The sequence below is a fragment of the Aquarana catesbeiana genome, linkage group LG02 (genome assembly GCF_042186555.1).
Source record: "Aquarana catesbeiana isolate 2022-GZ linkage group LG02, ASM4218655v1, whole genome shotgun sequence".
Taxonomy (NCBI): Eukaryota; Metazoa; Chordata; class Amphibia; order Anura; family Ranidae; genus Aquarana; species Aquarana catesbeiana.
This window is the reverse complement of record NC_133325.1, coordinates 403,005,739-403,077,827: the sequence shown is the minus strand read 5'-3', so window position 1 is coordinate 403,077,827 and position 72,089 is coordinate 403,005,739. Positions and strand designations below refer to the sequence as shown.

Here is a 72,089-nt window from a genome sequence, read left to right as displayed (position 1 = left end):
AGTCGCCCATCAAATGCAGCCTCACCAGTCGCCCATCAATGCAGCCTCACCAATCGCCCATCAATGCAACCTCACCAATCGCCCATCAATACAGCCTCACCAGCGCCCATCAAATGCAGCCTCACCAATCGCCCATCAATGCAGTCTCACCAATCGCCCATCAATGCAGCCTCACCAGTGCCCATCAAATGCAGCCTCACCAGTGCCCATCAAATGCAGCCTACCAGCGTCCATCAATGCAGCCTACTAGTGCCGATCAATGAATGTTTGCTGGCTTCCTTTCATTTGGGAGTCGGGACACAGTCCTCCGCCACCGCTGTGCCTCTGACACTGTGTGCAAATGGAGCGGAGGCTGCCTGCTGATACTGAGACTTAGTTGCTTGCTGCAGAGAGAAGGGAGTAGGAACACCAGTGGCCTGGCACCCTAGGCAGCAGTACACCCTAAGCGGTTGGCTAGTTTGCCTAGTGGTAGCACCGGCCCTGAGCCCAGGTTGACACTGCTCCGATATGAAGGTTGCACGACTTCCGATCCGACTTTACCCTGCAACTTTAGCCGGACTTTGATCCGACTTAATGTGACTTTTTACACTCTATGGCATTGAAGTCATATCAAAGTCGGACCAAAGTAGTGCAGGATGGCTGTCATAGGGAAACATTTAATTTGACATGTCACGCGACTCTCACAATTTGGATCCCATGTCGTACCGGTGTAAACCGGATCTGAAGCTGAGACACTAAGGCTACTTTCACACTGAGGCCCTTTACAAACATTTTAGCTCTAAAAATAGTGCCTGCAAAGCACCTGTAAAGCGCCTCTCCTGTCACTCCAGTGTGAAAGCCTGAGTGCTTTCACACTGGAGCGGTGCGCTTGCGGGATGTTAAAAAAAGTCCTGCAAGCAGCATCTTTAGGGTGTATTCAAAATTGGGTGGGCTCGTGGCACAGAGCATTGCAACAGCGAATGAATATTTGTTATTGAAACACTGATCCTAAATCTGGCCAATCAGAAGCAAACGTTTTCCCGTTTGGCCAAAAAGAGAAGAGTCCCAATTGGCCACCGAGGAGGGGGGAGGAAACGGAAGCTGCCACGATGCCCATGGAGAGCAGGGGAAGGGAAAGCCGTCGCCACCGAGCAAGGGAAGCCGCCGGTGAAGCCGCCGGTGAAGCCCGGGAGAAGCGCTGCCCACCATAGATGGGGTGAGTGCACCAGACCCACCCGACTGACCGCCTGGGGGGGGGGAGGGTACTGTTTGCCGCCCCCTCAAAAAAAAAATTACCACCGGCCGCCACTGGTACATAATATTGATTTTTTTCTCAGTGTATAAGTACTTTGGTGAAGTTGTCACTGCCCTGTCACATTTAGATGCTTTTACCAAAATTTTATTATATTTCTTTGATAATTTAATAAAAACACATTTGATTTTCTTATTGTGCTAAAGAAAACTATTAGTATATGCAAAACTTTGAGCATGGATCTCCTTAGTCACATATTGATAGCTAGTTTTGACTTAGAGTCTTAACATGCTCCAAGAGTTATATAACATAGAGATACCATGCTACCAATTAACCTAAATAATGACATAAAAATATGAACTGTGTATCACCATCAATAATCAATTGTACCAAACAGTAATTTATACGTGATAATAATCCAATAATGAAAAAATGATATTATAACAGTTCATTAACGTGTAATGTATGTGACTTCCTCTTAAAAATAATCTTTAAGGCTCTTCCCAAACACCTCAGTGCTTTCAGTGCCATCTCCTCAATGGTGTAGTATACACGCATATACAGTGATATCCAGCTTGCTTTTCTCTTGTCAGACTGGTGTTCCAAGAACCCAAAGGACTCTGTATTTAGGCATCCCACTCTCCAGGGTATTCTTGTCCACCCAGATCATCCTCATTAATAATGTTTTTGTGGTCTATTTAAGAACATATGGCCCATACACTGGGGTGTGCTCATATAACAACATGTGGGGACAGAGAGGATAGCCCAATAGTGTAATATGTTTTAAAATCGCTTTATTTGTTGTTAAAATGCTGCTTACATCAATAAAAATAACAAGGCATATCAAGGCTACCGTTCTTCCTGGTATGACGTCACTTCCTATAGACAGCATCTTTATGTTATGTTTAATTTCAGTGATTGGTTGAACACCACTGGATGCATGCTGCAACTTATTGATATCACATAAGTTTATATGTATATTTGTGATTTAGCTGAATCAGAGCACAAGTGGTAGCACAGTAGTCATGCACCATTATGCTCCAAGACTTAATGATCTCTTGCAGTTGGGGACATTGTAAAACTATATTCATGGTTTCAAATGTAATGAAAGTTTAGGTCAGGAAGAGGAGTCTGCTAACATACCAACAAATGGTTGATAGATTGTAAAGTGATTTTTGTTCCAATGTTTTTAGTAAAGTACCATTAACATCATGATTGGGTGGTGCAGACTGTGGTATTTACCAACAAAATAGCACCAGGCAGTGTTTTTATTTGTATGTTAATTCTATTATCAGCTTTCAGGCCAAATGCTAATACAGAATTTGCACAAGGTGTTTCCCAAAGCATCCCCTTGAATGATCTTTGTTATGCAGTCAAATATGTGTTATCTCTCCAAAATTCAATGTGGGATTCAAGTCTCTATTTACATGTACAGTGACCATAACTTACATAAATTCTATACCTGTGGATTAATCTGGGGCAATTTATGAAAATCATGGCATAAGGAACCCGAGGTATATTTATCTTTTCTTTACACTTATGAATATACCTTTTGACAATCCTTTGTTGTAGACCTTGTAAGTCCAAAGAGACTGTTGGCATGGTCTTTGGAGGAATGGAGCAGAAAATATACACCCCACCTCCCCCCCAAAAAATAATTATATTATCCTCAATACTAACATCTGATAAATAATGCAGAATATATACCTTTGTGGGCACACAACCTTGGAAGGATGCATGAACGCAAAAAAGAAGATTTTAATTAAACTTTATTTCAATTGACTTCTTTATTCCTTATACAGTATGTATTCATGCCACATGAATAGGCATGTGGGATTATCAGTTGTTTTCCAAAGAACACATGGAACAATAATGTAGATGCTTATGTTTAAGATCAGGCTTTTCTTATTTAAATTTTCCAACTGAATTTTCCTAAAGACAGACATTTATGAATTTACATGTGTTACATCTCTAAAGGTGCTTGTGCTTTGCATCAGGAAGCTCCAATAGGGCATTTTATGCTGGCCACACATTATACAATTTTCTTGTACAATTTTCCTTTAGATTTACTAAAACCATATAATATGAGGTCAAACCTAAACACTTTCTATTTGTATGCAATCATAGATGCTGGTAAATCTAAAGCAAATTGAATAAGAACATTGTAAAATGTATAGCCAGCTAAACTATTGATTATTAATCAAATCCAGGACATTTCACATATTTTTGTCTATACAATCACACTTGTCATGAATAAGTTGTCTGTGGAATAACTGTAGCCATCAAGATGGCTTGGTGTTTTTACCCCCAGAAGGGTTCCATACCAGAGGGGAGCAAAACCCTGTTGATAAAGATAACAGATACTCAATGTACTAGTTTTCACTTTTAGAGGGGTTTAAACCAGATGGAAGCATAGTCCTCTTGGTAATGATAAGGAATCCCCACTATACAAGTGTCTATAGCAAGGAAGAAAAAGAAAAAGACACAAGTCCATCTAGTTCAACCAAAAAAAATAATAATAATAATAATAATGCTTCATATACAAAAAACCTATACCCAAATGATATGGATGTTTCCATTTGTTATAAAGGTGCGTATATGTGTGTTGGACAGAAATACACAGTAATCTGTTTATATACCTGGCTAGTTGGCAGTATGTCACCATGAGGCTTCTGTGGTAGCGGTTAATTAACGCACTCTTGCCTAATATCATTTATCTCTTTGGTAAAATAATGAGTAAAACGGACAAAATTTTATTTTTTCTACAAATGTGAGCGGATATTCATGTGTAAAATGAGACAAGCAACATTTCACCTCCTGCCTCAGGCCCTGACTGTGCACACCCATGTGAACAATGTTTCAGCTTAAAAATATATATTTATCAGTCACTCCTTACATTAAAGACTAATTCTATTCAAAGCTGAAATGTTGGGTTTGATGGGCATTGGTGATGTAAATCAAGCAAAGGCTTCCTATATGTTTTTCTAGATTCTTCAAACGTTTATATCTCCTTTTGTCTTGCAAAGCCATGTTGAAGGTGTTAACTTTTACCTAATTTTACATAATGAAAATCCACCCAGGAAGTGTAACACCATCCCTTTGTTTGTACTGGTCACAGGAGTTGGGCAGAACTTGGAATTTAGATGGAGATAAATGTTTGAAAAATCTACAAAGCTAAAGAATACTAGAGTCAGTTAAAGTGAAACAACAGCCAAAATTGCTGTCTGTGTGACTGGTGAAACTTCTCTTATGTCCTGTCCTAAACACACATTTGGAAGTGAAAGGAGATTATCTTCATAGTAAAATCCAGCATTACCAGTTGTCATGAAGTTAGGTTTCTCCCATTGGGAGATTTCTGCTTACCTTCTTTTCCTGCAGCAGCTGTCTGTCGGACAGGAAGTAAGGGTACATTTCCCAAACAGGAACACAGGCAACAGTGAAAACCTGTATGAGGTTGTATCCCTTCCCTGCTTTATGAAATCAAAACAGTTTTGGTTGGAGGTCTGCCTTAAACAATTAAAACACAAGGAAATTAAAGTATGTAAATACATATTCTAGGCTGGTTGCCTAGAAGTCGAAAGGGCAGGAAATATACCAACTTTTAAATATCATATAAAAATTATAGAACATGATGTGGCTAATGGTTGGAGTGTACTCCTTTCTTAATCTTGACACACTAATGTGCTTCAAATTTCCTTCCTTAGATGTAGTATCTCAAGAGTTTCTGCTTTTGCCTGCAGCAAGTGAAAAATTGCCAAAGGCCTGCATAACTACCGAAAGAGAAATGTTCTTTCTCTGTTTAAGTTGTACAACAGGTTTCAAAATGTAAAACCGTGCTCATACAGTGTAAAACCTACTGCATTCCCTTAGTACTTATTAGTCTGTGGTAATAAAAAATAAAATAAAAAAAATTGTATCACACAGGGGTTGCTAACCTTTTATTATTACAAACCCCTTTTGGGGTGCCCAGAATGTCTTCTCCTCACCAAACTTATTGGGTACCAGAATGACTTTTATAGATGTCAGTAGTCACTTAGTTTTACTTTACATATGGACAGCTAGGAATAGAACAACTAAAGGGGTTGCTAAGATTTTTATGAATGCACAAACTTGTAAGCAGGTTGCGTTTAAAGTGGAAGTAAAGTCCACTTTTTAACTTGTACCTACAGGTAAGCCTATAATAAGGCTTACCTGTAGGTATAGTGAATATCTCCTGAACTTGCACTGTTTAGGAGATATTTACACAACATGCGATGACCTTACCGGCGTATGTGCTCTGAAGGGACGGCATACTCGTGCCATACCTTCAGACCTTTGTGCCGAAATCAGAGCTCCCGTGTGACGTCATTGCGGCCCTGGTCATTTATAGAGCCAGAGTCCCACTATGGACTATGCTGCAATGGACTCTATCCTGTGCAGGTATGCTGGTGCAGCTACAAATCCTGAGTTAGGGATTAGGGATGTAAGGAAGAGACTGTGCACTTTGCTATATATGTCACAAATTTCCAGTAAAGTTTTTGAAACTTTGTCCTTGCCTGGTCTGAAGTTACTAAAGGGGTGTAATGCAAGTAACTGGCACACATAGGGGGTTATTTACGAAAGGCAAATCCACTTTGCACTACAAGTGCACTTGAAAGTGCACTGAAAGTGCACTTGGAAGTGCAGTCGCTGTAAATCTGAGGGGTAGATCTGAAATGAGGGGAAGCTCTGCTGATTTTATCATCCAAGCATGTGCAAGGTAAAATGCTGTTTTTTATTTTCCTTGCTTGACCCCCTTGGATCTACAGCGACTGAACTTCCAAGTGCACTTTTGAGTGCACTTTCAAGTGCACTTGTAGTGCAAAGTGGATTTGCCTTTTGTACATTACCCCCATAGTCTACAGCTCGAGTCAGTTAAATACACTGGGGTATGAAGACAGCAGTACAAGAGTTAATACAGTGTGAAGACACAAGTGGTTACCAAGGGTTACGAAGGTTTCTTTGGCAGCCTGTCGTAAGTGTGTACATGTGACAGGTGGGATACCCTCTTGCAGGAGGAGTAGTTGTTGACACTCTCTCCGTGAGCGTTCGCGAGTCTGTTTCTCATAGCAACAGGAGCAGATCAGCACCACAGAGGTCCTCAGCCTGCGCACAGGTACAGAAGAGGAAGAGTTAAGTGAGTACTTGCATGGGGCCCATGCTAGGTGCATGGCAGGGCCCCATTCCATTACTGGGAGTGAGGTAGCGGAGATACGCTGGACAGGTGGAGAGGGCATTGGCTCAGTGTGTCCCTCTTAAATGCATCAGTGACCGTGGTGTTTTATATGAACATTGAGGGAGTCAACTAGAGTCCAGTCTTTTGTTCAAACTAAGGTACCCCATGTGTGTAAGGCAGTGACCCGGTACAAGGTGCCTAGCATAGCCCATCAGAACCCACCCCGGGGTAGGCCTCCAATGTGACCCACACTTGGTGCTCAACAAGGAGGGGAGCATGGAAGAAGTGTCAATCATCTAACTCCTTACCTCTCACACAAACTAGCTACAACAATCAAGATTTTTGCTGTTTTTGTGCATTCAATATACAATCAGGCCTCATGCACACGTATACCTGAGGTCATATAGCATAAGTTGCATATTTCCACATTCAAAATACACAGCTGCCGTGTACAGTCAACCAAAGTAAAGCCATACATACCCCTGATTATAAGCCCATATACATGCACCAATTTACACAAGTAGTGGCATAAAGCCGCTTACAGCCTCATACAGCCATTCATTGTTATGGTCGGCTGTATAAAGTAGCTTTGTATCCTGGGCGGAGAAATACGCCCACAATTTAGGTTATAGGTCATCATACCCCCATGTACAAGGGACCTAATGATACATCAAGTTGATTATCCCACTTTGATTCAGATTCAGTAAATGTAGATAATCTTGTTTCAGTTTTCTTTTAAATTATAAAGTGATCTAGGCCTATACCCCAAGTATTTGGTTCCCATACTCCCCATTGGGTATAAATTCCCCTGGTCTGGAATCCATTTAAAGTTAAAAAAAGATAACTGCCAACACTGCCATACCTGTCATTTGTGAACTAAAGCACAAACAATCTTATCTTCCAATCTATCTTCTGTGAACTACTAGAAACTGCTCCATGTATTTAGGACACAATAGTGTTATTCTCTTTAGCGTTCCTCAACCCTATAAATTGGCACATCAAATGAACCCTGGTGTGTGTGATTATACTGTATTTCATGTACCCTTTCTTTGTGATGTGAACACTTAAGCCAGCCAAAAATGGATAGAAATTCGGTCGGTTCAGCATGGACTGGCCAAATTTTGATCTATGTATGGGCAGGGTGGTTGTACAGAAATCAATCTATTGATCAGCTTCTGTACAACCGCCCTGTTGGAAAATTTCTGCTCGATCGGGGCTGCTGGCTATAGCCAGTGGCGCTGATCAGTGTATCCTGACGACTGCCCACTGTCAGAATACAAAGGCTCAAAAGGGAGGATTCCCCCATCCATACATTCAAACTAAGTCATTAAAAAAAAAATCATCATTGGCCTTTTTGCCAGTACATACTAAATGTTCTCCAACTAGTACTAAATGTTTCCTAGGTCTGTTTTCAGAAACAATTTTCTTTTTTAAAGTCTCTATGCTGATATGATACATTTACCTTAAAGCTGAACTAAACCCATTGATTTAACGGTTTCCCAAAAGAGTTACATTTAAGGCATGCTATGATTGACAACTGACACATTTTCTGGTGCTCTCAACCAGACTGTCAATCCATCGAAAAACCTCGGGTCATAGCTGATCACATGTGAAGCACCATGCCAACTTCAGATCAAACAGAAGCTAAGATGGCAGCTTCCTTGGCTACAGGAGGGTTTAGTTCCACTTTAACAATCTGAAGTACCCTCTAATCTAGCAGAAGTACCCCTTGATACATACACAGTTGAGAGACTGTGCTCTTGACCAACCCAGGTAAGGTGCCCACAGCCATACTGTAGAAGGATGATTGGCAAAATCTGGCTACCCTCTGGTAACTGATGTCAAAGTGCTCCATAGACAGAAAAGTTCAGCTTGATCGAGTGTTCCAGTTCTGGTCAATAGTAATGGGGGAAGGGGGATAGTAGCATTCGGACAGGTTTTCAAACCTGTTTGATCAGTGACTCTCCTCTCCTTTAGGAAGAATATTAAGGCTGAACTCTTGTAAAACCGAAAAATGCAGATTTGAAAAAATATGGACTGTCTACCTTAAAAATATTTGTGATTCTTTTCAGCAATGTTTGTGATTTCCACACCTTTTTTACGCTGCATTGCCTGGGGGGTCACAGCTTTTTAATTGAATTGATGGTGTCACCTCCCTTCTCCCAGCCTGTAAATACTGGGTGACTATAGCTACTTCTGAAGTGGGAAAATAAGAGAAAATTAGTGGCTGACACATCATCATTTAGTCTGTAATCTGCATCTCTGGAAGTGCCATATTGCTAACAGCGGTATTGGGAGAGAGTGTTTTATTGCAACAGATCAGCAGCTAATATGAAGTGCCATTCTGACAATCTGACAAACTCGGTTTCACTGGTTCTGAGTACCCCCTCCTATCTGTCATAGTTATTAATGGAGGGGGGGAACTTCCAGCTGAACTCTTGGTGACTGAGCTTTTTTCCTGAATCAGACCAACCCAGGGGATGTACAGTATGTCAGAGGATGAGTACACTGACAAAAAAAGATGAATTCTTCTCAATGTGTACATGCCAATTTGAGATGTGGGGTGCTATAAAAAGTGGGTTTGTATAGGAAAAAGATTGTAGCAGGGCCAGATATCTAATTAGACATAGTAAACCCATAATCATAGGTGCTTTGCTCAGAGTAGTGCTTACCCCAGAGACAAATTTTCTTTCCCCACCCTCAGTCTTCCTTTAGGAATCTCTGTAATATATTAGTATATATGGCTATATTTTAAGCATAACACTCTGTTGATTAAAATTGGCTAGTCAGAGGCTAAGGATGGGAGAACAGCACACGACAGTATTTGAGGAATGAAGGGCTGTGCTCTGGTGATCAAAAATATCCCCCCCCCCCCCCCAAACCTGGTCATACACCAGTAGAATCTTATTTGAGAAGATTCATTTTTGGAACGTTTGCTTGATTTTCTAATAATTCATGTGTGGCCAAATTGATTTTAGCTTTCGACAGTAGGAAAATTGAAGGTGAAGGATAGGATTAATGAAATTCTCACTGTGATTACGGTCTTGGTTTGGGAAATATCATACTTATTGTAATTCACATGTACATCCTAAAATCGAACATAGAATTCAAACAGTGACAGAGGTATAGCTTGAAGCTTCTGGGCCCCTATGCAAAATGTGACCTGGGGCCCCCACTACCACCTGATGCTTTCAACATGTGCCAAGATACTCCTAGTGGCTAAAGAGTTATTTCGGACCTTTATTTACATATTGAAAGGGTAATTCAAACGATTTTGGAGAAAGTGCCCACATTTTGACATACCTCTTCAATTCTTTTGAATACCCTGTAGCAGGGGTAGGCAATCTTTGAGAGGTGGAGATCTACCTAAACAACATGAAAGAGACCATGTTGTTCATGAAAGAGATCACCAGGGTGCAGCATCCTTTTTTTGTTTTGCTTTAGAGAAATAAAGGCCTATATAAATAGTTAGGAAAACTTAGCAAAATATAATAAAATAAGTATCACTGTAAAAATATAAACTTAGAGCCTACCTTAAAAGTGGAGAGTGTCAGTCACTAGAGCAGTGGATGGTGTCAGTAGGGCAGTGGATGGTGTCAGTAGGGCAGTGGATGGTGTTAATAGGGCAATAGATGCTGTCAGTAGAGCAGTGGATGGCGTCAGTAAAGCAGTGGATGTGGCAGTAGAGCAGTAGGGAAGTGTACCGTGTCAGTAGAGCAGTGAAAGGTATCAGTAGGGCACTGGACAGTGTCAGTCAATAGAGCAGTGAATGGTGTCAGTAGGGCAGAGACTGGTGTCAGTAGGACAGTGGATGGTGTCATCCACTGTCCAATGTCCTACTGACACCAACCTCTGTCCTACTGACACCATTCAGTAGAGCAGTGGACTTTGTCAGTAGAGCAGTGAACTTTGTCAGTAGGGCAGGGGACGGTGTCAGTAGGGCAGGGGACGGTGTCAGTAGGGCAGTGGAGTGTTAGTAGTTTTTTTATTTTTGTTATTTTTAATTTTTTTAATTTTTATTTTTTTACAATTTTTTTTGCAGCTCTGTTGTGGGACTTTGGTGAAAACAGTCTAAACAGACCTCTGATGTTTCACCTTTGAGACAGAGAAAGGAGATTTAGAACACAGCTCTCAATATCCATGTATGTAGGTTCAGCAGCATAGAATGAATGAACAGGAATAGCTCTGTACACAGCTTCCAGTTCATTCACAAACTGAAACATAGTAACAGACAGTTTACTATGCTTCAGTTATGAATGGACACAGGAGCGATCGGTAGTGATCACTCACTGTGTTCATTGAGAAACAGAAAGAGGCCAGACATATTTACTGGCTCCTTCTTCCACAGCAGCCAGCAGGAGAGAAGAGGAGGGAAGCCAGCAGTGCTGTGGTGGGTGAGGGACAAGAGGAGCACATGAGGCCTAGGCAGCAGGAAACAAGTAACTTGGACAGGAGGGAGGAAGGGGGTGGCATATACAGGAACTTATCTCTTCCATTTTCCTCTTGCAAAAACTGAATGCTGGCTGGAGGGAGAGGAGGGGAAGCAGGCTTTCAGCGGCTGCAGGAGGAAAATGGAGGGGACACAGACAACATTTCAAAGATGACAGAAATTATCCCCAGCAGGACACAGAAATAAATGAAAACCTGAGAGAGGTTCAATCAATCCTCATTGACAAAACTTTCTCCCCCCTGCCTCTGCCACTGTCATCCTCTGGTTCCTAGGATCTCCCCGCAACCTAGTAACCACTGATGCACTGGTCATCTTGCATAGTTGTGCAGCTCCTACCCTCTGTCCATGATGTGAAAAGGGGACTACAGACACTGATGTAAAGGGAGGATAAAAGGGGGCCTGTGATGTGAAGGGGAATTGTGATATTAAGGAGGGAATGTGATGTGAAGGGGGCCCCTGATGTAAAGGGGAGACTCCTGGGACTGTGGGACTCTGATGTGAAAAAGGGGGCTTTCATGTGTTTAATATCTGTTTATTTTGAGAAATAGCAAACAGAACATACAGAAATAATCAGAAAAAATATTGTTACAGTGTATATGTGCTCACATGCACATCAGTTCAAGCAAACAAACAACACCCGTAGACCTCCAGGAACAGGGAGTTCAATTGAAAGGGCTACAACAAATAAACTATGTAAGGGCCTGGGTCTGGGTGAGCATTTGAGTAAATAATTTTATAGATATTCAAATGACACAATAGAGAACACAGAGAGAAAAAGGGGGGGAGGGGTGAGGGGAAGAGGGTGGATTGCTGGTAGTCAAGGCAGTTTCTAGATATCAAACTCACAAAGGGGGCTTTGATATGAATTGGAGGGGGGGGGACTCTGATGTGAAAGGAGGAGACTCTGATGTGAAGGGGGGACTCTAATGTAAGAGGGGGGCTTCTAATGTGAAGGGTTGCGCCTGATGTGAAGGGGGAACTTCATTGCTGCGCCAAGGAGAGGGTGACATTGTTGTCCAGTGCAGATGTCTATGTCCTTCAGTCCATGTCCAGTGTTTGAACAGTGGCACAATTTTAGTGCTTGCATTAGGCACTATTTTCTGTAGATATGCACCTGGTACACTCCACCCAAAAGTATAAATAATGTTTGGGCAGGGTTTTACTTTAAGATAGCCAAAGTAGTCCTTAAATTGAGAAGATAATGAAAATATCTCCCAGTGGTTGATTTGTGACACTCACAAAATGATGGGATTAATTATTTGGTGGGTAAGGCACAAAAAAGAAGAAAAAAAATAAAAATTTTATTTTTCAGTTGCTTTCCTAAAACATTCCTGGAAGAGTCACAATGTTTTCTCAAAGCATTCCTGGAAGGATCCCGCTGTTTAACACTTTCCCTGTTTAGGTGATATTGCTGTGGCTAAAAAAAATGTTCTGCTCTTTTTTTTTTAATCGTAAGTGAGACTGTAATTGATGGGCAGAACCTCAATGCCCTGTACACATGATAGGATTTTCCGACAACAAATGTTGTATGTGAGCTTGTTGTCAGAACGTCCGACCGTGTGTATGCTCCATAGAACATTTGTTGGTGGAATTTCCGCCAACAAATGTTTGAGAGCAGGTTCTCAAATTTTCCGACAACAATTACGAGCATGTGCACACAATTCCGACGGACAAAATTCCACGCATGCTCGGAATCGAGCAGAAGAGCCGCACTGGCTATTGATCTTCATTTTTCTCGTCTCGTCGCACGTGTTGTACATCACCGTGTTCTTGACATTCGGAATTTCCGACAACATTTGTGTGACTGTGTGTATGCAAGACAAGTCTGAGCCAACATCCGTCGGAAAAAAATCCACGGTTTTGTTGTCGGAAAATCCGATCGAGTGTATGGGGCATTAGAAGCAAGGTTGTTTCTGAGGAAAATCTCACGTTTACAGACTTGTCATTGGCCCTTTGTTTGTCAGGAAGATAAACCAATGACCAGAATTCAAAGACTCTATCATTTCTCTGATGGCTGTTTGCCCTCAGAATTTCCTGTCAGCAAGTCAGTGAGCATCTCATTCTCCCTCCCCTATTTCACTGTGGCACTCTCTATGGGGTAATGTCCCCCACAAGGTGGGTGGACAACTGGTAATAGAACTTTATCTTCTTGGCTAGGTCTTTGCTTTATGTTCTTAAACTGTTATGCCCCGTACACACGGTAGGATTTTCCGACGGAAAATGTTCGATGGGAGCTTTTTGTCGAAAATTCCGACCGTGTGTAGGCTCCATCGGACATTTTCCATCGGAAATTCTGTCACACAAAATTAAAAATCTGGATCTCAAATTTTCCGACAACAAAATCCGTTGTCGGAAATTCTGATCGTGTGTACACAATTCCGACGCACAAAGTTCCACACATGCTCGGAATCAAGCAGAAGAGCCGCACTGGCTATTGAACTTCATTTTCCTCGACTCGTTGTACGTGTTGTACGTCACCGCGTTTTTGACGTTCGGAATTTCCAACAAGCTTTGTGTGACCGTGTGTATGCAGGACAAGTTTGAGCCAACATCCGTCGGAAAAAATCCATGGATTTTGTTGTCGGAATGTCCGATCAATGTCCGATCAATGTGCGATCCTGTGTACGTGGTCTTAAAGTTCAATTCATTTACTTTATAATGTAACTTCAAAAAAGGGCCACGGCCATGAAAAAGCATATTTGTGTTTGGTGTTTATTATTTACCGCTGTTCGTATAATTTTTGGTGTAGTATGGAGGTGGAGGGCTGAGCAGTCCCATGTCACTTGGATAAAGTTATGCATGTGACAGAAGATTCTGAAAGAAAACACCTGGAGGTATCTGCACATACCTCGTTTCAACTTGTAGAGTGCCCCGGGTACCTTTGAGCGCGGGATCTTTCTGTATGCAAATGCAACCGGCAGGAATAAAGCTGAATGAGAGTTGTTATGGCCATGGGGGTGGTGATGTAAAACTGGAATTTCAAGATGGCTGTCTGGACAACTACTCTACTAAAAAAAATCAGTTTAAATGGTCTTGCATTTTTACAATTCATGCATACCTAAGTGGAAAACAATCACCACTGGACCCCTGTAAAAGAACAGCAGCTCTTATGCAAAAATGATAAACTCTGTTGCATTTGGTAGGCAGTATTGCCCCCCAACCATGAACCATTCATCTGCCCTGCAATTGATGTGAAATGTGAAATGTTCACAACACCTCTGGCCGCTGTGTTAGATTAAGGGTGATGGTGGGGGTATGTTTCAGGATGGAGAGTGGGGGAAGAGGCTAGTAAAGATGTCATTTACCAGCACCTTCCTTTTCTAAATGAACACACTCACTGTGTTCATTCATAACTGAAGCATAGTAAACTCTGTTTACTATGCTTCAGTTTGTGAATGAAGCGGAAGCCGCTCTGCACAAAGCACTTCCCATTCATTCACTGTCCAGTGCAGCTGAGACTGCAGAAAAAAGGCATGTGTGTGTGTGTATATATATATATATATATATATATATATATATATATATATATACACATATACACACACACACACACACAGATACACACTCTTATGGCAGAGCTCAGTGGAAGATCTTTCCAATCCCCCTGGCAGCACACAGAATGCTAATGCTAATGCGCATGGAAGGTGTGTATTAGGATGTGCCCAGGCACACCCAACACACCCCCTGTGCACGCCTATGCCTACTTGGCTTGTTGGGAAGAGTTGTTTAGTATTTAGTGGAAAGACAGATTCACATGCAGTTCTTTTCTGTGCAATTTGAGCCCATTCATTTTGAATGAGCTGAAATCGCACCAAAAATAGTGCATGCACTACTTTTGTAAACTTACTGCAACCTCATAGTATGGTACTTCCGTACCATGCGATTCAGTGAGGGCAAATATCGACATCCGCTGCAGATCACAACTGGAAGGCATTTTGAACCCAGTGTGGGAAGCACGCACGAAAGCAGGTTTCCCGCACCACTTTCTAGTATGAACTGACCTTCAACATGTCCTCTGGATTTAAAATGCTACAAATTATTCCAGTTATATCATATCATTTTGAAAAGCTTCACAACACATTTTTCTAAAAGATATATGACACCCAGGGGTCTGTCTTACATCTGCATTTCAGCATTCTCCTCATACTACCTGCAATGTACAATGATCACCCAGTAAGCGTAGTTTGTGGACAGAGTCTACTGTGCCCGTGCACGTGGGCTAACAGTTGCGCATAGCATGCTCATCAACACCCGAGACTGCGGTAATGTGAAGAATTGAACATTAAGGCAGTTCCCTGACTTAGAGATGAGTTCCACTGTGTCAGTTACCAATCTTAATGACTAGTTGCTGGCAGTTTGTTCCTTCACTTGGTTACCCACAGCAACTACACTTCTTTTGCTTATCTTGCTGAGTTAACCTTTTGTAGTAGTGTTAGGGCTGGTTCACCCTTCCTGGGTTTTTTCTTTCTTCTTTTTTCCTGTTTTTTTTTTTCTTTTTCCACTGTACTGAGGTCTGGAGCGTTTTCGATGCATTCCGGTGCATTTTTGATGCATTTTACCACGTTCCAGTACAGTCCAGTGCAGGAAAAATGCAACACGTTCTACTTTTTTTTTTTCTCATGAACTTGAAAGGCCTGGAACTGACTGCATTGTTGTGAACTATGCAATTGAAAACCATGTAACCTACCTTCATGCATTTTTCATACAGAAAAAAATGCACTGGACTGCATGTGGTATGAACTGACCCTTACTCCATACCCCTTAGTGCTATTACAGACCCAGGTTCTTTGGAATACGCCAGAACTAACATGCACCTGTTTGAATAACTTCAGACCAGGCATAGAATGGTTGACATAACTTTAGTGTTGAAATGCAGAGCATGATAATACAGAATGAACAATGTCCTATCCCTAATCCTAACTAACATGATGTAGTGGCCCATGCATACCTGCATGAGGTAAGAGTCCATATAGGCATTGTCCAAGACTTGGATGCTGTCCGTGACTCCCGGTATCTTTACGTCTTCTCCCCATCTCCCAGCTCAGCGGCAGAGCTTTACAGCTCCTTTCGGCACTCTTTGGGGGCTCCCCGATCCCAGCAGTCCTCCTTTCTATATATCACAGGTGGGCCCGTCAAAATCAAAAAGCCCGGGAACTAAGCTGAAAATGCTTAATCCTTTCTCCAGCCCAGGCCGGCTGTCAGAAACGAACTACATGCATTTCAAGCTGCTTACATGTTTTTTTCTCAACAAAAGTGGAGTTATACTTTAGGTGCTGGCAGAGATTCAGTCTGTGATTCCTTTCAGATAAAACTCACTAGATTGTTATGACCACCTATTAGTGGACTGATCTTTGCAAACATCTAGGGGTCTATTTCAGTTACTCTATGCTGCGGTGAAGGCGCAGGGAGGAGGCTGCGGAGGGAAGAGCTGGGACCGTTGCTTCTCTTCTCTGCCAAACAGGAGGTGTTAAAAAACACAAATCGCGTCACAATCGAGTCAAAATCGCGGTAAAAACGTGTTTTGGATGGGGGTCCATTAAATTCTATTACATGCAAAATGCTGCATTTTGTGGGAAAAAAAGTCCCTGACCCCTTTCCCAAAAACGCAAAGGCACAAAAATGCATTGATGTGAACATGTTCCATAGGGACCAATGTAAAAAAAATTTCCCTGCATTTCTGCAAAATGCAAAATGCATTAGTGTGAATCGACCCTCAGAAACTGCTTCCTGATTGGCCAGGAAGAGAAGCAGGAAGACATTAGCGAATAATAATGAGCTAATGTCACACTAGTGGGTGGGCTCGGGGGTGCGCAGTGCTCTGCGCCCTGAGCCCACCCTTTTTTAAGCCACTAATCATGTGCATAAAAAAAAAAACAGACTGAAATCCCTGCATGTAGTTTAGTCGCCGGGCGCATGGTTTAGGGGGGCTGCGGTCTATTTACTACTGTATCTCCCTGTAGCTTCAGTAATAGATTCATTCTTATGATTGTCAGCTCCACCTAGTGGCCAAAATGCAGTATCGTTTTCTGAGCTACCTCAAACAGAAAATGTTCCACATTTTAGCAACTAGAGCAATCTTTATCGCCCTTTGTAATATAGAGGAACCCTTGAAATGATTTTCCAGTCTCAGTGAACCTCTGCTAAATATTGCTTTGTCTACAACTCATGATACATTAGTGTGATGGTCAGTGGGAAGAATGCTCTTTACTTTGGTGGTCAGTGGGAAGAATGCTTCTCACACTTGTGGTCATTGGGAAGAATTAGCCCCTTACAGATAGGTAAAAAGATCAATGTTTTCAGTAGGAACTTTTCTGAAAGGCTGAAAATGCTCATTGCTCAAGGAACCCCTAGAAACCTCTGGAGAACCCTGGTTGAGAAACCCTGCTCTAGATAGAACTGACGATCATAGGAGTTTATCTATTACAGAAAATAAAGTATTGTAGAGGCTGAAAGTGATTGCAATGGAACAAATAAAAAAACATGTCATACTTACGTGATCTGTGCAGTGGTTTTGCACAGAGCAGCCCTGATCCTTCTCTTCTCGGGTCCCCTGTTGGTACTCTGGGCCCCTCCCCCTTGCCAAGTGCCCCCATAGCAAGCAGCTTGTTGTGGGGGCGCTCATGCATGCTCGCTCTCGAGCTGGCTCTCTGCTTCCATAAGACATAGAGAGGATGGCTCAGTAACGCCCCCTGCTCCCGCCTCACTGGCTGTGATTGACAGAGGGAGCCAATGGCTCCTGCTGGTGCATCCTACCCAGTCAGGAGAGAAGGACATGGGAGAGCCTCAGGTCTCGTGCACATCGCTGGATCAAGATTAGGTAAATATTAGGGGGGCTGAGGTAGGGGGCTGCTCACTGAAGGTTTTTTTTACCTTCATACATAGAATGCAAAAGCGTAAAAAACCTCCAGCCTTCAGGACTCTAGTGGAAAGGTCTGAAAATCTGGTGAACTCCATGCCCAAGTGGGTTAAGGCTGTGCTGGAAAATAATGGTGGCCACGCAAAATATCGACACTTTGTTTGGACATTTTCACTTAGGGGTGTACTCACTTTTGTTTCCAGCGGTTTAGACATTAATGGCTGTGCGTTGAGTTATTTTAAGGGGACAGCAAATTTACACTGTTATACAAGCTGTACACTCACTACTTTACATTGTAGCAAAGTGTCATTTCTTCAGTGTTGTCACAAAAATATAATAAAATATTTACGAAAATGTGAGGGGTGTACTCACTTTTGTGAGATAATGTAAATGTATGTGTGTGTGTGTATATATATATATGTGTGTGTGTAAAAGATGTTCTACGTGCCCGCCTATCAAAACATCACTCCGCGCCTAGTACAAAACCACCAACAGTATAAAAGCAGCACCAATAAACTTTGCTCTAATGATCAGCAGCTACTTAAAAAAATAGATTACAATTAAAAGCAATATGATATTTTTATAAAATGAAATAAAAAGTCTTTCAATATTGCAGCAGCGCTTAATGTCCAGAACGCCGGGACACTTTTTCATATATAGTCCCTTATATGAAACAGTGAAACAGATAATGCGGTGAGGATCCTATGTGCTCTGTGAAATCAGGTATTTCTTCCACCAAGCGTAACACCACGTGCAGAGAACCCCTAATGAAATTGCACTCACCAGAAATGCAACAAGTATCAGCTTTAAATGGTATTAATAGGTCTGCACCGATTCTCAAAACGACCACCAGATGTCAGCATTGCCCTCGGTAGCTCCAATAAAATATGTGGGAGAAATGGAATGTCCACATAGTGTGATATTGCTAAAACACTTTATTTAAAACAGCCAGATACCCCCCCATAAGAAATAAGCGTACCAAAGAGTATTATAAAATGAGAAAATAAGAAAGTGCACTGTGCCTGTTGCGTATCCAAATCGGGCAGGTATTAGGAGCGTTCGCCGTGTGAAGCTGCACCACTTCCTGATTCCGGACTTCGTCTGAGCACGCCCTCAGACGAAGTCCGGAAGTGACGAAACGCATCAGAGTCGTGAACTACCGGAAGTGACGCTTGTGCTCCACAGACCAGGGAGGAATCAGGAAGCGGTGCAGCTTCACACGGCGAACGCTCCTAATCTGGGATTGTCAAAATTGGTGACATTGATATATGTCCCTCAGGGTGGGACCTAGGCCCTCCTACCCATTTTAAGGCCAATAACCAGAATATAAGCCAGCCAAGTGGGGACTAGCAAAGTTAACAAGTCAGTTATAGAGCTTGCAGATAGCATTCTTTATCTTGCCCTTAAAAGAGGCGTGTGTGTGTGAGATCTAAGGATGAGCTCCGGCATGTTCGCACACTCCACGTGCAGAGCCCGACAGGAAGTCAGCACTGCGGAGCGCTAATCACAAGCAGTGAGACATTTTCCCGATGTGCGGCTGCAGAGATCGGGAAATGTCTCACTGCCTGTGATTAGCGCACCGAAGTGCCGACTTCCTGGTGGGCTCTGCACGTGGAGTGTGCAAACACGCCGGAGCTCATCCTTAGAGAGATCTGTGTTGTTTGTAGGTTGTTAGTTTCACTTTGATTTAATTGTCTGTGCTGCATTATTTTGCAAAATATTCCTCAAGCTGTTGTGGCTAATAAATGTTTAAATCCTTAAGAGACTGTCCGTTTGTGGGCGCAGTCCTCTTAACTCTTGTTAATTTCCTCTGCAAAATGGTCAGAACTCAAAACCATATTCTTTAGTGTCTCAAATTAACATACATGTATTTTTTGCTTTCCTTGCTCTTTTACAAGTCATGTTTTGTTGACCAATAAAATTTGTTGCAAATTTGTATGTTTTAGGTGCTTTTGTTAATAATTTGTTTTGCAGATGCATGCTCAATCCAAGTAATGCATTTTACACTCCCCCCCACCCCCAAAACAATTTTCATGCCACAGATTTTCCAGCTGCAGCTTAACTAGGCTGATTGGCATGGCAAAACAAAAAAAGGTTTGATTTGTCTAAAAGCTACTTTCCTGACAGGCTCCATGGCAGCATACGTGTGGGTAGGCTCCGCCTCCATAACTACCCAATAGGACCCCCTCTCCCATAAATCTTTGCTCTAGGCTGCTATCCATGTTCCTTTTTTGTCCTCCTCCGTAGGACCAGGTGTTGGTTCTCCTACCTGAAGAGAAAACCTCCCTACGATCGATGATGCCGAGTGCCAAAGATTCCTCCGATAGGCCCTGACTATTAGCAGGGTATGGAGTGTATAGCAGAGTAGCTCTGAAGATTGGATCGGTTCATCTATGTGCGCACGGTCTGTTTGCCTAATGTTTCAGGCGACCATTATCTGCTGCCAAGTCCGGTGTGTGTGTGTATGGATGGCGTTCCTCGGCCCAGGTGATCGTAGGTGGAGGGGTAAGTTTTTACATTCATTCACATATGGCAGCAGTGTTTATATGTATCATACCTCTGTGTGTTTTTTTCCTGCTTCCTGGTATCCTAGTTTGGCGCTGACGCTCTCTGCGTTCCAGCAGCCGCTCTCTCTGTGACTTCTGGGTATCGGCGTACGTTCTGCGCATGCGCGGACCCAATACGAAGTCGAGGCTTGGTTCGCGCATGCGCGCGAGCGTCTCGCGTCTGACGTCGGTGATGACGTCACGGGCGCCACTTTCAAAGCTGTGGAAAGCTTACAGAGCCCCGGGAACGTTCGTGGGGGATACGACGGCTTCCCGGGGCGACTATCTTGATGGTTCAAGGTAAGACAATCTCTATTGTCTGGGGGTGGAGGTCTGTTGTCAGTCAGCAGATCCTGTGAATCTGTCTCTGCAGCTTCCTATTGTATTGACACTATGGACTCCTCACTGCCCCCTAGTGGCCAGCCCGCTTGTAGCAGGTATGTTTGCAGTTTGCTTTGCTGCCTGTACAAGGATTGAGAGTAGAATTTTTAGGATACCAGCTGATTTTCTTTCTCTATCTTCTCTGTGTTTCTTTCCTCACAGCCCTACTAGGTCTGATCCACACCGTAGTTCCCATAAAGGAAGTGGATCATCAAAATCACACCACCGGCAATCTTCCTCCAGGTCTAGCCGTCATAGATCTCCTTCCAGATCTGAACAGCGCAATAAAAATCCTTCTCACCCCCCTTCATCTCACTCTAAAGAGAGTTCAGGAAAATCATGCTGGGGTTGCAGGATGCCTGTTCCAACAGACAAATCTCTCTGTGACCACTGCTTCTCTAAAGCTGCAGATGAGAGGGATGGTGCAGACCAGCGTTTGGAATCTATGGTTAGGCGGGTTGTGAAAGAATCTCTACAGGAGAGAGAAGCCCAGCAGACCCGTGATTCCCCATCAGACCCATTATGCCCTCCAGTGGGTGAAGGTTCTGTGCATGAGACATGGGATTCTTCCCAACCAAGTCACCCTTCTGCTCCTGTTTCAGACAGCGAATCGGATCTGGAAGATCCTGGCGTGGGGTTTGAGTTCGCTTTAGTTCCTTCATTGGTGAAGGCAGTAAAAGAGGCCCTGAAGTGGGAAGATCCAGTTACTTCCCCCCCAAAACAGAGGAAGTTTTTTAAGCAGCTCAATAAGGAGCGACGGTATTTTCCTTTTCTCTCTGAGCTGGGTGAGGTCATTTCTGAGGAATGGAGCAAAATGGACAAGAAAAGTTCCATGCAGTCAAAGGTCTTGAAACTATATCCTTTCAAGGAAGAGGAAGTAAAGCACCTTGAGTCAGCTCCATTAGTGGATGCAGCTTTAATGAGACTAGCAAGATATGTAACGCTTCCCTTGGAAGACACTGTATCTTTTAAAGATCCTTTGGAAAGGCGAATTGATTCGGATTTAAAGAAGATCTACCTGACGTCAGGAATGGCATGTAAGCCAGTACTTGCGATAGCTGCAGTTTCCAAAGCTTTGGAATCTTGGTCTGATAATGTGAATGAGTTCTTAGGAGGTATCTCTACTGAAACAGCTAAGGATTCTCCTATCCAAGAGATCAGGCTGGCATCAGCCTTTCTTGGGGAGGCATCTATTGATGTCTTCCGCCTGATGTCCCGGGTTATGTTGGCAGCTGTTTCAGCTCGTCGGCCCTATGGCTCCGTCCGTGGTTGGCGGACCCAGCTTCCAAGCAAGCTTGGTGCCGAATTCCGTTTGAAGGTTCTTCATTGTTCGGCAATAAGCTCGATAGTGCCATAACCCGGGCCACAGGTGGGAAGTCTGGTTTCCTCCCTCAAGACAGACGCCTACAAAATCAGAAACGCAGTTTCCCTAGAAGACAAAACTCTGATCGCGCTAGGGATGCGCGCAGCTACAGACATGGTCGGGAGTTCTCTAGATCCTGGAAATCCAGGCAGTCTTCTTTCAAGAAACCCGCAAAAGGGGGTTCCTCTGGCAACCAGGACGCCACAAAGTCCTTTTGAGATTGGGCCCGCTCAGGCATGCCAGGTGGGGGCTCGTCTTCGCCACTTCGGGCATGTCTGGGCGGCCTCAATCCGAGATTACGGGACCATCAAGACGGTCTCCTCCGGTCACAAGTGGGTTTTCAGCAATACCCCAAGACTCAGATTTGTTCCCACAGCTCTTCCAGGTTCAGAAGAGAAAAAGCAGGTCCTATTAACCTACGTGAGCTGTTTATTGGATCAAGGCGCAGCCGTCCCTGTTCCAGAAAACGAACAAGGCAGAGGCATGTATTCTCCTCTGTTCATGATACAGAAGAAAAACGGTACATGGAGGCCAGTAATAGATTTAACACATCTCAATTCTTTTATTCGAAAAGAAAAGTTCAAAATGGAGTCTTTAATTACGATCCAACATTCAATACATCTGGGAGATTGGATGATTTCAATCGATCTGAAAGATGCATACTTTCACGTGCCAGTGGCAACAGAGTTCCAACAATTCCTCCGCTTTGCGGTCGGCAATCAGCATCTGCAGTTCACTTGTCTACCCTTCGGCCTAACAACGTCACCTCGGGTCTTCTCAAAGGTCCTCTTGTCGGTTGTGGCTCTACTCCGTATCAAGGGGGTTCGTCTCCACCACTATTTAGACGACCTACTTCTCCTAGCTCAGAACGAAGATCAACTGTTAGAGCACAGGAGCTTAGTCATCTCCACCCTGCAGGAATTCGGGTGGCTGCTGAATCTAGAGAAGAGCCATTTAGAGCCAACACAATCTCTGGTGTTTCTAGGGGCTCACTTCGACACATTGGAAGGCACTATCTCCCTTCCAGAGGAGAAGATTGGAGTGATTCGAGACAAAATACACAGGGCCCTTGCGTCGTCTCACCTCTCAGCTCTCCATTGCCTGAAAGTAATTGGCACAATGACAGCTACCATTCCTATGGTGAAGTGGGCCCAATGGCATACACGACCCTTCCAAAAAGGGTTCCTTCAACAATGGGATTCTTCCAGCCAAGTCCAGCGCATACATCTTACGTCATCCATGAGGACGTCTCTTCTTTGATGGCTTCAAGGGAAGAATCTGCGCAATCACCATTCAATCATGCCCATCTCATGGGTCACGTTAACTTCGGATGCCAGCAATCGAGGTTGGGGCGCTCACTGCCTTTCAGAAGTGGCGCAGGGCCGATGGGGTTTCCCTGCTCGAGGGATTGTCTCCAACATTCTGGAGCTGAAGGCCACCTTTCAGGCACTCCTGTCATTTCGCCATCTAATAGAAGGTTCATCTGTGATGCTAAGGTTGGACAATACAACCGCGGTAGCTTACATAAAGAAGCAAGGTGGAACTCGCAGCTGGTCTCTGCTACAAGAAGTGGAGCCAATAATGAGCTGGGCTCAGAAATATTTGTCCAACATCTCGGCAGTTTACATTCCGGGGATCCAGAATGTACACGCGGACTTCCTCTCGAGAGTGCAAATGGACAACAACGAGTGGTCTCTCCACAGAGAGGTGTTCGAGTGGCTTCTGACCCTGGGAGTACTTCCAGAGGTCGATTTATTTGCTTCTCCATGCAACCACAAGATGCCCAGATATTATTCGAGGTTCAGAGACCCTCAGGCTTACGGGATAGATGCTCTCTCAGATCATTGGAAGTTTCAGAAGGCTTATGCCTTCCCTCCGGTACCGGTGATTCTGCAATTCCTCCGGAGGCTCAGAACAGAGAAGGTGGAGATCATTGCAGTGATTCCTTTCTGGCCCAACAGGCCATGGTTTCCTCTGTTATCACTCCTGAGTTATCAAGACCCAGTTCCCCTTCCTCTCAGGCCGGATCTACTGTCGCAAGGCTCGATGTTACACCCATGCCCATCTTGCTTACACCTCAGGGTGTGGTTCTTGAGAGGGAAAGGCTTGAATCCCTAGGCTGTCCGGAAGAAGCTATTCCAACTCTTCTTAGTGCCCGGAGGGGAAGTACGAACAGGGTATACGAACGGATATGGTCTAAATTCTATGATCACATGTCTTCCCGGTCAAATCCGTGCAAGTCTCCAGCAGTAGAAGACATTCAAGTTTTCTCCAATCAGGGCTGGACCTATCTTTAGCAGTCAGCTCACTAAGAGTGCGAGTGTCAGCCATCTCGGCCTTCACAGGAGTATCCTGGGCTAATCACACATTAGTCCGTCAATTCTTTAAAGGAGCTATCAGGCTTAAACCTCAAAGAAGACCTAGATTTCCCAAATGGGACCTTCCTATTGTCTTGGATTTCTCTCCAATCTCGGATCAGATCCTGACAAACCTCTTTCCATGAGAGATCTCACACTCAAGACCACCTTCTTAGTAGCTGTGACATCAGCTAAAAGAGTGTCGGAGATTAGAAATTTAGGTTCTGAAGAACCTTTCCTAACCTTCTTTCCAGATAGGGTAGTGTTGATTCCCATGCTTGGTTCAAACCCTAAAGTGACCTCAGTCTTTCATGAAAATCAAGAGATTGTACTTCCTACTTTCAGAACAACGGACGATCAGGATGTTCATCCACTTGACGTAGGCCACACTCTAAAGCAATATCTGGAGGTCACAAGTCCATTCAGACAAACGGAATTCCTTTTCGTTCTTCTCCATGGTAAAAACAAAGGCAGGCGAGCTTCGGTCAGATCAATTTCCTCTTGGATTGTGCAGACCATTCAGAGGGCATACAAGGCAAAGGGCTTGGCCCCTCCAGAGGCAGTGACGGCTCATTCGACCAGGAGTATCTCGACCTCGTGGGCAGCTTCCCGGCATGTCGCGCCTGAAATCATTTGTAGAGCGGCTTCCTGGTCTTCTATTAACACATTTGTTTCTCATTATTGTGTTGAGCCTGCGGCTCTGTCATCCATTAATTTTGGTTTACAAGTATTGTCGGTTGACAATGTAAAATAAATTTGGTTTCTTTGCTCAAACATTTTTGCCCGCCTGTGTGTATTTTTGGGCGAGTTATTTCCCACACGTATGCTGCCATGGAGCCTGTCAGGAAAACGGAAAATTTATATCAAATACTTACCGTAATTTTCCTTTCCTGATAGGCTCCATGGCAGCAGGAGTCCCTCCCAAAATGTCTGGAGTAGGCTAGTTACGGAACATGGATAGCAGCCTAGAGCAAAGATTTATGGGAGAGGGGGTCCTATTGGGTAGTTATGGAGGCGGAGCCTACCCACACGTATGCTGCCATGGAGCCTATCAGGAAAGGAAAATTACGGTAAGTATTTGATATAAATTTTCCGTTTTCCTGGTGCCTTTATGGTAGCATATTCATGGATTGTGCATATGCTGCCATGGATAGGCACCAGGAAAGGAAAATTACAGAGAGATAAGTATAAAATTTTCCATTTTAGTGCAGTGGTTCTCAGCCTCGGTCCTCAAGTACCCCCGACAGGATATGTTTTGGGAATTTATCTTAGCTAAAATAGCTGTCCAAAATACCAAGCCATTGATTCTAATTTAAAGCACCTGTGCAAGATTAAGGAAAACCTGCAAACACGGCCTGTTGGGGGTACTTGAGGACAGGGTTGAGAACCACTGATTTAGTGCACTGAGCTAAAATCTAGCTCAAGACAATCCTATTCTAATTGGGGGCATTTGAGGGAAACCAAGTGAGTGTTAGAACCCCTGCTTGTCTTTTTTTACGTCAGGCTTTGTGTCCCTTATCTGAAAATTGGCTTCACTTCTTGTCACATACAGGAAGTGAGGGTAGAACCCTAGCAATGTCTTTCCTTGGGGACACAGAGGTCAATCTAACTAGTGTCCCCATTATGCAAATTGCACTCTAGCACTTTGTTGTGTACCCCCCTAAATTATTAGGTATTTTGGGGTTTATTAAAGGCAAATCCACTCTGCAATACAAGTGTACTCGCTGTAGGGGAAGCACTGGTGATTTTATCATCCAAACATGTAGTTTTCATTGCATGTCTCCCTGGGATCTCCAGCAACTGCACTTCCAAGTGCACTTGTAGTGTAAAGTGGATTTGCCTTTAGTAAATAAACCCCAAAGTCCAAGATGCCTAATAATTTAGGGTGTACAAAATGCTAGAGTGCAATTTACGTAATGGGGTAACTATTTAGATTGTGAATACATTTGAAGGAGAAAGTGGCAACATTTGGGAGTTGTCTTCACCCAAACAGGGGTGCAGACATCTCCAAAAACTGACAAGACTTCTAATCCCTCTGTACTTTATCCCCAAGCAAAAATAAGAAAGGATTTCATTTAACTTTACAAAGACACATTCCTAAGTTCAACTGTGATGCATGTCAATGGCTCATTTAGACCTTGTTTAATAGAAAACATTAGTTAGTCCAGTCCTGGAAATCTGCACCTACTTTACTATTAATTTCTATAAAAATTGGGTTCCTGCATCTAGATCCGTGACCGTATGTGAGGTGTGCAACTGCTGTGTGCGCGGAGGTATGCACCCGTGGCACCTATCTGGTTCCCGGAAGCGGTGGCAAGCACACAGGAATGACATCACACCCCTCCAGGAAGTTGCTTGCACTGCTGCTAATTTCTTCCCACCATTATGCCCCGCTCACTGTTCTCTGAGGAAGAGATTATCCCTATTTGCAAATTAAGATAATTATTAATTTATTTTTACATGGGGTGGTGTTTGTGTAGGTCATGTGTGTATGTCTAAATGATTTGGCCTCAAAACACACACCTACTTCCTATGTACATATTCACTTCCGGGCCAATGTATATTGCTTCCTGCTTCAATGTGTGTGTATATATAGATATATCTATAGATGTAGATTCTTGTTTCCACCAGCAGAAAAAAGTTGGGTAGATGCCACACTCCAAATTCTGGAGGCATAATAATGGTCTAGCACAGGGGTCTTCTAACTACGGCCCTCCAGTTGTTCGGGAACTACAATTCTCATCATGCCAAGTCATGTCTGTGAATGTCAGAGTTTTACAATGCCTCATGGGATGTGTAGTTCCGCAACAGCTGGAGGGCCGTAGTTTGAAGATTCCTGATCGCTCTAGCATGTCTTGAAAAAACACATTTCAAAGATATTAGAAGTGATAGGAATGAGATTAGCATCAAAAGGGTTAATGAACTAAGTACACCTACTAATTGCCTAACAAGACACATCGAATGAGATTAAATTAACCAATTGTATTGGGCGTGCGCTATTATCAATGAGAAAACCGCAGTTACTCTAGTGACAGTTGCAGTTTACATATGCGGATATTTATTATCGCTATTTGCGCTTCAATGTGCACCAGTTCGCACGTTCAATTAATGACTTTTCCAGCGCACCAATTAATGTATGAACTGGTGCAGTGCCTTCTTCTTAGTAAATCACCTCCTTGGTCTTCAAGTGGATAGTCATATAGATGCGGCCAAAAAACATATTAAAAACGTATAAACACTGCCATCTATGGGTTGATGTAGTTGTTTCACAAAATACATGAACAATGTATTCCAACAGATTGTAAAGTGTATGCTCAGCCTTAAAGTGATTGTAAACGATCACCTTGTAAAACGACCTATTCAGTTTTAAATAGAAATGAAAGGCAAAACTTTGTTGTATAGATATAAAAAAAAAATTATCAATAACTTTTTTTTTTAGTTTTTTTATAAGTGATTACATTCTCTCTGCTCTCAGCTGCATAAGAACTGGGGGGAGAAGAAGCAGCCGCACACTGAGCTTACCAATAAAAGGCTGTGCAGTGGGGGCGTGTCAGAGCAGGTCTGATCGTTGGAAGAGAGTATACTAGCATAGCTAGAGAGCTGACCATGGTGTGTTCTCCTGCTTAGTGTGGTCAGTTTTTAGTAGGAAAGCAGAGGGACTATTAGGAACACCAGGGATTTCGTATAAAGGAAGCAATACAAAGAGAACCGAATACTTTCTTATACAAGTACAAGGTACAGCAGGCACATATCAGGAATATGAAGTGTTGGGGTAACAAACGCTTTAAGGAGATTGTGCAATCAGATTGTTTAGTGTATGCTCAGCCTTAATGCAGTAGTAAACCGCTGGCAATTTTTTTTTTTTAACCTGCAAAGTTATACTGTGCTAGTATGCATCGCATACTAGCACATTATGTGAAACTTACCTTAGAAAGAAGCCCTTCCAGCATTGAGCTGTCACCGCTGACAGGGCTTGCATCTTCACCTGTCTTCCTTCCGGCGGCTCCGGCCACTCGCACAGAGGGAGTCCGCGATGACGTCACTCCCGCACATGCACACGGGAGCCGCCATTCCTTCAGAGTGCATGTGCCAGCGATGTCACTGGCTGCATGTACGGTGTACGTTTAGGAGATATTTACACTACCTTTAGATAAGCCCTATTATAGACTTAATTATAGGTATAAATTCATATATGGGCGTTTACTACCACTTTAAAGGGGTTGTAAACCATCAAGTTTTTTCACCTTAATGCATTCTATGCATTAACCTCCCTAGCGGTAATCTCGAGTGTGGCTCGGGGTGAATTTTCATTACCAAAAGCGGTAACCCCGAGCCACACTCGGAATCGCATAGCAGGATCCAGGCAAAGTTACTTACCTTGTCCCCAGGATCCTGTGCTGTCTCCCCGCTGTGTATGTGGGCTGTGTCCTCCGCTCAATCTATCACTGAGCAGGGCTCCGTTCCCTGTGAGCGTCGCGACGCACGGGGACAGAGCCCGGCACCAAATTCAAAAAGTGCAAAAAGCATAATACATACAGTACACTGTAATCTTACAGAGAACATTACTGTATCAAATAATTTCACCTCCCTTTTGTCCCTAATGCTTTGTCCAGTGCCCTGCCTGCAGTTTTATATTATATATATACTGTTCTTTCTGCATGGAATCCTAATAGGGCGTACACACGGTTGGACTTTGTTCGGACATTCCGACAACAAAATCCTAGGATTTTTTCCGACGGATGTTGGCTCAAACTTGTTTTGCCTACACACGGTCGCACAAAGTTGTCGGAATTTCCGATCGCCAACCACGCGGTCACGTACACCACGTACGACGAGACTAGAAAAGGCCGGTTCAGAACCAAGCACGGCACCCTTTGGGCTCCTTTTGCTAATCTCGTGTTAGTAAAAGTTTGGTGAGAGACGATTCGCGCTTTTTCAGACTCGTAGCTTTCAGATCGTTTTCTGCCGTTCAGTTTTTGCTTGTGGGTTTGTATCTGCTCTTCAGTGCGTGCAGTCAGTTCGTATCAGAGTTTTCTGTGTGATCTTGCCTGCTCGTTGCTGTTTTTCAGGTCGCTCTTCACAGGCCTTGCTGTTCTTCAGTGCGTTCTGTTACTTCGTTCTGAGCAGCCGACCGTTTTCTAGCCATGTTTCGTATGCGTACTCCTCGTAGAGTTCGTGCTGTGCGGGGGGCTTGGTGTTGGGGTCCTGACCTTGACACAAGTCCAGTCCATGAACAGGGTGGGGAGGAGTTCAAGAATTGGTTTCTTCAGCGTGACCAGTTCTGTCATATGCCTTTGCTCCGTGAGTTCCGTGAGAATAATCCTGATGATTTCAGGAATTTTCTCAGGATGACGGACCCCGTATTTCACCGTCTGTTGGCTTCGCTGACCCCCTATATCAGCAGGCAGGATACGTGCATGAGGCAAGCCATCACTCCGGAGCAGAGGTTGGTCGCTACCTTGCGGTATTTGGCCACAGGGAGAAGTCTGCAGGACCTAAAGTTCTCGACAGGCATCTCCCCCCAGGCTCTGGGGATCATTATCCCAGAGACCTGTTCTGCCATCATCCAGGTCCTTCAGAAGGAGTATATGAAGGTAAGATTTTTATCCTTTTATATCACATTTTATTGTATTGAATGTTTGCTAATATATTGTATTTCTTTCCTCATTCCCTAATTACGATGATTGGAATATGCAGTGAATGTCCCCTTTGTCCTCATGCATGCTGGATTTTTATGTAATTATTATTTTATGTCCTTCATACATATTTGCCCTTCACTAACCTCTCCAGCATGGTGTCTCCTGCCCTATATTCACCTCATGTAGTCACTTAATAATGTATTTAATCAGCTCCATAGTAGTGCTTTACCCCAAACACCCCCTAAAATGTTTGGAAATGTTATTTTTGATTTAAATTCAGGCAGAGTGGCAGAGGCTTTTTTTTGTGGTGTCCCCAAATAATTTTTAGTAACCCTCCCTCCCCCCAACTGCTAAGTCAGCTGATTCAAATTCTCTATCCTCAATCATCTATCTGGTGACTTTGCCAAACCCATACACACTATACCCACCTCTTTATTGCTCAGATTTATGAATGAATTCCCCAAAGCATGTAGTGCAAGGGCCTGCCTGTATACTTTCCAATGGTACTGTTTAAAGTTTTTGTATCCTATTATTATCTTGATAGGTAATAGCAGAATGTCCAAATGTCCTCAAATGTGTACAGTGTGTATTTATATCTTTGTATTATGACACTTCTTACCTGTCCAGTGGGCTGCCAATAGTGTAACTAAGGAGGGGCTGTTCCAAGTAATACTCTGTATTTAGGCATTCATCTCTCAATGAAGTGAAGAGGGTTACCTGTCCAAGAGTTCCCCCCCCTATAATATTAGAAATGGCCCATCAGAGGGGGGGGGGATATGATAGGTGTACCTTATACTTTGGCCTTGTTAAATTCCCCTTAATAAATGCTATCTGGAGGTTGCCCCAGAATGTTTGTGTCTAATCTGCTTGCCATGTTTCTGTGAAAAAATAGTAATGTTTATTGTTTTTTCCTCAACAGTTTCCTTCCACGCCACAGGAATGGCAGACTGTGGCCTCCCACTTTGCCCAGCGGTGGGTCTTTCCTAACTGCGGAGGGGCAATTGATGGGAAACACGTCCACATCGTCCCACCACCCAACTCGGGGTCATATTATTATAATTACAAGGGGTTTAATAGTATAGTGATGTTGGCGGTGGTGTCGGCTAATTACGACTTTCTGTATGTGGACGTGGGGAAGAATGGCTGGATGTCCGATGGTGGAGTCATCGCCCAGATGGAGTTCTACAGGCGTCTCCAGAATGGCAGCTTGGACTTGCCAGCTCCACAGGACAATGTGGAAGGTCTCCCATTTGTGTTCGTTGCTGATGAAGCGTTTGCGCTGGGGGACCACCTGATGCGGCCATTCCCGATGAGGACCCTCACCCCGGAACAGAGGGTTTTTAATTACTGGCTGGCCAGAGCCCGAAGAGTGGTGGAGAACACATTTGGAATCCTGGCCAGCCGGTTCCGACTATTTCTGACACCCATCCATATGGCGGAGTATAAACTGAACCATATAATACTGGCGTGCTGTGTTCTCCATAAGTTTTTAAGAAAACATTCTGCCAACTATGCTGGCTCAGTTGGGCCTGAGGCCGGAATCCTACATCCAACAACACTGACGGCGCTTGAAAGTGGCCGTCCTGGCTTGCCCTCCCTGAGTGCCCGTGATGTCCGGTTACGATACCTGGAGTTCTTTGCAGGTAGGGGGGCTATCAATATGCCAGACAATATGTGAAGCCTTTTTATAATAAAAAAACAAAAGAAATTCTTGGTGGACATTTATTGCTTGTGTTTGTTTTAGCTGACCCTGACAGAAATGTGTGGAGTCCAGAAAATGGCGTGATTGTGTAACCTTATTATACAAAGCACTGTTGGCTGTTATTTACTAAATGCAAAAACACATTTAACTACAAGTGCACTTGCAACTGCACTGAAACTGCACTTGTAGTGCAAAGAGGATTTGCCCTTAGGAAATAACCCCCATTTTCTCATAAAACAACAATTACATCACCCCAAAAACGTTGTAGCGTTGAGACAATAATCCACATATTCTTGATGAACAATCTTTTTAATACCTGCACAATCACATGTGCATTTACCAAAGGTTTTGCTGACAAACCAACATGTTTGTTGTATACCAATTTTTGTGGTGGCATTATACAAAATCAAAATGTGCATTTTATAGAAAACAGGCCTGTGTAAAACCAACAAGAAAGACACAAATCTTGATCTTACAAAGTTCACATTAGGTAAAACCTGAAGGCTATATCAGACATGAGTATTTAGGAACTGTGTTTGATATTGCGTTCAGATGGGGGGAAATCACCCCTGGAAAAGCCTAATTTGGAAGATGCACACAAATTTAACAATGTCAACATGTGCTATCTGCCATCAGGGGGGATCAAGGGACGTGTTTTGGGGGAGAAACCCCTTCCTCACCGCTACTTTATTATTGAGGAAGGGGTTGCACCCCCAAAATGCGTCCATTGATCTCCACGTGATGGCAGATAGCACATGTTGACACACTGTGTGCATCCTCCAAATTTGGCTTTGGGAAAAATCAAAAAAACATTTCGCACATTGTAACACACAAAAGAAGAAAGTGATTTGGAGGGGTTTTAAACTCGCCCCAAAACATCAATGATGTTTTTATATTTTGGAATAACATCATTGATGTTTTGCTTGATGATTTCCAATTGTAAATTACACCCCATGATCTCCCCGATCAGGATCTGGGCACTTTCGGATGTGAAAGGATCTTCATCCACAACCTCACGATCACCTAAAAAGAGAGGAACCCCAAAATAATTTTTGTTTACAAAAAATGCCGCCATCCATCTCTTATCTGAGCCTGTGGTTGCAGACACTCACCTGTTGTGGTGACTAGTTCCGCCACGTCTTCTTCCTCCTGCTCAGCTTGTGTTGGGGGGATTTCACCTTCTTCCAGAGGTGGGGGGTCTCTGGTCTCCTCAGATGAGGGGTGTCCTCCGAGTCTTTTTTCCCCTATGTAAAACAAAAATGGTATAATTAGCACACAGATATTTGATGGCAGAACTATAAATAGGAAACATTGCTTGGAAGTGAGGTACAATTGTCTATTTTAGCAGAGTTCCAAGATGTAATTTTTTAAATGCCCTTTGTCAAGCTGCAATACTTTACCTGTTTGGTACAAGCTTCACAGATGGAGACCCCCCTATAGTATACACTGGAGCACCTGTGTGGCCCCCCTAATAAAAATGGTGTTCTTGTGTCCCACACTAGTGCTCCAGTGTCCAGATGTGAAAACAGCTGCTGAGTGTCCTCTCCTTACACACAATCTAGTTTGCATTTCATTCTAGTAACAAAGCCATCTACACAACCCAATTCTTTGAAGACAAGTATAGGGCCTCAAAATGCTGGCCAAATGCATATGGGCTAAACAATGGTATTTTATAGTCCGAAAGAAAAATGTGTGATCCGAACGAATAATGTGCCCATGAACATGAAAGTTGCCATTTTAAACTGTACAACAGTTCCTAAAAGCACATGGAGCAGCACGAACGTAATAAACATAAAGAATAGGAACACAGCACAACTACTTACTTTTTTGCAGCACTCTTCGGATCTTTCTGTACTGCTCATGTTCTCGTAATTTCAGGTCCGACCACCGCTTCCTGAGCTGATCTTTCGATCGTCGTACCCCGAATTTCCGGTGCAGACTCCTGACCACTTTCGCCATGATCTTGGCCTTTCGGACATTGGGGTTGGGGTAAGGCCCATACTTTCCATCATAGTCGGCCTTCTTCAGGATGTCCACCATCTCCAACATCTCCCCAAAGGACATATTTGAGTCCTTCAATCACCTTCTGGATCGGGACGTTTCAGGCTCCGGCCTTCCCTCCTCCTCCTCCTCCTCGTTGCTACAATTAGCACGCACCTGCTGTCTATCCGCCATGTGCTCTTCCCCCACTGCGCCGAACGAAAAGGGGCGGGGAATAGACTAGAAAGAACGTCAGGGGCGGGCGGAGTTATACGCATGCGCAGTGTGTATAAAGCGTAACACACGTTTGTCTTACGTACGATCTGTGAGCGGAGGAAGGAACATCGGAGACGCCGATCGTGCTAACGAAGGTAAGATCTAAACTTGGGCCTATACTGCTTCGAAATGGAAGCCTATATTGTAACAAGATTAGGGGAGTTTGGCCTGACATTAGGGTTTGTCTTGTGTATTGCAGAGAAAATGGATGGCTTCAACGACCACAATTTCCTGCCCCTGTTCATAGACAAGTACAGGGAGCTGCCCTGTCTGTGGCAAGTGAGACACCCCCACTATAACCATAAACAGAAGAGGCAGGCAGCGCTGGAGAAACTGCTGGAGTTGGTGACGCCGGTGGTCCCCACAGCAACCATCCCCTATTTAAAAGCTAAAATTGGTGGCCTGAGGAGCACTTATCTTAGGGAGCGCAAGAAGGTCACGGATTCCCAGAGATCCGGAGCTGCAGCAGATGACGTTTATGTCCCCAGGCTGTGGTACTATGAGAGACTGCGATTTCTGTCAGACCACACTGAAGTCAGGGAATCCCTCTCTACTCTTCCTTCCACGCTTCCTTCCATACCAGCTGAGGCTTCTGATGTCCAACCTGGGCCTTCCAGCTAGGAAGAAGTGGAGGAGCCCAACTTGAGTCAGGTGTAGCATTCTTCTACAGATTTCTGGTCAATAAATAAATGATGTTTACTAAATGTTATTATTGATCACTAATTGCTGATTTAATAAAGTGTTTTACATATCAATAGACAGTAGTGGGCACCCAAAATTGGGACAAGAATGAAAACTGCTGGGCTCAGAAGGATAGTCTGTTATATTTGTTAACATTGAATTTGCAGCAGTCAGGAGGTGAAAATTGTGTGTGATTGATGAAAACAATACTAAAACTATGTCCCTTTTTCATACACAGGAAGACCTCAGCCAGGAGGAGGTTGTGGAATGTGGCAGCCAGGAGGAGGTGGGGATTAGTGGCAGCCAGGAGGAGGCGGGGCTAAGTGTCAGCCAAGAGAAGCCTGGGACCAGTCGCAGCCTGACTGAGTCTCAGGTTCCTCCCCTCCGCCTGCTACATAAATGAGCCAGGAAGACGACTCCGAGTCCCGTGCAGGATTAAGCGTACAGGCTGATCCAGGAGGCTTCTGCGTCCCTCAGAGCCTTCCCCAGTCCTGAAGAGGCCTTTGCCTGCATGGCTGCCACCAAATTGCAGGGCATGCAGGAGGGCCAACACAGGCTCTCTGAGGACCTGATTTATAAAGTCCTACGTAAGGGGTTGAGTGGGGAACTAACACCCAAGACGGATGTCATTGAGATCGACGATCCTCCTCCTCCTCCTCCTCCTGCTGCCACAACTCCACCACCACAGCCACAGCCTGGAAGGAAGCGTGGAAGGAAGACCAAAGAGTGATTGCCCTGGGTTCAGTCTGGTCTGACAGAAGCTGCAGTCTCTCGTATGACCACAGCCTGGGGACATAGATGTCATCTGCTGCTTTCCGGATCTCTGGGACTTCTGGACCAGACTGCCCTACCTAAGATAAGGACTCCTCAGGCCACCAATTTTGCTTTTAAATAATTGATGTCTGCCCTGGGGGTCCAAGGCTTCACCCACTTCTGCAGTTTCTCCAGCATTGCCTCCCTCTTTGTTTATAGTTGTGAGCCCTTAATAAAATTTTTTAGGTAAATTCTACTCTCCTGTGTGTGTTTTCATCCAAAAAGGACAGTTTGTTGGTGACGATTCAGGTACATTTCTAAAGTACAATGTGAAATTAACAAGGGACAACAACACCAAACAATCTCCTACAGATTAAATAGAACAACATATCAATGGTGTTGTGGTAACTTGTCACAAAAAACACACACAAACATTTTCGGGAGTACAAATCAAAATCACCAAAAAAAAAAAAAAAAAAAAAGAGAAACACAAAAAAGAATCAACATTAAAGCCATAAAAAAAAAATAAAATATAAAAAAAATGTTGTCAGATGTGAGAAATCAAAATATATTGAGGGAATCCAGATAAATAGTAACGAAATAAGTTTGTGAGAAGTGTGTGTGAATATGAGCATCAAAACTACTTAATTCTTGTCACATTATAAAGAAGAAGAGAGTGCGCTGTATTAAACCATTTTTAACATTGCAGCGTGACGAAAGTGCTGTATCCATTGCGAACGCTAAGTTTACCAGAACGAGCTGTCCCGTCTCGGAATTTCTTCTGAGCATGCGTGGCACTTTGTGCGTCGGAACAGGCCACACACGGTCGGAATTGACGCGATCGGATTTTGTTGTCGGAAAATTTTATCTCCTGCTGTCCAACTTTGTGTGTCGGAAAATCCGATGGAAAATGTCCGATGGAGCCCACACACGGTCGGAATTTCCGACAACACGCTCCGATCGGACATTTTCCATCGGAAAATCCGACCGTGTGTACGGGGCATAAGAATGTCCATGGCAACCAAAAAGTGTCCCTTTACGTCAGAAGCGGTTTTAGACCAGAAAACAGCAATAGTAAATTAGAATCACTTGCAGAATTGAGCAATAGTGATTTGTGGAGAAATTCGTCATCAAACACTGAAAGCAACAACAGCGACAATTCTGCAACTGAGCAAATTTCGGTGTTTTTGATTTGATTACATTATTGAATAAATATTATTATTATATTATTGTTTGTTATAATTATTTATACTTATTTATTATATTATAATTTATGATTTTGTGTTTCAAACTTTATCATACCCGGGATGTCTACTAGACTCTTGTTTGGACAGATTTAAGTGAGTTATTCCTAAGAATTACAGGCCTACAATATAAAACACCAAATTTCAATGCAAAACAATGTACCGCTTTGAGATGCAAATCTGACATGATCATACCGCCAGGGAGGTTAAGGTGAAAAACCTCCTGTCATACAGCACCACCTCAGAGCCCCTGTTTTGCTTACCTGAACCCTGTCTTTCTCACGCTGGGGACGAGCACACCAGCAACAGCCAGTGTCTCGTGTCCTGATTGGATAGATTGATAGCAGCGCAGCCATTGGCTCCCGCTGCTGTCAATCAAATCCATTTTTTTTCTTTAAAGCCTGTGGTGTGTGAACAAATTCAAAAACTCCACCCGGTGCAAAAAAAAAGTGCACACCAAAAAGCGAGACACAAAAAGCGCACATATAGTCCTCCTCCAAAGAGAAGGGACCTTTGCCCTTATCCCCCGGGGCATTAGGCTCCAGACGGGGACTAGGGTACTTTCACATGGTCCATCTGGCCGAAACCAGACAGACCACATTTTCAGGGAGGTCTGCCGAAACAGACCACCCCAAGTACTAGGTGTGGCTCCCCCGAAGGGAGACCCCATGAGAGAGGGCGAACCAAGCCAAAAGGCCATGTCCACCCCCTCCCAAGACGTTCAGGGCAGGCCCGAGGACCTACACCCTACTAATCAAACGTGAAATGTGTACAAACCCAACAACCAAAAAAAAATACATAAAGTGACAAACAAGACAAGCAATATAAAGGTGGAGAAAGTGCAGGTGCCATTGTGCAGTACAATGGCCGGCCTTCCGGCCAGGAATAAAAAATTCCTCTGGTCCTAGCCAAAAGGCCCAGCCCAAGAGGCAGGTGTGAAAAAAGTATGTAGGGTGCCGATAAAACTCATAGTGACACCCCTATTCACAGTGAGTAATTACGGCACTCCTGGACTGCCACTCCAGGGGCACATACACCACGGGCTTCTTTTTCGGGACCCGGCCTTCAGCCAGACCCAGTGCCTCTCCATCCCCATCAGGAGGTAACCAGCTTTCTCGGGGAGAACCTAGTGCCAGCCCTCAGTTAACGTTGAGCAGTCTGGGTTAGGTTCCCACCGATACTAACCTTCCAGGTTACCATTAGACCAAGTGGATTTGCATAGCCTCCCCCATCCCTAACCTACCGCCATAGGTCAGGGACAGTAGCACAGCGCCACCACTTGGTAACTGATAAGAACAGATACTACACTTGATCTTAGCCAAAAGGCTGAGAAGCAATCAAAGCCAATGACGTGGGGGGCGGGGCCGAGTCTTGCTGTCTGTGTCAATAGACGCAGAAGCAAGCAGGATTTGAATTGCCTGTTGGCTGCAGTCCCGCATCCTGGACCGGCTCCTTTGATAGACAGCACACTGGTCCAATGCTGGGACGTGTGGCAGCTATCATAGGGGCTGGTCCAGGAGGCCTTTGTGTGACTGTGGTCGCTGGGCGATTCAAATCAAACCTGTCGCAGCAGGTGATCCCCTCTCTGTGTGATGATCCGGCCGACTCTCCTCTTGCTCTCCTCTCTTTGATCCCTGTGCACTGGTCAGGCTGCGCTGATGGGCACTGGTGAGGCTACATTGATGGGCATTGGGCACTGATGAGGCTGCGCTGATGGGCACTGGTGAGGCTGCATTGATGGGCACTGATAAAGAGGCACTGATGGGCACTGGTAAGCTGCACTCATATGCTGCACTGATGGACACTGATAAAGATGTCAATATTTATTTTTTGTAACTTAATTCTGCATAACACATTTACCAGTGTAATTTAATGAGATAATTTATGAGGGTATGTTTAGGGGCGGGGCAGGGTAGGGGTTGAGTGGGGCAACTGGTTGTGAGTAACCCTTAAAGTGTTTGTTAACCCACTCATACAAATGTACATAATCCTGCTGGTTCCCTAATGACAGGCGCTCCTGTCTCTGTGTTTTATTTTAAAAATGCCTTATATACCGGATTTCAGAACGGTTCCCCATGATCACGTCACTGGCTGGCTGTCTCCTCTGCCCAGCTGACAGCTGCAGTGGGCGGGACCAAGATTCCCCTGCTGACGTCAGCCGGAACACAAGGAAAAGAGGAGCGAGCCAGCCGGTCACGTGACCGCTGGAAGCCGCTCTGAAATACAGTAAAGGAGGCATTTTTTAAATTAAACACAGAGACAGGAGTACCTGTCATTAGGGAACCAGGAGTTTTATATACATTTTAAACAGTTATGAGAGCAGCAGGAGGGGAGGAGGCGGGCACTGACACAGGGGCAGACAGGCAGGGAGGGGAGGGGGGAGGAGGACAAAGGAGAGACAGGAGAGCTGCGGATGATGGAGGCAGGGCCCGACTGGCCTACCGGGAAATTTCCTGGGGCCGCTTTGATCTGTGGCTGCAGGCTGCAGCGCTCCCGCCTCCTCCTCTTCTTTGTCACACACAGCGGGAGCGCTGTGTGTCACGGTGCTGGGTCTGTGTGTTGTCGGCGGCACTGTTACAAGGTCCTGCCCCCTAGACCGGCTGGTGTGATTAGTAGATTGAATCTGTGTTCCGCCTATCACACGAGCCGTTCTAGGGGGGCGGGACCTTGTCACAGCGCCGCCGACAACACACAGACCCAGCTCTGTGACACACAGCAGGAGATGTCCGCTGTGTATGTGATCAAGAGCAGGCTATGGTGAGTCTGCATTCATAGGCACAGTGAGGCCACATTGATGGGCACATTGAGGCTGCATTGATGGGCATAGTGAGGCTGCATTGATAGGCACATTGAGGCTGCATTGATGGGCATTGTGAGGCTGCAATTTTGGGCACAGATAGGCTGCGATTATGGGCACAGTGAGGCTGTGATTATGGGCACAGTGAGGCTGTGATTATGGACACAGTGAGGCTACGATTTTGGGCACAGTGAGGCTGTGATTATGGGCACAGTGAGATTGCATTGATCTCTTGTACCATGTATACAGTCTCTGACCATCTCTTGTCTTATATCATGTCTGCAGTCTCTGACCATCACATGTCTGCAGTCTGAGGGAGTCTGGAGAGGAGTCAAGAGTGGGAGTGCTACCAGGATGGGGGTCACAGGAGAAGTCAGATGTGTGTGGACTGTGGAGAGGAGATTATAGGATAAAACCGACTGAGCTGGAGCCGACTGACTGAGCCCTGCATGGTGCACCTGAGAAGAGGTCAGTCACAGCGCCACCAGGCCAGTCTGAGGGGGTCACTGATGTAAGGGGGGGGCGTAAATACAATAATTTTTGTTTATTACCACTTTTAACTGGAATTTTCTCATATATATATATATATATATATATATATATATATATATATATATATATATATATCCCTAGCCCTATGTGCTTTCATATCTATATATAATACACTATTCAAATGTGCTTTAAAATGCATAGTTTTCCCTTTCATGAACAAGAAAATAAGGGCCCTTTCACACTGGGGCGGGGGCGTTGTCGGCGGTAAAGCGCTGCTATTGTAAGCGGCGCTTTACCGTCGGTATTCGGCCGCTAGCGGGGGCGGTTTTACCCCCCTGCTAGCGGCCGAGAAAGGGTTAAAACCACCGCAAAGCGCCTCTGCAGAGGCGCTTTGCCGGCGTTATAGCCGCGCCGTCCCATTGATTTCAATGGGCAGGAGCGGTGAAAGAGCGGTATACACTCCGCTTCTTCACCTCTCCGAAGATGCTGCTAGCAGGACTTTTTTTCCCATCCTGCAAGCGCACCGCTCCAGTGTGAAAGCCCTCGGGGCTTTCACACTGGAATTAAAGCAGCTGCACTTTCGGGTCGGTTTGCAGGCGCTATTATTAGCGCCTGCAAACCGCCCCAGTGTGAAAGGACCCTAACGACGTTATGATTTTAAGCTGGTATAATAAAGCTATGGAGCTGGTATGACATTTTTTCCAGGGCTGGTTTATATTCCCAGTCCAGCTGTAAACTGACCACGGTGTCAGGGCTCAGCAGCAATGATACACCATGGTCAGTTTAGGGGAGGGAAGAAACTGGCAGGTTCAACCAGGTATTACAAGGGGCCAAATTACAAAGCACAAGCACTGTGCTGTATAACATGCTTTAAAGGAGCAGGATTCTTTTTTTGGGGGGGTTAACAAACGCTTTAAGGCCTAGCTAGTAGCTCAGGACTTGAAATTTTGAGCCTTGGTATAGTGTATGCTCAGCCTTAAGCAGATTGTACAATCAGATTGTATTGTGTATGCTCAGCCTTAAGGAGATTGTACAATCAGATTGTATTGTGTATTCTCAGCCTTAAGGAGATTGTACAATCAGATTACATTGTGTATTCTCGGCCTTAAGGAGATCGTACAATCAGATTGTATTGTGTATGATCTCTCCTCACATGCTGAGATAAAAATACTGTTTGTAGAACAAATGAGCCTGGTTTGGTGTCATTTATTGATTTAAATTTACAGCAGTGATCTACACCAGACCTCTTAAATAGAACAGCGTGGCTTTTAGTTGTGTCATTACCTCTCCAATCACTATGGAGATGTCATCTGTCTCACTCTGTACACCTCCCTGCCTACAGTACATTATCAGCCCCGCCTCCTATTCTTTCTCCTCTACAGATGACATGAGACTTCAGGGCTAGGAGTCAGCTGACACATGTCATGTGACCACAGCAGGAAGCATTGCTCGCACTGAAATGGAGTCAGTAAAGTTTGTGCTGTTCGGGCTGTGGATTATCTGTGTTTGTGGAGAAGTTGTGGACAAGGCTGGGGGCCCGGTGCCGCTCGTTATATGGCATGGGATGGGTAAGGAGGGTATAATATATATGTATTCGGGGGAGGCTGCTCACCTTAGTTGTAGTGTAGTACAATCATCCTCTGCTGTGTGTTCTATTCTATCCAGGCGACTCCTGCTGTAACCCCCTTAGTATGGGGGGCATAAAGAAGCTGGTGGAGCAGCAGATCCCTGGAATCTATGTGTTGTCTCTGGAGATAGGAGACAGCATAGTGCAGGTGAGTGGAACATTGTCTTATAGCATGGGGAGGATGCAGGTGTAATGTCAGCAATGGGGGGGGGGGGGGCTGCTTCCCTTCATTCTATCTCTGTAGTCACACTGCCTACTGAAAGCCAGGTTATAATAATCACATTTACTTTGTATAAAATGTGCTTTTGGAACAAACAACCATAAGATATACGATATCCAAAATACAATCATATTTCTGCTTTAAAAAAAAAAAAAAATTATTCACTTTGTGCTAGAGTACAAGATGTGAAGCCTGTTATATATAACACGTTTCCTGTAGAGCTTTTAAACATTGCACTTTTCATCTACTGAGATCCACCCCCTTGTGTAAAAGAGGAACTAAACCCATCGCTTTAACGGTTTCCCAAAACAGTTACATTCAAGGCATGCCGTGAATGATATTAGTCACAGTTGCTTGTGCTCTCAAGTGAACTGTCAAATGGCATAGCTGATCACGTGCAGTGCCATGGTAACTGTAGATCAAACAAATGCTAAGATGGCTGCTTCCTTGGTTATAAAGGATAGGAGGGTGTAGTCTAGCTTGAAAGGCTTGCTTTTGAATATAAAGGAGAGGAGTTAAACCTTCTGTAAGATTTTTAATTTTAACACCACATCTGTGTAAACATTTTAGCAGATCTGAGGCAGCACTATGAACACTCTAAACAATCCCTACTACATAATACTGTTCTACTAAATCAGGGGTCTCCAAGCTTTCTAAACAAAGGGCCAGTTTACTGACCTTCAAACTCTAGGGGGACTGGACTGTACTGTGATAATTGAGAGCAGAAAAGGTCCCTACGGCAGTGGGAAAAAGCAATGCCCCATCGTTTGGTGTCAGTAGGAGGAACTATGTTCCGTCATTGGTAGGAATTTTGTCCCATCGTTGGAGTAATTGGGCCTCATTGTTGGTGTCATTGGGAGGAATTTTGTCCCATTATTGGAGTCCTTGGGACTCGTTGTCATTGGGAGGAATTGTGTTCCATCATTGGTGTCATTGGGAGGAATTGTGTTCCATCATTGGTGTCATTGGGAGGAATTGTGTTCCATCATTGGTGTCATTGGGAGGAATTGTGTTCCATCATTGGTGTCATTGGGAAGAAATTGTGTCCCATTATTGGTGTCATTGGGAAGACATTGTGTCCCATTATTGGTGTCATTGGGAAGACATTGTGTCCCATTATTGGTGTCATTGGGAAGACATTGTGTCCCATTATTGGTGTCATTGGGAAGAAATTGTGTCCCATTATTGGTGTCATTGGGAAGACATTGTGTCCCATTATTGATGTCATTGGGAAGACATTGTGTCCCATTATTGATGTCATTGGGAAGACATTGTGTCCCATTATTGGTGTCATTGGGAAGACATTGTGTCCCATTATTGGTGTCATTGGGAAGACATTGTGTCCCATTATTGGTGTCATTGGGAAGACATTGTGTCCCATTATTGGTGTCATTGGGAAGACATTGTGTCCCATTATTGGTGTCATTGGGAAGACATTGTGTCCCATTATTGGTGTCATTGGGAAGACATTGTGTCCCATTATTGGTGTCATTGGGAAGAAATTGTGTCCCATTATTGGTGTCATTGGGAAGAAATTGTGTCCCATTATTGGTGTCATTGGGAAGAAATTGTGTCCCATTATTGGTGTCATTGGGAAGAAATTGTGTCCCATCATTGGTGTCATTGGGAGGAATTTTGTCCCATTATTGGAGTCATCGGGCCTCATTGATGGTGTCATTGAGAAGGAATTGCTTCTCATTTATTGATGTCATTGGGAAGGAATTGCATCCCATTATTGGAGTCATTGGGCCTCGTTGGTGTCATTGAGTGGAATTGTGTGCCATTATTGGTGTCATTGAGAGGAATTGTGTCCCGTTATTGATGTCATTGAGAGGAATTGCCTCCCATTATTGGTGTCATTGGGAAGGAATTGTGTCCCATTGTTGGTGTCGGGAGGAATTGTGTCCCATTATTGGAGTCATTGGGCCTCATTGGTGTCATTGGGAGGAATTGTGTTCCATTATTGGTGTCATTGGGAAGGAATTGCATCCCGTCATTGGGCGGAATTGTGTCCCATCATTGGTGTCAGTGAGGGGAATTGTGTCCCATCATTGGTGTCAGTGAGGGGAATCGTGTCCCATCATTGGTGTCAGTGAGGGGAATCGTGTCCCATCATTGGTGTCAGTGAGGGGAATCGTGTCCCATCATTGGGGTCAGTGAGGGGAATCGTGTCCCATCATTGGGGTCAGTGAGGGGAATCGTGTCCCATCATTGGGGTCAGTGAGGGGAATCGTGTCCCATCATTGGGGTCAGTGAGGGGAATCGTGTCCCATCATTGGGGTCAGTGAGGGGAATCGTGTCCCATCATTGGGGTCAGTGAGGGGAATCGTGTCCCATCATTGGGGTCAGTGAGGGGAATCGTGTCCCATCATTGGGGTCAGTGAGGGGAATCGTGTCCCATCATTGGGGTCAGTGAGGGGAATCGTGTCCCATCATTGGGGTCAGTGAGGGGAATCGTGTCCCATCATTGGGGTCAGTGAGGGGAATCGTGTCCCATCATTGGGGTCAGTGAGGGGAATCGTGTCCCATCATTGGGGTCAGTGAGGGGAATCGTGTCCCATCATTGGGGTCAGTGAGGGGAATAGTACCTAAAGGGCCACAGTTTGGAGACCACTGTAATAAATGAGGGGGGGAATGAAAAATCCAAAACATTTTTTAATATGCACCATTCAATCACAGTGAACTAAATATGTGTCTATATACTGTATGTTAGAGTCCACCACATCAGTAAAGTGTTATTGGTTCTCCACTTGTAAAATATTTTCAACTTCCTTTGACTTCCAGTCCGTGATAGCTCCTCCTAATAAAGTGATAAACCATTCCCCAACACTCCGTCTCACTCACGACTCCTCATGCCTCTCATATTACTGATCGCCATATCGGTAATAAAGTCAATACATATATTATATCACAAATTATCATTAGAAATACTGCAGTATAGTAGAGATTCTTTTTTATCAAATATGGAGTTTATATAAAGAAGTATATACTCAAAGACTGATATGAGAACAGCAAAAACTCCCTCACTCACATATCCCTATTCACAGAAATAGAAACCACACATAAATTGTGATCCTTCCCTTTTTTATTATGCAGATTGTAAAGGGGATTTTCTTTTATTTTAAATAACAAACACGGCATACTTGCCTGCTATGTGCAGTGGTTTTGCGCAGCCCCAGTGCTCTTCCTGGGTCCCTTGCCGGTGTTGCAGGCTGCTCCCTCCTGCTGAGCGACCCCATAGCAAGCCGCTTGCTATAGGTCACCCATGCATGCTCATTTCTGAGCCACGCTCTGTGTGTCCATTGACGCACACAGCATGGCTCGGGCTCTCCCCCCACTCTCTCCTCACTGGCTGTTATTGACAACAGCAGGAGTCAACCATGCATTAATGTAAAAAACCTTCTGCCTTTACAGCCACTTTAAAGAGTATTTCCACTTTTGCAACCAAATTGGGATAATCCCTGCTTTGTTAAATGTTCTCTGTCTAAGTTAAAGAAAAATAAAAAATGCTGTTTACATTTTACTTAGGGCTGCTTCACACCACAAAAATGCACTCCAGATCCATTCCGCATCAATTTCTGCATGTGCGTTTTTGATGCGTTTCCAGATGCATTCCAGATGGTTTCTTTTTCTTTTTTTTTTTTTTTTGTTCTTGTTTTATTTCAATGTACTGGGGTCCGGTGTATTCTGGTGCATCTTTGATGCATTTTACTGCATTCCAGTACAGTCAAGGGCAAGAACAATGCAGCATGTTCTACTTTTTTTTTTCCACTGTACTGGGATCCGTTGCGATTTTGGTGCATTGCAGTATGTTTGTTTTTGATGCGTTTTACTGAGTTCCAGTACAGTCCAGTGCAGGAAAAATGCAGCATGTTCTACTTCTACTTCTTCTTTTTTTTTTTTTTTTTTTTTTCTGGAATGCCCTGGAACTGGTGTGAACTATGCCATTGTAAACCATATAAATTACTTTCTATGTATTTTTGATGCAGAAAAAACCCACACTGGACTGCATGTGGTGTGAGCTGGCCCTTACTCTTTTTAGAAAACTCAAACTGAGATTTTTCTCTGCTATACAGAGGGGGTTGGGAAGGTAATGTTTACTATAATTAACCCTGACTGTACTGTGTTTGGAGATCCTAATCTGTTGTAAACCATATTTGAACACTCTCCATCCTAAATAAGGGATAAAGATCTAAATGTGGCCTGCATTGTATGTTAATGAGGGGAAACTCAGTGCGTCCCTCTTTGTCAGTGGGGACAGAATGCATTTACACTTTTCTTCAGTTTTTGTAGCAAGGCTACAACCAAGGCAAACAAACACATAGAAAAGGCAAGAAATATTTATTTTTTAATTATTTATAAGGATAAAACCATGGGTGTTTTCAAATGTTATCAAACAAGTAAACAGTACAGTTTATTATCATAGCTCACTAGTGCAATGTAATGCAACTGTAAACGCATAGTCTAAACATACCTTTTAAATTAGTGCCTTCCTGCCTAGTATCGAGAAGCAGTGTGCATATTAAAGTGGGAGTCCGGCGACCAATCCTTCCTTTTTTTTTTTTTATTTTTTTATAGGTCATTGAGACACTTTGCTAATCCCAAAATAATACTCACAGTTTGGGTGTAATATTTCCGCCTCTGTCTGTTTTCGTACTGAAGAATAACTTTAAAAATGTGATGCTGGCTTTTTCCATCTTGCTTGTGGGCATGTGAAGCCCACAAGCATTGATTTCCTGGATGCGGTGAATGCTGTTCACAGCTTGTTCACACGCATGATCATTGTTTCCGCACTGAATCTTGGGAAGCCTGACACTAAGCTCCCAGGAGACAGTGCAGTGCCGGGGAAAGGCAATAAACACGCCTACTCCCATGGGAGGAGAGACAGAAAGTGCCACAAAAAAGTACAATATAAAGGTAATTACAGTGATAAAATTTTTTTCGTGCGCCATTTGAACATCTATGCAATTAACTGAAGGGGGTACGATTAAGTAAAAAATTTGAGTGGAACCCCGCTTTAACCACTTGACCCCAGGCCAATACTGACAGTTCTCACATTTATGTTATTATCTATTTTTTTGCCAAAACATTATTTAGAACCCCCCCCCCCCAAAAAAAAAAATTTATATAATATATGGTCCCGGAGAAGAAAATGTTGAGTGTTATAATGTTTATGTCACACAATCTTTGCACAGCAGTTAATTAAACTCAAATGTTCAGGAAAAAAAAACTTTAACGACTTTTAGTGAACACAAACATAATATAACACCCAATCTTTTGGTAAAATATAAAATATGTTATGCCGACTAAATAGATACCAAACATGTCACACTTTAAAATTGTGTAAGCCTGTGGAATGGCGACAAACTAAGATACTTTAAATTATCCATAGTTCATGGTTTAAAGGCCTTTGCAGGTTACCTTACCAGTTTAGACTTAGGCTCGGTTCACACATGGGCGGCACGACTTGCAGGTCGCCTCAGCGAGGCGACCTGCAAACGACTGCGGGGCGACTTGCGAGACGACTTCTGCATAGAAGTCTATGCAAGTCGCCGCAAGTCGCCCCAAGTCGCCCCCAAAGTAATACAGGAACCTTTTTCTAAGTCGGAGCGACTTGCGTCGCTCCAATTAGAACGGTTCCATAGCACAGAACGGGAGGCGACTTGTCAGGCGACTAGGTCGCCTGACAAGTCGCCCCAGTGTGAACCGAGCCTAACTCAGAAAGTCTAGCACTAGAATTATTGCTCTTGCTCTGATGTTCATGGCGATGCCTCACATTTGGGGTGTAATCACTGTTTACATATGTGGGAGGGACAGAGGCACTTTCAAACTTTTTTTTTGTTTGTTTTATTTAAATTCATTTTTACATTGTTTGTTTGTTTCTTTTTCCTCTTATTTCTTCTTTCTCTTCTTTCTCCTTCTTCCCTCGCATTTTTGTAAATATTTTATTATATCTTTTCATGTGACAACACTGAAGAAATGACATTTTGCTAAAATGTAAAGTAGTGAGTGTACCGCATTTACAGTGTAAATTTGCTGTCCCCTCAAAAGAACTCAACACACGACCATTAATGTCTAAACCGCTGGCAACAAAAGTGAGTACACCCCCAAGTGAAAATGTCCAAATTTTGCCCAATTAGCCATTTTCCCTCCCCGGTGCCATGTGACTCATTAGTGTTACAAGATATCGGGTGTGAATGGGGAGCAAGTGTGTTAAATTTGGTGTTATCGCTCTCACTCTCTCATACTGGTCACTGGAAGTTGAACATGGCACCTCATGGCAAAGAACTTTCTGAGTATCTGAAAAAAAGAATGGTTGCTCTACATAAAGATGGCCTAGGCTATAAGAAGATTGCCAAGACCCTGAAACTGAGCTACAGCACGGTGTCCAAAACCATACAGCGGTTTAACAGGACAGGTTCCACTAAGAACAGTCCTCGTCATGGTCGACCAAAGATGTTGAGTGCACATGCTCAGCGTCATATCCAGAGGTTGACTTTGGGAAATAGGCGTATGAGTGCTGCCAGCATTGCTGCAGAGGTTGAAGGGGTGGGGGGATCAGTCTATCAGTGCTCAGACCATACGCCACACACTGCATCAAATTGGTCTGCATGGCTGTATTCCCAGAAGGAAGCTTCTTCTAAAAATGATGCACAAAGCCCGCAAACAGTTTGCTGAAGACACGCAGACTAAGGACATGGATTACTGGAACCATGTCCTGTGGTCTGATGAGACCAAGATAAACTTATTTGGTTCAGATGGTGTCAAGTGTGTGTGGCAGCAACCAGGTGAGGAGTACAAAGACAAGTGTGTCTTGCCTACAGTCAAGCATGGTGGTGGGAGTGTCATGGTCTGGGGCTGCATGAGTGCTGCCGGCACTGGAGAGCTACAGTTCATTTAGGGAACCATGAATTTCAACATGTACTGTGAAGCAGAGCATTATCCCCTCCCTTCGGAGACTGGGCCGCAGGACAGTATTCCACCATAACGACCCCAAACACCCCTCCAAGATGACCACTGCCTTGCTAAAGAAGCTGAGGGTAAAGGTGATAGACTGGCCAAGCATGTCTCCAGACCTAAACCCTATTGAGCATCTGTGGGGCATCCTCAAACAAGCTGTACACTCACTACTTTACATTGTAGCAAAGTGTCATTTCTTCAGTGTTGTCACATGAAAAGATGTAATACAAAATATTTACAAAAACGTGATGGGTGTACTCACTTTTGTGAGATACTGTACATACGGCAGTATTGAGGAAAGGAAAGCAAAAATCTTACGTTTTTCCTAGCTGTGCTGTGTATCACCATTATTTACAGTGTGCCTCAGGTGTTTTGACAGTAATTCTGCTGTGGATGTAAGGATGAGGAAGAACGGGGGTGACTGATAAAGATAGGATAGAATTTTGGACGTCATAAATTCAGAGTACAAATGTTCATCAGGATAGTGAAAATATTTTTTCATGACTGCTTTCACTTCTGTTTGTGGTTGATCACGTGTTTAGCACTTATGTTTGCATAACGTAATTTAGTTTTGCAGCCACATTCAGTTTCATTTGCATATCCAGCACAAAGGCCTCTTTCAGACCTGTGGATCCATATTTAGCCATCCGCTTCCGCATTTGTCTGTTGTCTGCATATGTATAAAGAGAATAGGGTTGATAACTAAAGAAGTAGAGTGTGTTCACTTTCAAAGTGTATTTTTAGTAAGCTTAGTGAGTTTTCTCTTTGCAAAGTATACTACTGTGTTTTTTTATTTATTTTCCCCCATTTTCCTAGCTCATTTAGTGATTATTCTTTGCAAATTAATTTTCATTGTGTGTCACCTCATTCATGAAGCTAAGTGAAAATTCACTTTGAAAGTAAACATGCTCTTTTCTTTTGTGAAACCTTAAATAAAAATATTGAAACCAGAAGTAATCATGCTTTACACTTTGTAAATTTACAGTGTATTTAAAAAATAATCGCGTAAAAATGTATACACCTTCGCCCTGTTTAAAGCTAAGGTTGTCAAATGCCAGAACCTGTGTCTGGACCACAGCTCCTCACATTAGCAACTTAATCTCATACCCCTGCTAAACTACTATAAAGTGAGGCTAGACTTTTCAATCTTCAACCTCCTCATTTTAATCCAATTCTCATACCAGCTGGCACTTGCCTTTAGATGACTGTAAAATGCATTCAGAAATGGGGCGATCGGTAGATTGATAATATCACAAGCTATGCCAAAAGCTTCACTTCTACAGTCTCCTACAGTAATATAACTGCTATTCAGTATACAGTCTATTTTCAGTAGGTTATTCTTAAAGCAGAACTTAAAAGGGGAAGTTTTGACAGGTACCCGCTTCCCCACTTCAAGTCAGATCGCTGCTGTGATCTGAGTGGAAGTTCAGCCCCCCTCCTTCCCCCGCAGCCTTCTGGGACACATCACAGTTCCCAGAAGACTGGGGGACCATTCACAAAGTACAGCATGGCTTGCGTATGCGCAGTTAGAAGCGGGCTGTGAACCCGCAAGGCTTCACTGCCGGTTTCCCTTAGTCAAGATTCCAACACCTGGACCCAAAGCCGATTGAAGAATCTGCTTGGATGAAGACAGTGCTGGATCCAGGGGCAGGTAAGTGTCCTTATTAAAAGTCAGCAGCTACAATATTTGTAGCTGCTGACTTTTTTGGGGGGGGGGGACACTGGAGCTCCTCTTAACTTCTGTAGATTTTTTGTGATATAGAATACTTAGTTACAAAACTCACACCATTATTATCTGCTGAGTCAGTGAACCTATATAATTTTCACGTTGTTATAATATTTTGATAAAATACTGTGTGTCTGTTGAAATATGTTGAAAAGGTCAACAGTTACCATGGATTGTACCTAATTTTTCACATCACTGTGTGTGCTATGTATACATCAATTATTTTATTACATTTTTTTTTTTCCCCAGGACATGGAAAATAGCTTTTTCCTAAATGTAAATAAACAGGTAGACATCGTTTGTGATCAGCTTGCTAAAGACCCAAATCTTCAGCGGGGCTACAACAGCATGGGCTTCTCCCAGGGCGGACAGTTTTTGTAAGTATTTCCTGTAGTTGGAACATTTTTCATATTCGACATAAATAGCATAAAAAATGAATGTATACGACACGCACATTTATTAACCAGGATAAGGACCACCTTCTTCTAGCATCGCCAATTGAAAAGTAGCCTTTTTCTCTTTTACTGGATATATAAAATGAATAGAAGGAACAGGAAAACTGGGCTAATCTTAAGATACCTGGATATGCAATGCTTTGGTTGGATTGGGATACTAGCTCCTTTCTGTGTGGTGAAGCAGATGTCTGCCAACCAAAGTTGATGATAGGTCAAAGAGAGCTCCAAATGAAAAATCCTATATACTATATACAGACTTCAGGGTTCTGGAGTGTACTACATAGCGCACGCTTTAACCCTGTACTCTGTAGAGTGCAGGGTTGAGGGGTGAGCTACGTGCAGAGTGCAGGGCTGAGGGGTGAGCTACGTGCAGAGTGCAGGGCTGAGGGGTGAGCTACGTGCAGAGTGCAGGGCTGAGGGGTGAGCTACGTGCAGAGTGCAGGGCTGAGGGGTGAGCTACGTGCAGAGTGCAGGGCTGAGGGGCGAGCTACGTGCAGAGTGCAGGGCTGAGGGGCGAGCTACGTGCAGAGTGCAGGGCTGAGGGGCGAGCTACGTGCAGGGCTGAGGGGCGAGCTACGTGCAGGGCTGAGGGGCGAGCTACGTGCAGGGCTGAGGGGCGAGCTACATGCAGGGCTGAGGGGCGAGCTACGTGCAGGGCTGAGGGGCGAGCTACGTGCAGGGCTGAGGGGCGAGCTACGTGCAGGGCTGAGGGGCGAGCTACGTGCAGGGCTGAGGGGCGAGCTACGTGCGGCGCGCAGGGCTGAGGGGCGAGCTACGTGCGGCGCGCAGGGCTGAGGGGCGAGCTACGTGCGGCGCGCAGGGCTGAGGGGCGAGCTACGTGCGGCGCGCAGGGGCGAGCTACGTGCGGAGTGCAGGGCCGAGGGGCGAGCTACGTGCGGAGTGCAGGGCCGAGGGGCGAGCTACGTGCGGAGTGCAGGGCTGAAGGGTGTGCTGTTTGCAAAGTGCGGGGTTTAGGGGTGAGCTGTGTATGGAATGTAGGACTGAGGGCTGTGTACATCCAAGTTCTCCATCCTCCTAAGTACAAAGCTCTTTTTTTTTTTTTTTTTCCCTTCCCAAATCCTCTCCAAGCATCTAGAAAACCTCACAGATTGCAGCTATGGAAGAGCAGCTAAACTTACAGGACGTTCATGTAGACTGCTGGCTTCGCGAGGAGCTTGTGCATGTGTACATTCCCGGCCCTCCCTCCTTGGCTCTCATATAGAGATGTGTAGAGCAGAGAGTGCTGTCACTTGTAAATACAGAAGCAGCGCTTCTGTATTTAAAACTGACAGTAGTGAGCAGCCAACAAGTGGCGGAACTCTGGCGGGCAGCAGCGCGGGCTCAATTGGCAGCTGCTTTGGGTCCCCCAACAATGATTGGGCCCTGGGCAGCTGCCCTATTTGCCCTGCGTTAAAGATGACCCTGATTGTAATACAGATGTGAAAAGTATGTTCACTTGTGTTTCCAGGAACTTTAATGCTGTATATCTGTCTCATTGTACAATTATCCTCATGGCCTAAATACTGAACGGCAACACCATTTAATATAAATCATTAGTATGACGCTGATCAGTATAGCTATAGTTGTACCAAGAAATAACGATTGGACTCATACAATTGCATATGGTTTCTTAACAGCACATGCTGTACATTTCACCTTCAGGTGACAGAACATTCTGTACATTATCTTGCAGGAGGGCTGTTGCCCAGAGATGTCCTTCACCTCCCATGAAGAATCTCATTTCATTTGGAGGACAGCATCAAGGTACATTTTTCTTTTTTTTTTTCCATAAAGATTTTTATTCGGTATAAAGAAGAAAACATACAATGCAGACAAAAAGTCACATATCAGTATTACACAAAGACATTAGAAAAGTACCCATAAAGGGATATAGCAGGGGAAAGCAAATTGGGGAGCCCTGACCAGGAGGAAAATTAAAGAAATATAAAGGTACAACTGCAAAATTTGCTTCGGAGGGTAGAGGATCTCATTATCACTTTTTCACCTCCCCCCTCATCATCACCCCCCCCCCCCCCCACCCCCCTGGCTAAGGCAAGGGAAGGGAGATCATTCTGAATATGTTCCTGGTCACAGTCGGGCATATTGCATAACATGACATACTGAAACAAACGGGGTACTAGGATAAGGATGTCGAACCAGAGGACATAACGTCCGAAGTCTACTGGTTCGGCTAGAGGGCCTAAGATTCAGGAATGGAGTCAGAAAGATAGAAGGTAGAGGAAAGATGTATGAAGAGCTATAGAGGGAAGGAGGAGAGAGAAATAGTAAGAAGGGGGAAAGTCAAAAGGGGGATCCACAGAAGGAGGAGGGGGTGTAGGGACCTGGGAGAAAATAAAGGGGGAAGGGAAGGTAAACCCGAGGGTAAGATATACCAAGGGGCGTTCATGGGCTGGACGAGGAGAGGTTGGGATGAGTCCGGAATGAGTCCACCCCCACACCTTGCCCACCCGCCTCAAGCAGCTCATGGCACAACTCAGGGTCCACAGAGTGCCCTTATCTGGCATATTGACAGTATTTATCAGTGGTTGTGAAATGAATCCAGCAGGCCCATATAATTGGAAATTTGTGCATTCTTTCTTGTGAGATGTGGATCAATTCCTCCATATCCTTTATTTTGGAGATTCTCGTAAACCATTCCCTGATCGTCGGAGTACATGTTGAACGCCAGTGTTTGGGAATACAGAGCTTGGCTGCATTAACCATATGCATGGCTAAGGATTTGTGGTATGTTTTTCTGGGGAGGGAAGTGTGATGTAGAAGATATTGGGCCGGGTGAAGTCAAGAGTGAACGTGGTGACAAGTGTAATGAGGTCATGGACTTTTCTCTAAAAAGGCTGGAGGTTTTCGCAGGTCCACCACACTTGTAGCATAGTGCCCACCTCTGTCCCGCAATGTCAGCAGATATCGGGAATGTCAGCAGAGAATTTATGGAGGCGGGTGGGGGTCCTGTACCATCTGGTGAGCACCTTTTATAGATATTTTCTTGAATCGCCACATTTAGCGAGCCCTTGTGGGCGTATTCATGCATTTTGGTCCCGTCCTCTTTTGTAAACTGTATCTGTAGGTCTCTGTTCCATGAGACTTGTGAAGGAGCTAGGGTGTGAGCAAGGTTCTCCGAAAGGAGTGTGTATATAAGGGAGATCAGATGTCTTTGTGGAGATTTGTGATAGCAGAGTGCCTCAAAAGGGGTTAGCTGCCTCGTCCAGCATGTCTGGTGGGCCTGAGTTTCTAAGAAGTGTCTGATTTGTCCAAAATGGAAACAAGGCCGATTTGTCAGTCATTCTACTTTTGTATAAGGAAATGGGTTTGCCGTCATCGTAAAACTGTAGGGCTAGTACATCCTCAAAGGGCCAATCTTGTTTCAGGAATTGTTTAAATTCACCAGGGGGAAAGGCAGGGTTCCCTCTTAACGTGGTTAAAGGGCCTGGGTTGGAGGTGAGGAGTCCTCCTCTTGAGGCTTTATTGAATGCTAGAAGAGAAGGGTGGATGAGGGGGTGAGTCGATAAAAATTGCGGCCAACTTTTTGTGGGAAGCCAGGGTGGAAGTGGTAAGGGTCGAGACGAAAAATCATTCTCAAGGGATACCCAGGCCTTTTTATTGGCATGGATATTCCTGTCTGCGATCCTTGTGAGGTGGCAGGCAGTGTGGTATTTATGTAGATCCGGCAATCCGATTGCCTCTAGATTTAGGTAATGTAAGTCTAGAATATTTGATGTGTGGGGGGGGGGGGTGGTGGTGGTGAATCTTTCCATAGAAAGGTAGAGCAAGCTTTCTGATAGTTAGAGAAGAAACTTGGTGGCAAGAATATCGGAACAGCCTGTATCATATACAATAGTCGTGGAAGGATAATCATTTTAATCAGGGCAGAGTGACCGAACCAAGATACGTTTAGGCTTGCCCAATCCCTAAGGTGTTTTTGGGCTTTGAGAAGGGCGGCATGATGATTCAGAGAATAGAGTTCTGATATTTTCGTGGGAATCTTGATGCCAAGGTAAGTAATTGCTACCTTCTCCCAGCGAAAGGGGAAAGATTCTCGGTAGTGGGATACTTCCTGAGCAGGACGAGTTATATTGAGGGCATAGGATTTAGTGTGATTAATTTTGAGGTTTGAGATTTTGCCGAATGATAGGTCTTTAAGGAGATTTGGCAAAGAAGTCCGAGGTGATCTTAAAGAAAGCAGAATGTCATCGGCAAAAGCCGCAACTTTAAATTCTCTCTTTCACAGTAACCTCTTGGATATCCGGGTTGAGTCTGAGTTTATTGAGAAGGGGTTCCAGGGTCAGTATATAAATTAAAGGGTAGAGTGGGCATCCTTGGCGTGTGCCATTGCTGATTGGGAAGGCGTCCGACAGGTAGCCGTTGACTTTTACAGCCGCGGAGGGGCCAGAGTAAAGGGCCATAATAGATGAGAGCATACAGCTCCCCAGGCCGACAGCTCGGAGAGCTTCCTGCATGTAGTCCCAGGCCACCATGCCGAACGCCTTCTCAGTGTCGAGTGAGAGAAAGAAGCCTTGCATTTTAGATAACACAAGCCAATGATGCAGGTTAAGGGTACGAGTGGTGTTGTCCCTGGCTTCCCTGCCAGGGACAAACCCCACTTGGTCCAAAGAGATGAGTTTGGGCACTAGGGGGAACAATCTGTTGGCTAGGATCTTCGCATATATTTTAATATCAACGTTTAAAAGGGAGATCGGCCTATAGTTTGCAACTATTGGCAGATCTTTGTCTTCTTTGGGAATTTCGGTGATATGTGCAGTGAGCATCTTGTCCGGGCTGACTTGGGGATCTGAAAGAGTATTAAGAGTGGCCAGAAGTCTGGGGAAAAGGGCCTCAGGAAAAGATTTGTAATACTGAAGGGTGAAGCCGCCTGGACCCGGGCTTTTGCCCACTTTCATTTGTTTAACAGCAGTCTCTAATTCAGTAATGGATAACTTGCTTTCAAGGTCAAGTGACTGTTAGGAGGTTATGGGGTTGGAGCTATATCTGGCAAGGAAGTTTTTAATAAGTTCAGAGCGCGCCTTAGGGGTAGTTTTGGGAAACATGGTCGGCCTGTAAGTTATATAACTTTGAATAGAAGCTTTCAAATTCTCTGGCGATTTCCTCATTCTTGACCAGGAGATCTCCCTTATTGTTGCGTATAGAGTGAATCGTTCTGATGTTATGTCTCCGGCCCCTATTATCAAGGTCCTCCACATGCCTATGTAGGTCGAATAGTTGGGAGAGCTGTGTGTCATACGTGGTTTGGACTTGGCGAATGGCGGCCGCATGGGTCTGGGTAGTTTGCTCTACATTTTCAATGCGGTGGGCAACTGCCTGGATGTCTGTTTTTAGATCAGCTATCGCCGCTGTCACTGTGTTTTTTATGTCCAGGGCAAACTTCTCCAGGTCAAACATGCTTGGTAGCTGTTCCCGACCTGATTCAGGGATTGTTAGTCCTGTTGCGTGCGGACTGGATGCCGAGCTCGGGGTCTGGGCCTGTGAGGCTTGGCGCTGAGTCCGGAACAGCTCCGGAATGTTTCTGCTCAGCTGTGTACCTGGCTCCATGGTGGTGCGGGATGCAGAATAGCTCCGGGTGGATCTGTACATGGTGGATTAGGTGTTCAGGCTCCCCGAAAAGCAAGATTTGATTCCCGAGTCACAGGAGCTGTCGAGCTATGCTGCCATTCAGGTCTCCCTCCAGGCCACGCCTCCAAGGTACATTTTTCACTTTATTCGTGCCCCAAATACAAGACCAAAGTGTCAGAAACTGTTGTAACCATGGTTTTTTATTTTTTATTTTTTTTAATTTCATTTTTAAGGGAAGGACCAACCATTTTTTAATCATACATCACAGGGCACTTCATCATCATGGTTACTTGGGTTATGTTGCCACCTCTATGTGAATGGACACAGGCCAAAAAAAAGGCATAACCCCTCCCAGTTCAGCTAAGCCTCAGTTTCTGGCTAGTGTCTTTGGGTGATAGGTTTTCCTGCCCTGTGCCTTACCTGGTTTTCCCTTTTAAACATTTACTATAATTTACCAAGCAGATGTTCACATTTCCAGGGACACCAGTTTTGGGCAAAAGGTCTTGTAGTGGGGGTCCCCCATTATGTTTTAGGCATGCTGGCCTTGTTGCTGTGTTGCCCACCCCTCTTGTTCAGTAGTTTGGGACATACCAAGTAGTCATGAATACGAATTGCCCTGTGTCCTTTGATGTACAAAAGCTAGGATTTTTGATTTATCTGTAAAATCCTTTTCTTGGAGTACAGGCAGTCCCTGAGTTACGAACACAATAAGGACTGTAGGTTTGTTGGTAAGTGGAATGTGTGTGTACAAGTCGGAACACTGCATTTGTAAGTGTAACTTCCGCCTGTGCAGGGATGTGGGATGTTCCGGGCGCTTCTGGGCATGCAGTACATGTTATCTAGGGCTCTTCTGGCCATGCAGTACTGCAGTGTGGGATGTGTCCAACGCTGCAATATAGCTGCTCGGAGGTATCCAGGAACAGCGTGGAGCACAAGCGGCCGGAATTGAGGCCGTCCATAAGTAGGGGTCTTTGTCTTCCTCATTGCTTTCTACAAAACTGAGGCGTAGCTGAGCTGGGAGGGGTGATGCCTGGGTGGGGAACCCTTCCTCTTTTTGTTAGTTTTATTTATTTGTTACGTTTTTTTTTTTTTTTTTGGTCAGTGTCCTGAAGGTGGCAGCATAACCATAGACCCTAGTAGTCGTGAACATAAAGTGTCCTGTGATGTACTTCAAGAACCAAAAATCAACATCTTTTTCAAAACCCCTTATACACATATCTAGTTGTTTATTAAATTAGGCAGTGTAGATTGCATTTTCTACCTAACCTAGCCAATCAGGATTCATTTCATAACTGACCTTACAATGTTATGTGTTAAGGCCCTTTGCACATGGTTATTTCACTCTGCACTACTGCATTAAAAATAATTGCTAGTGCTTGCTTACAAATGTAATAAAATCTCAGAAAACTTTAGTGGTAGGAAGAAATCGTGTAATAACATTGTAAAGAGCTGCGCAAACTGTTGGCACTGTATCATAATAACAATCGGCTACTTTCTTGCCTTTATAAAAACCTGACATTTAGACCCCTTTTCACACTGAGGCAGTTTTCAGGCGTTTTAGCGTTAGAGATAGCGCCTGAAAACCGCTTCCCATTCATTGCAATGAGTGCTTTCACACTCTGGCAGTGCGCTAGCGGGACGTTCGAAAATGTCCTGCAAGCAGCATCTTTGGGCCGGGTTGGGAGTGCTATAAATAGCACTCCCAAAACGCCCCTGCCCATTGAAATGAATGGGCAGCGCTTTGAAAGTGCCGCAAAACTGGTCCTTTTTTTTCCTTTAAGTTTGCGTTGTCTGTCACGTGATCTTAAAACCACCTCGCTAGTGCTCAAAAAGCGCAGCCAAAGCACCACACAATTGACCAGCACTTTAGCAGTGCTTCAGTGTGAAAGGGATCTTATATACAGTATCTCACAAAAGTGAGTACACCTCTTGCATTTTTGTAAATATTTTATATCTTTTCATGTGACAACAGTGAAGAAATGACACTTTGCTACAATGTAAATTAGTGAGTGTACAGCTTGTATAACAGTGTAAATTTACTGTCCCCTCAAAATGGCACACAGCCATTAATGTCTAAACCACTGGCAACAAAAGTGAGTATACCCCTAAGTGAAAATGTCCAAATTGGGCCCAATTATAGCCATTTTCCCTCTCCGGTGTTATGTGACTCATTAGTGTTACAAGGTTTCAGGTCTGAATGGGGAGCAGGTGTGTTCAATTTTGTGTTATCACTCTCACACTCATGCTGGTCACTGCAAGTTTAACATGGCACCTCATGGCAAAGAACTCTCTAAGGATCTGAAAAAAAAAAATTGTTGCTCTACAATACATAAAGATGGCCTAGGCTATAGGAAGATTGCCAAGACCCTGAAACTGAGCTGCATCACAGTGGCCAAGACCATACAGTGGTTTAACAGGACAGGTTCCACTCAGAACAGGCCTCGCCATGGTCGACCAAAGAAGTTGAGTGCACGTGCTCAGTGTCCTATCCAAAGGTTGTCTTAAGAAAATAGATGAGTGCTGACAGCATTGCTGCAGAGGTTGAAGGGGTGGGGGGGTCAGCCTGTCGTGCTCAGACCATACGCCGCACACTGCATCAAATCGGTCATCCCAGAAGGAAGCCTTTTCTAAAGATGATGCACAAGAAAGGCACAAATAGTTTTTTGAAGACAAACAGACTAAGGACGTGGATTACTGGAACATGTCCGGTGGTCTGATGAGACCAAGATAAACTTATTTGGTTCAGATGGTGTCAAGCGTGTGTGGCAGTAACCAGGTGAGGAGTACAAAGACAAGTGTGCCTTGCCTACAGTCAAGCATAGTGGTGGGAGTGTCATGGTCTGGATGAGTATTGCCAGCACTGGGGAGCTACAGTTTGAGGGAACCATGAATGCCAACATGTACTGTGACATACTGAAGCAGAGCATGATGCCATCCCTTCGGAGACTGGGCCGCAGGGCAGTATTTCAACATAACCACCCCAAACACACCTCCAAGACGACCACTGCCTTGCTAAAGAAGCTGAGGGTAAAGGTGATGGACTGGCAAAGCATGTCTCCAGACCTAAACCCTATTGAGCATCTGTGGGGCCTCCTCAAATGGAAGGTGGAGGAGCGCAAGTTCACCAACATCCACCAGGTCCGTGATGTCGTGGAGGAGGACTCCAGCGGCAACCTGTGAAGCTCCGGTGAGCTCCATGCCCAAGAGGGTTCAGGCAGTGCTGGAAAATAATGGTGGCCACACAAAATATTGACACTTTGGGCCCAATTTGGACATTTTCACTTAGGGGTGTACTCACTTTTGTTGCCAGCAGTTTAGACATTAATGGCTGTGTGTTGAGTTATTTTGAGGGGACAGCAAATTTACACGGTTATACAAGCTGTACACTCACTACTTTACATTGTAGCAAGGTATAATATCTTCAGTGTTGTCACATGAAAAGATAAGATAAAATAAAATATTTTCAAAAATGTGAGGGGTGTACTCACTTTTGTGAAATACTGTAGCTAAATGGTCAATCGAGAACCCATAATTGATATATCCTTTCAGATGTATATTTAGGTGGGCAGAAATTCCCACTAAATGGTTACACCTCTTGGGATTCCTGCTGGTGAGAACTGAGACTCTGTGAGAGCAGCGGGAGCTGTTGGCTGCTGTCAAACAAATCCAGTGACGAGGGTGTGGGGGTGGAGCCAAGCCGCACTGTGTGTGTCAATAGACACACACAATGCGGCTTGGGATCGAGCCCGCACAAGTACCCCCACAGCAGGCAGCTTGCTATAGGGGCACTTGGAAGGCAGGAGGAGTCAGGAGCACCAGCGGGGGACTTCAGAAGAGGGGGATCGGGGCTGCTCTGTGTAAAACCATTGCACAGAGCAAATACGTTTATTAAAAAAAAGTCACGCCAAACTGAGGATTGGATATATGAAAGATGTGGGTTTTTTTTTATTTGCTAAATTGTGATGTTACTATCTGATTGCAGGCACCATAATACTCATAGATCCGTTTAAACATATTCAGTTTCAAGATAAAGTTGTATTGATCAGAAGAAGTGATATCCATGCTAGATGTTGAATTTATCCATGCTTTATTAATCCATGTTTTATTTCATATTTAGGGGTTTTTGGCTTCCCTCGGTGTCCTGGAGAAAGCTCACATTTGTGTGACTGGATCAGAAAGGTTTTGAATGCTGGTGCTTACACCAAGGCCATTCAGGAACAGTGAGTATAAGCAAATGTATGGTGATTCAGTAAAGAAACCCCATTGTGTAAAGTCTATGGGTTTTTTAGCAGTAGAATAATCTTGTGTCTCAGATTCTGTTTTCTTTAATTAGTCTGGTGCAAGCAGAGTATTGGCATGATCCACTCAATGAAGATGAATACAGAAAGGGCAGCATTTTCCTGGCAGATATCAATCAGGAGCGGGTAAGTTAAAAGGCTGCATTCTCAAACATACTATTCTATAGTGTAAAACGATGTGATTTATACTTAAAGTGGCTGTAAAGCCTAAATATTTTTTACCTTCATGCATTCTTTGCATTAAGGTAAAAAAATGTTTAGGCATCAAAATCCCCCCTCAGCGCTGTGCACATCTGCAGCTTTCCTCTCCCTTCACTTCTGGGACTCGCTGGCTTTGCTGGGGCACCGGAAGACATTGGCTCCCGGTGCTATTATTCAAAGCCAGAGAAGAGGGAGCTGGGGGCAGGGCTGTTTCCTGCTGTCTTTATCAATGGATGCAGCAGCGGGGCTCGAGTGTGTGCATAAACGAGTGCCCCAATGGGAAGCAGCGTCCCATGGGGTACTGGACAGAGGGGAGGGGCCAGAAGTGGCAGACTTGAAAAGAGAAGATTTACAGCCGCTCTGTGCAATTCCATTGCTCAGAGCAGGTAAGTATAGACTTTTTTTTATTTTTTTAATTACCTTTACAATCGCTTTACAAAGGAATTCGTAATCCACTCTTTCTTTGCTATTATCTGACAGCTCACTGTTATAGCATAACATAGCTTGCTGTCAGCCAACAAAGAAAATAATTTCAGGCATTGGCAAAAGAGGAAGGATGTCATTGTATTCATACAGATGTACGGTACACTGGCACACTTTGCAACTTTGCTTATCCTACCTCCCCTAGGTAAAGTTGGTTTTCACAGGTGTTTTCTAGCGATTGCTAAAGAGCTGTGACATGAGGTGAGCAATGAAAAACTTTCTACAGCCTTTTGTACACATGTGATAGCATATGAAATGGCACATTATAAAGTCCAACTCCCAGCCAATACTTTGTTTATTTTTCATTTTATTTAAAGCTGGGGTAAGGTTAGATTTTTTTTTTTTTTTTTTTTTGTCAGGATTTATTGCAATCCATTCACTTTGATTCAATCCAGTTTTCAAAGAACTAGGATCTGGGGCACCTATAGCTCACAAATTCATTCAAGGACCAGTTCAGTTTTATTTCACACACTTTTTCAAGGCATACATATCTCTTTCTGCTCATTAACCACCTTTTTAACCTTTAAGGAAGAAAGATCACTTTAACCATTAGTCTACCATACAGGGTTTCTTTCTTGTACCGTTCATCTTTATCGATCCAGTACACAACCTTGTTTCTTCATAAAACTTTTTCATAACAAAATTACCTTAGTAAGTTATTTCTAAACACCTTTTTACAACAGCTGTAACATGCTGAGGATTTCCATTTAATGAAGGGGGCTCAATTGGCCACATATTATGTAGTAAGCCTCTGTAATAGGATACCTATAGAATTACATTGCATATGTCTGTCAGTGGCTGAGTTAGTGCTGAAAAGTAGCTTCTTCCTATTCAAAGTGGTATCATCAAAATGGGGGGTGCTGTGTAAGGGACTTCAGTGGCCCCAACACATACAAACATTATTCAGGTATTAAACCCAAAAACAAAAAAGTAATGTATTACCGCTTAACATTTCTTTGATGTGGTGGCTGCAGGAATGTCCTGCTTTTTTAATTTTTTTTTTTTTTTTTTTATTCGTCTATTTTCACCTTTTGATCATGCCAGTAGGTCTGTTTTATTTTTCAACTTTCATTAAGAAACCAAGCTGTCTAGCAAAAGTGGCAGTTGTGTGTCAGGACAAACCATTTAACACTGACAGGGGTATCTATAATGGTCAACTTTGGTAATAATTTATCTAAAACCTTTATCCTCAAAGGGAAAAACACTAGGGGTTATTTACGAAAGGCAAATCCACTTTGCACTGCAAGTGCACTTGGAAGTGCAGTCGCTATAAATCTAAGGGGTAGATCTGAAATGAGTGGAAGCTCTGCTGATTTTATCATCCAATCATGTGCAAGCTAAAATGTTGTTTTTTTATTTTCCTTGCATGTCCCCCTCGGATCTACAGTGACTGCATTTCCAAGTGCACTTTCAGTGCAAAGTGGATTTTCCTTTAGTACATAACCCCCATTATTCTTAGTTTCTGTTTTTAAAATTTTGTGAAGAAATAATCATTCTTCATAAATTTTAGGTTTCCGTTTTATAGTTTACAAACTATGGTGTGTGTGTGTGTATATATGTATATGTTTGAAGATTGATTCATTCTGATGTACTGACTGCCTTTCTCATTTCTTGAGGCCCTAAAACACCAGGACAGTACTAATACCCCCACCAAAATGACCCCTTTTTGGAAAATAGACCAAGGTATTTAGTACGAGGCATGATTCGTTTTTTGAAGTTGTAACTTTTTGTCACAATTTTCTAGAAAATGAAGAAATTAAATAAAATATTTTTTTATTTTTCTTTCACAAAGTTGTAATTTTAACAAGTTATGCCTCACACACAGTATAGGAAATTTATAATTAGACCCCAAAACACATTCTGCTACTTCTCCTGAGTATGGGGGATACCACATGAGACTTTTATGGCGATGGGGATACCACATGGGGATTGAGTATGGGGATACCACATGAGACTTTTTCACAGAGACGGGTTCAAATTCCAAGGGGCAATGACTATATGCAGCTTGTGCAGTCTACGGCAACACTTGTATGCATTACTTTGCAGTGTGGGGCAACCCCGATATGCAGGTTGTGCAGTGCACGCCAACCCTTCTATGCAGCCTGTGCAAGGTGCGGCGACCCTTATATGCAGGGGGTTGCATAGGGCATGGTCAAGCTGTGCTGTGTGTGCCTAGCAAAGGGCTTCCAGAAGGAAGGGGTTGCTTGTTGCACAGGGCAGGTTAGTATGACATCTTTTTTATTTTAGCAAAAAAAAAAGTACACTTTACAATCACTTTAAAGTGTTAGCTGGAGTTTGGATTTAAAAGCCAAGTTCACCTTTTGTACGACCACAATTCCAAAAAAATTGGGACGCTGTGTAAAATCTACATAAGCACAGAATGCAATGATTTGCAAATCTCATAAACCATAAATCTCATAAATTTTATTTACAATAGAAAATAGAAAACCTATGCTTTTGATCAAACTGAGAAAATGTACCATTTTAAGAAAAAAATAAGCAAATTTTAAATGGATGACGGCAGCAGCACATTTAAAAAAGTTGGGACAGGGCAACAAAAAGCTGGCAAAGTAAGTTGCACTAACAAAGAATAGCTGGAATAACATTTTGCAACTAATTGGGTTAATTGGCAAATGGTCAGTAAGGCACAGTAAATACATCATACAATTTTCCTTTAGATTTACCAAAACCATATAATACTGTATGTGGTCAAAGCTAAACCCATTCAATTGGTATGCAATCAGGCAAGCCCTTGCACTACATAGTTGAAGGTAAATCTAAAGTAAATTCCCATCTTTCTTTAATTCTTGCACTGGATGCCATCCTGTTGAGGAACCCTGGGCACATTGTCGACGCAGGGGATTTGGTCTTAGTAGGAATCTCCCGCCATTGTCTGGATGTGGTTCGAACTGTGCGAGCCTCTGCTTCTTTCTGTAAGTCTAGTCCCTTTTTTGTCAACCTGGATAGATCCCAGAAAGGTCTATGGCTTCTCATTCCACCATCTCTAGATTCCTCAGGCAGATCATCCTGCACACTCCTGATTGGGATCTACCCTTTTCTGTTAAGGAGCACTCTACTAGATCTGTAAGTGCTTCTTGGGCTTTTCGGCATTAAACAGCTGTTTCCCAGTTTTGCAAGGCAGCCACCCGGTCTTCTGTTTACTCGTTCTCTAACAAGAACGAAGCCTTCCAGGGTTGCAGCCTCCCAATGCCATCGTTGGGTAGAATGTCTTTCAGGTGTCTCTTTGAGCTGCAGGCAGTTCCTAGTTCTCTATTTCTTTTCTTTGGCCGGTTTGGGTTTGTTTGCTCTGTTCTCCACTCCCTCAATTTGGACTGTTTTAGGTGTACCAAAGGTTTTAAGACTTCTTGTGTCCCTTAGTAAAATAGGATTTTTGTACCGTTGAATACTTTTCTTACAATCTACTGAGGGACATGGATCTCACCCATCTGTAATCATGCTATTAGTGCTGCTTTGATACAAAACTGAGGTATTCTGGTAGTAAGAAGGGTTAGCCTTGGCTGGCCTAAAGTTTTTTTTATTGCTTACCATTGTTCAATCCTCCCATGGGCAGAAGGATACCCAAAAGTGAGCGACTTTCTCTATCTCTCAATGGACTGCAAGAAAAAGATATTACGGCGAGTACAAAAAAATCCTACTTTGGCTTTAGATATACTTTAAAAGTGATTTTACTCTCTTAGGAGTTAAATAGGCACTTACTGATCAGGAAGAGATTGGTACACATTTCAAAAATGCACTTCAAATGAGTGTTGGTCAGATTTTTTTGTTTTGTTATATAAAACTGCCACTAAAAGAGAGACCACGTCATTGGTGCCTCTGATCTTATTTCTTGAAAGTTGATGTCTGTGAATAGGTGATTTCCTCTCACTTTTATACATGTAATACCAAAACAAGAAATAAAGAAATTGGTGTTACTGGTATGAGAAGGCACAGAAAACATTGAAATAACTTGAAGGTTTTAACTTTTTTCCCATTTTAATTAATAAACTTTTTTTATTTAGGTTACTTCTACTTTTCTAACTGATGACTATTGTTGCCTTATCAGCTTAACGTATTTGTTTTAGGGTATAAATGAAAGTTACAAGCGAAATCTTCAAGCTCTGAATAAGTTTGTCATGGTGAAATTCCTCAAAGATTCCATGGTGGAGCCTTCTGACTCAGAGGTTAGAAAATCTTCCTAGCTAATGTATTCGTTATTGCCGTTTTCAGTGATTAGGTTAAAAACAGCCATTCATATTGCTAACCATTTTCCTTTTTTTTTTTTTTTTTTTTTTTTTTTTATAATTTATCTAGTGGTTTGGATTCTACAAGCCTGGACAAGACAACGAGACCATCACATTGCAAGAAAGCTCCTTGTATACTGAGGTAACAATAGCAAAAACCTGTGATTTTATGAAGAGGAACCCCTTCCTTTTTTTTTTTGTTTTTTTTGTTTTTTTTTTGTTTTTTTGTTTTCAAATTTTTGGGCTTGTCCACAGTTCAGTGCACATCAGGTGTGGTGTGTTTAAAGTATGTTGCACTATTATTTTACCTTGACTGCCAGCGAATCACAATAAATTAGAAAATGCACCTGCAATGTTTTTCCTGACAGAGTCACCACAATGCAGTTTAGTGCGTTTAATTTGTTGTGATGTGCTGCAATGAGTGTGTCTATCACAAGCCCATACGTTTGAAGCTGAATCAAGTAAAATGTCCTGCAAATGGTGAGCCCCTTTTTTAAAGGAGGTCATCAGAATTTGTTTGTACATCATGGCTTCTGCTGGATCCACTACAATAGTGGTTCTCAGTTCTCACTAACAGGCCAGGTTTGCAAGAAAACTGAAATACATCACATGTGATATAATTTACTGCTCAGTGATTGCAGTATTCAAGTCTGCATCTCCCCAAGGCAATACTTAAATTCTGGCCTGTTAGTGGGTCCTGAGGACAGGAGTTGAGAACCACTGGACTAGAACAATGCGATCTACAAAGCAACGTGCTCTTGTGTTAGATTCACTCAAACATGTGTGACCTCGAAAATGAGATAGTGTTGAAGAAATATGAGGTTTCCTCTGCTTTCAGTGCAGTGGCAATTTTTTATTTATTTATCTATCCAATAGCAAATACATATTAATACTGCTGGGAATTTGATTCTTTCTTCCCAGCTAAGAATTAGGTTGAACTCTATTAATTGTTTTCTTGGCAAATGACTTTGCACTGTGAGCCTTATCCAAACTATTTGTAATAGGCAACTTTTTGTTATGCAATGTTCGGTGCTGTGTAATGCTGTTTTACAAGCTCCAAACAAAGCATTTACAAAATTACAAAGTTGGAGAACAGAATTACAAGTGTTTTGCGAAACTGCACATACACATTACACTCTGATTGTTCAATGTCAGTATAATCTTTGTTAGAACTACAAAAATTATGTATTAGTAGCCCTGATGTTTTGTAGCTCCAAGGAAGATTGTACAGTGCCATCCCTAGATAGTGCTTTTATTTTTGTGCCTAGTATTCTCCACGAGGTGTTGCTATAACCCTGTGTTCAAAATTTTAAAGTACTGGGCAGTGTCATTCAATGATTACAGATAAAGGGATTTTAACGGTGAGTACAAAAAAAAATCCCATTTTTAATAAACGGTAGCGCAAATATGTGACATAAGAAAATGAAACTACCACCTATTTATTCTACAGGGTCTTTGCTTTCAAAAAATGTTTTAAGTGTGTTTTCATGTAGAAAACGTACAATTTAGTATGCGTTTGCAAAAAAAAAAAAAAAAAATTGACCTAGCAGCAAAAGGGTTGTGCAAGCTGCTATTAGGCTTCAACAGGCTTTCAACAAGCCTCAAGTAGTGCTGAGTCCTGGTAGTAGCTTGTTTAAAGTAACAGCACTCCCAGTAAGATCTGCAATTAATAAGGAGCTGCATGGTATTTTAAAACCTTCAACAAAGGTTGCTGTACCCACTGCTCTCTTACAATATGACGTCTATGTAAATTATCATTATTGTTGTGTTCTCCCACCATGTCTGGTAGCCTAGGGTTTATTTATTTGTAATTATTAATATAACTTGTTGTTTTTATATTGTTTATCAGGGAAAAGATTATAGGACAACTAAAACACACACTAATTGCTTAAATTGTAGTTTCTTTTGTATTGTATTGTCCATAAGGTGGGGTTATGGAATGTAAATTTTTTTTTTAAATAACCTTTTTTATTTTTTGTTCTATTTAAACAGATATGTGGGCATGTGCTAGGAGTATTAGTGGCTTAGTTGAGAAGTGTTTTTTTTTTTTTTTTTTTTTGCTGTAAAGAGTAGCCTGATAAATTTTGTTGTATGTGTACAATGACAAAAAAATCTTGTATTATATATTTGTAGGATCGCTTGGGTTTGAGAGAGATGGATAAAGCTGGAAAACTAGTGTTCTTGGCTGCAGATGGTGACCACCTCCAGTTTTCTGAGGAATGGTTCAATGAGAAAATTGTGCCCTTCCTTCACTAATACGTGTGTTTTTTGTTTTGTTTTTTTTCCCATTTCGTTTCATTTTTGTTTTGTATTTGCTGTAGCTCTATTCTTAAAAACAGGCATTCCTGACAATTTGCACTGGAATAACATGCATTATAGCTTGAACCTAGAGTTGCACGATTAATTGTTAAAAAAAATTGGGATCTCGATTTTCCACACACCACCACCACCACCACCTCTATGCAGCATTTACACGATTTATTCATGTAAGTGCAGAGACGTTCTCTGCTCACTCAGAGCTGTAAAAAAGAAAAAAAAATCCTGCAAAGTCAGCCCTCGAAGATAACTATAAACAAAGTATCCTTTACTTCTTTTAGATCAAAGGAATGAACTTCGGTCTGTAAATTAGGTCAGTTTAACCACTTAAAGACTAAACCTTTTTCTGGCAATTGTTGCTTACAAGTTAAAATCGGTATTTTCTGCTAGAAAAAATGGCGGTTGCAATATTTTATGTCAAAACTGTATTTGCGCAGCGGTCTTTCAAACGCAATTTTTTTGGGAAAAAATACTCTTCAACTAATGAAAAACAAAACCATAAAAGTTAGCCCAATTTTTTGGTATAATGTGAAAGAGGATGTTATGCCGCGAGAATCGTGATCTTTATTTTAAGCAAAAAAAGCGTGATTCTCATTTTAGTCAGAATCGTGCAGCTCTACTTGAACCTCTTAATCATTTGGACTAGCAGCAATAATGCACAAACTCATTACACAGTTGAAGCATGCATTTACTGCATTGTTTATACACGATCATTGGAGTGCCAGTAAATCAAATGTATTCTTAAGAACGTTACTGTGGCCCTCAACATGGATGTCTTCACTTTGTGTACATGTGAATTTCACTTTATTGCTCCTTGTCTGATATTGCAGGGATCTTTTTTATAGCAACACACAACAGATATCTGTATTAAAAAAAAAAAAAAAAATTCTAGGTTTTTCCTTCTACTAGCAACATATCGCAGCTATATGGAATAGAATTCATTGGAATTGATTTTACTAAAGGAGTAGAGAATGTTCACATTTCAAAGTGATTTTTTTTTTTTTTTCACTCATATTAATACATTAAGGCAGGCCATACACTGTTCGAATCTCGGACAGTTCAGCAGGAACTGTGTATAGGCAGGCTGAATGTACCAAGTTGATCAGTCGATTGATCAACTTGGGTACAACCAGCCTGCTGGGTTTTACCTGCAATTATTGCTAACGACTGCTGTAGCCTCTAGTAATTATCATTGTCTTCTCCCGGCAGGGACGGCTACCCGCTGCAAGAAGACAAAGGCTCAGAATGGTCTGTGTGTTGATGGAGGAATTGAGCGAATTTCTTTCCTGCAACCCGTAGTTGCAGGAAAAAAAAATTGCTCCGTGTATGGCCAACCTTATGTTAACTGGTTCCCGACCGGCTCAGGTCTTTTTATGGGAGGCAGAATGGCATTCCTGTGCGAAACCCCATATGGGGTTCCCAGAGGGCGCCGCATAGCGGGGGACCTGATGCATAAACTTTTCCCACTCTACCAGAAAATGTTTTTGTTGCTGTCGGTCATCAATTGAGAGATTTCCGATGCCTCCAACCCCATAAGCTACAAAGAAGAGGGCACTGTTCCCAATAGGGACGCAGAAGAATTAAAAAAAAAATTCCTGACAGTATCTAACCCTTACCCATGCTGTCTGTGACCAAAGTTCTGATTGGAGTTTGGATTCAGGGTAGAATGCCTATTTTGTGATAAAACTGCCTTTTACTCCTCTGATTTTACCTAAATACAATGGCTAATGCTGCCAAGACGCAATAAAAAAAAAAAATCACAAAAAGAATTCTGGCATAAGTGAAGACTGCCACCTAAAGATACTTGTATTTTGTAGGCAGCCTAGAAAGGGTTTTTAAACCGTTTTATAGCTTGTGTGTGTATATAAAATCTTAATTGTACAATAAACATTTTATACAAGGAGCACTATTTACACTGGAGTTGCAAAGCATTCTGGGTTTTCCAGAAATTAAAAACATTCTACAGCTACGTCTTTCTATCTGTCTTATGTGTGTAATTTGAGCTTTAGCTGTTTGGATGTGTCCTTTACACCCCTTTAAAAATATATAACTTAAGGTGCACTCAGTGGGCAACTTTTAAAGGCTAAGTCTTCTAGTATTAATGGAAGAAATTTGAAAGGTTGGAATTGCATTGTATGCAATTGCTAGATGTCATGGATAAACCCAAAACACTTTAACCTCCCCATCAAAAAAGCTATTTCACAATCGCTGGTGGTCATTGTCATTTTCAAACTCCTCCCCTATTATTGCAGGACACTGGCACTCAAAATCCTGCAACCCTCATTGGCCATCACGGTGATCATATGCGGCCTGGTATGGTTCAGGAGGGGGTGCTCGCTCGTCCCCACCCCCTTTCCTGACCGGCCAGGCTGTGTGCTCGGATAAGGGTGTGGTATGGATTTTGGGGGGAACCCCCACGCCGTTTTTTTGGTGTAGGGGGTTTACCTTAAAATCCATATCGGACAGAAGGGCCTGGTATGCTCTTGGAGGGGGAACCCATGTCGGTTCTTTATTTAAAATTTGGTGTGGAGTTCCCCCTCAAGAGTCATCAGAGCACAAGTCAATTGCCAAAGTCGGATCAAGCAAGACGGCGATCCAACTTTAATGATATTCAATGGGCTGAAGTAGAATCAAAGTCGGACCAAAGTAGTGCAGGGAGCATTTTCAAAGTCGGACCAGTTAAGACGGCTCCCATAGGGAAACATTGATTTTCACACGTCATGCGACATGAGCTCCTAATGTCGGAGCGTTTGTCGCACCAGTGTAAACCTGGCCTCAAGGGATGCAAGCCCAGCAGGTTTCCTCATTAGTGCCCTGCAACTGCACAGCTGACAGGTAATTATGAAACCACTCCCATTAGACCCACTCAGAACAGAGGCACAGACAAATATACATGGATTTTTTCAGAATAACAAAAGGTAGGAATCTGCAACAGAGGTTGTTATAATCCTTGCAATGTACATAGATCACCCAGAGGGGAATGTTATTTTCCTCAAAAGTGGAGTTACGCTGTAACAGAACAAGCTGTCCAGACTAAGTAGAAGTTCCAGGGTTGAGACAAACCACTAACAGGGGTTCTTATACTGGGCAGCTTTTATTGATTTATGTAAAACCTTTTAACCCCCCCCCCCCCAAAAAAAAAGTTTGCTGTAATTGCTTATAAAGTGTTAGCAGGAGTTCAGCTTCAGTTTGTTAGTCAAGTCCATGTAAGACTGCCAGTCTAACCCTACCCTCTCCCCAGACTGGTAATTCTGCTGTCCAAAGGTGTCTACTTTACTACTTTCCTGTCTTGGGGTGTCTGCATTCTAGATGATGTTCTACTGGCTGGGCTGAAATCAGGAAGTAAAAACTGCACATTGCTTAGTAAAATACACTGTAAACATGGGTTAGGCACACCTTTAACTCCTTGATGTTGACCCTTTCCCAGCCAGTGTCATTGCAAATTATTAGCACTGATCACTATTCGTGTCACTGGCAGTCAGTCACCCCCCCCCCAGCATCAGTGTCAGATTGCCTGCTGCACTATAGCAATTACTATTATAAGTCACTGAAACCATCATCAGTAGTATAACAAAAATAAATAAAATTTCCAAATATATCTACCATAGTTTTTAGACCCTATAACTGTCATGCAAACCAATCAATATACACTTATTGGGATTTTTTTTTTTTTTTTACCAAAGACGTAGCAGAATACATTTTAGCCAAAATTTATGAAGACTTTTTTTTTTTAATTGCATAGGTTTTATAGCAGAAAGTAAAAAGATATTATTTTTTTTTCAAAAAATTCTATAAATTTAGTTTGGGTACAGTGCTGCATGACTGTGCAATTAACAGTTAGTCACGTAGTGCTAAATAGCAAAAAATGGCCTGGTCATGAAGGGGGTAAAACCTTCTGGAGCTGAAATGGTTAATACTGCTTTAAGCCAAGCTGTTAAAGTGTATCTTAGCCAAAACCTTTTTTCATTCATTAACCTCCCTGGCGGTATGATTATTTCAGATTTTAGGTGCTGAAAGCGGTGCCATTATTTTGC

General features: G+C 43.3%; 1 protein-coding gene and 1 pseudogene across 1 annotated transcript; one reads left to right on the top strand and one right to left on the bottom strand.

Moving 5' to 3' along the window:
- Positions 1-37,899: 37,899 nt before the first annotated feature.
- LOC141130808 (U2 spliceosomal RNA) lies at positions 37,900-37,991 on the bottom strand (annotated as a pseudogene).
- A 3,339-nt stretch (positions 37,992-41,330) lies between these two features.
- PPT1 (palmitoyl-protein thioesterase 1) lies at positions 41,331-70,024 on the top strand. Its single transcript, XM_073615295.1, has 9 exons — positions 41,331-41,510; positions 41,608-41,717; positions 50,725-50,852; positions 52,624-52,694; positions 60,634-60,736; positions 60,850-60,940; positions 65,581-65,679; positions 65,810-65,881; positions 67,873-70,024. The coding sequence occupies exons 1-9, from the start codon at positions 41,402-41,404 to the stop codon at positions 67,993-67,995; spliced, it is 906 nt and encodes a 301-aa protein (XP_073471396.1). The 5' UTR covers positions 41,331-41,401; the 3' UTR covers positions 67,996-70,024.
- The last annotated feature ends 2,065 nt before the right edge of the window (positions 70,025-72,089 follow it).

Excerpts from the sequence above, each read along its gene's own strand:
- PPT1 (XM_073615295.1), top strand. The coding sequence starts at position 41,402 with ATGGAGTCAGTAAAGTTTGTGCTGTTCGGGCTGTGGATTATCTGTGTT. Across the intron at positions 52,695-60,633 it reads ATTTGGAGGACAGCATCAAG|GGGTTTTTGGCTTCCCTCGG; the intron begins GTACATTTTTCT and ends TTTCATATTTAG. Across the intron at positions 65,882-67,872 it reads AAAGCTCCTTGTATACTGAG|GATCGCTTGGGTTTGAGAGA; the intron begins GTAACAATAGCA and ends ATATATTTGTAG.